Source organism: Haemaphysalis longicornis, unplaced genomic scaffold (genome assembly GCF_048455015.1).
Source record: "Haemaphysalis longicornis isolate Haplotype H1 unplaced genomic scaffold, Haemaphysalis longicornis Haplotype H1 scaffold_6, whole genome shotgun sequence".
NCBI lineage: Eukaryota > Metazoa > Arthropoda > Arachnida > Ixodida > Ixodidae > Haemaphysalis > Haemaphysalis longicornis.
Genome location: NW_027526407.1, coordinates 195,978,959 through 196,051,047, shown reverse-complemented (window position 1 = coordinate 196,051,047; position 72,089 = coordinate 195,978,959). Strand labels below are relative to the sequence as shown.

General features: G+C 45.9%; 1 pseudogene; it reads left to right on the top strand.

Annotated features, from left to right (window-relative positions):
* Window positions 1-21,269: 21,269 nt before the first annotated feature.
* On the top strand, window positions 21,270-36,636 carry LOC144143420 (peptidyl-prolyl cis-trans isomerase FKBP8-like; annotated as a pseudogene).
* Window positions 36,637-72,089: the final 35,453 nt, after the last annotated feature.

Sequence of the window (72,089 nt, the reverse complement as noted above, 5' to 3'; positions counted from 1 at the left end):
GTACTCATTGTTTTAAAAACGTGTTTTGCTAGGTCTGATGGCCACTATACTGCAATTTTAATGACATTTCTTGTACTGCATCAAGATTTTATATTTTGGTGTATAACATACCAAAGATACGATTACAAGGAATGCCCAAGAGGGGAAGGAATTAATTCAGACAACCTGGAGCTGTGCACCTATGTCTATGTATGTACACGTGTGTTTTAGATGTCGCACCAATCAAAATGCGGCTGCCGTGGCCGGGAATCAAACACGCATGCCAGAGAAACACCACCGCTTAACGACCACTGCAAGTGAAGTTTTTAAACACGCGTTCATACTCGCTGATTCAAATGCGGATAAAAAAATTTCTGCAATATCAACTTGTGGCCGAGACAACCACGTGAAGTTGCCAGGAGTCTGGTAATCAAAGGTGATGATGTCTCTCGTCTAAGAATACGAGCTATTATTACGCCGATGTGGCGTGAACTACAGACGGTGAAAGCTAAACTACGTGCACTTTTAATCCCTTATTTTTTTGCGTTCAGTTCATGATGTGCTTGTACAGACTAGATGCTCCGTCTGGTCGCCCGGAATATAATAAACAAACTTTCTTCAGCGTCAAAAACCTGGCCTGGTCGCACACGCGCGGGCCCTCTCTAGGCCAAAAAATAAATCACCGGGCCGGGCCGGGCCTGGGCTTGAGATGGCGGGCCCGGGTCGGGCCTGGGCTTGAGATGGCGGGCCCGGGCCGGGCTCGGGCCAGGCTCACTTATGAATGCCCGGGCCCGGACCGGGCTCGGGCTAGGTGTTACGGGCCCGGGTCGGGCTCGGGCTTCGCGAAGCGGGCTCGGGCCGGGCTCGGGCCTTAAAATCCGGCCCGTGCAGTGCTCTAGGCCCTAGTTCTCGGAAGCATGCGAGGGGGCCATGTGGTTTCGCACCGGGCGCGTTCAGTGTTCAGGCTGCGGCGCGGGAACGGTAGCGGCAGCGCAGCGGCCGGGTCATAAATCGCTGGGTGGACTCGACCCGAAGACGCGAAATGTCAAGGCGGCGGCCGCGGCGTCGACGGCTTTCATTGAGACTGTAACAGGCTCTGGTTTGTTTTTTTTTAAGTGAGTAATTCGGGGATGACCGGAAACGGAGCGACAACTGGACATCAATTCTCGGAACCGTTGCCCCCCTCTCCAAAGAGCTCCTCAGCTTCTTATTACTTGTTATTTTAAGCTTCCCACTTATGTGAGGTCGCAAACGTGTTGCGACCGTCAGAAATACGGGCACGAGTCAGCCATTGCACCGCTTAAGGGGCGCCAAAAACCACTGTGTCGCCAAGTGATTTGTGGGCAAGCGGATTACACCGCATACGCGCACACGCCCAACGTTTATAGAACCAAGGTCTTGGTTCTATAAACGTTGCACACGCCCGCATGGTTATCGCCTCCTCCGCAGAAGTGGCACATGGAGGGGAGCGGTTCTTTCTCGAGGCTGGCCGCCGAACCACGTGCACTTGTTTCGAAGAAGTCGCTTCCTTTACTAGTTGCCGACGACTGGGGCGTCCGCAGAACAGCCGGCCGGCCCCATTTTCCGCGTTTGCCGATGCCTACACTGTGTGGAAGCTGTAGCGTTGGGTTACTGCGGCTTCCCTGTGTCCCACTGGATTGAAGGCCGCACGCTTCCCCACCGGCCGCCTCCTTTCCAGCTTCCTCACCATTTCTACGAACCGTGTGTGTGCGTGCGCGCACGGCTCAGGGCGAATTCCGAGAACAGTGCGCCGGCAGCTTCCGAGGCATCACGGGTGCGTGTTCTTTTGCCGTTTGGGTATCGAAGGGTCCTGTCAGCATGCGGCATTTCGGGACGTTCCGCGTGCGTCACGACGAACGGTTTTAGGCCATCGACTGATTTGTAGTGGGGGTGCGACCTTTGACGTGACGTTTATGCGCGGAGCGCAGGTTTGGGAACAAGTCAAAGATCCTCAGAGGTGCAATAAAGCCTCTTCGCCCCTAACTGATTTCGGAAAAGGGGACCGCTACACCTGCATGCTGCGGAGCATCGAATAATAACGACGAGTGCCCTCTTGTTTCTTTTTTACTGCTTTTTACTGTCTTCTTTTTACTGTTTTTTTGGTATCAAAATTCGCACCCCCCCCCCCCCCAAAAAAAAAAGAAAGAAAACAGTCTCTGGGACCATGGTCCCAGAGACTCCCAGAGACTGGAAGACGTTCACGCTTTCATTGTTTTTCTGGGAAAACCAAGATGTCGCGAATTTAATTAAGCGTACAACGGGCGGAGAGCCGCACCTTTGCGGTCTTGCCAGCAGAAAGGCCGATAATTTGTATGGGAGTATTGAAAGACGCGTTTTTCTGTGCGACTGCGTCGAAGGGGCCTGAGAGACGTCGATGCTTCTCTTGTAACGCCGGCGAAATGTCAGTCACGGGTAGTTACCGCTTTAGAGCGTGCAAAGAGCGGGTGCGACTGGTCGGTATAGTTACACTAGCTGCGAGGTCATTACAGGTTTCACCAACTATCAATAGGATGGCCCCGGCTGGCCGGACGGAGAAAATTCCACACAAGCTTCCCCGGTGGGGGCGACGCCCCCACCGGGGAAGCTCGGTGGGGGCACGCGCCCCGTTGCCCCCACGTAGTTGACGCCTATGATTTTATGTATCTTCAGGAGAAATATGGGGCAACAGAATTTTTACTGATGCTTCAAAAACATCCATTGCGGTGTCTTGTGCTGTACACGGACCCAATTACAGTGCCTGTAAAACCATGCATGTGAATTCTAGCATTTTTAAAGCGGAGGCATATGGTATACTCCTTGTTTTAAATCACATCAATGAACATAATGTCGCAAACTCCATCATTTTCACGGATTCACTAAGCGTCGTGCGTACATTATCATCCCAAAGGTCTTCGAAAAATTACATTGCCAATCTGGTTTTTAAATCTTTGATGTCGGCGTATGCGTCAGGCCTGAATGTTACCATCTGCTGGGTTCCAGGCCACGCTGGCATCGCGGGCAATGAGTTTGCTGATGAAATGGCCGCTGCTGCTGCACTGAGAAACACTCTAGACATAGCAACAGTACTGTACACTGACATGAACCCAGTCATCAGACAACACCTACGTAAAACATGGCAAACACACTGGAGGGAACAGTCAGACAACAAACTACATGTAATAAAGCCACACTTGGGACGATACACAACTGACTCACACAACAGACACACTGAAGTGACCCTAGCAAGGTTACGGATAGGCCACACACATGCAACACACTCGCACTTGCTCACTGGATCTCCAAGATCCATGTGCAGCAGGTGTGGCGAGGGCCTATCCGTAATCCACGTACTCATCCAATGCAAGGTACTCGACACAACACGACGCAAACACTTCCCACAACTATACAGACAACACGTTCCGTTTCACCCATTGTACTTTCGGGGAGATGAGCCCATGTTTTCCACCAATCTTGTTTTTAAGTTTCTCACCGATGTCAATTTTTTACATCTCATCTCTTATCTTGCATCATGACAACCTGGCCCTTTAGACCAGTCATCTTCATTAGCGTGTTTTAGTTTGTGTATGTTTACTGAAACCCTCTACTTTTACTTTCACATCGCTGTCATAAAATCACTTTTGTTTGGCGCTCTTTGCCCTTAGCTGGCCTTGCGCCATTAAAATCCAGATATCATCAACTTTAGAAAGTATAGCAGAAAGGTTATCCCGCCTCGAACTTGCACATACTGCTATTGAAACTGACCTTGCATCTGTCCGCTCGACCCATACTAGAATGGAAAACTTGATTGGCAGCTTCTCTTGTCGTGTTGAAGTGCTTAAAAAAATCGAAACAAACCAGCGTAACACCCCTTCATTAGACCCTCCCCCAACCACTGAAATCGCTTCGTCGGCTTCTGAACTAAAACAACTTGCTGACAAGTGCGACGATGCTGAACACCGCCTACGCCGTTCAAATCTTTTGTTCTTTGGTATTGCAGATGAAAATGCTGAAACTTGGGCCGAATCTGAGGCAAAAATAGTTTCTTTTTGCACTACAAACCTCCGTATAAATGTCAGTTACACGGAAATAGAGCGGGCTCGTAGACTCGGTCGTTACCGCGCCGATAAGACGCGCCCAATTATCGTAAAATTAGCGCATTACAAGGACAAATCCAAAATCGTACAGTCTTCACGGCAATTAAAGGACACGCCCTTCGTCATACGGGAGGACTACTCAGCACGTGTGCGCGTCGCAAGACAAAAGTTATACGCTTCCGGTCAGCAGAGCAACGCGATGTTCAAAATCCGCTTTGACAAACGCCCCATCGATAAGAAGCACTACGTCTACAATGCAGCCACTGATTCTGTCGTCGAATTAACCTCATAGAAATCGCAACGTGCCGAAAAACTCGCTCTCTCCCTTCCTAATGCACCAAGAAAACCTTTTCAGGCCATTTCAGCGTCTCATAACACAACCGTAATGCTCATTAACGTTCGGAGCTACATGCCCAAGAAAGAAACTGTAGAAGCCCTCCTTGAAGATAACAGTACCGATCTCGCCATATTTTCTGAATCATGGCTAAACCCAGACATTCAGGATAATGAACTACTATCCACGACATCATCGTACATTATTCACCGACTAGATAGGCTTGGACGCCGCGGAGGCGGGGTTGTGGTACTCACAAAGCCTAGTTTGTCCTCGTCAAGGATTGATATAGATTGCCGCCATGAAATCATGTGCATTACCCTCAACTTTCCAACAAGCAGAACAATACTAATCACCTGTTATCGACCCCCTGATTCTGACGACGATTTCACGAGTGAACTTTTCTCTGTCGTGCTGCATCAAACCTCCTGTTTTCCGCGATCTAACATTTTACTGTGTGGCGATTTTAATTTCCCCGATATTGATTGAATCAATCTGGTCGCTCATTCACGCCTTTCCAAAAATTTTCTTGATTTCTGCCTGATGTTTAATTTCGTCCAAACAGTTACGATGGCCACTAGGGGTACTAACATACTTGATTTATTTTAGTATCAAGCCCAGAACTTGTGAAATTGGTTCAGTGTGTTGAGGGTGTCAGTGACCACAATTTGTTGTTTAACCTATTCATTCCTATCCCTACCCGGTCGTTCGCGCCACCTGTGGATGTGTGGGCTTGACTTTGACAGTTCTTCATTATTTAAACTCCAGGATCATTTTGCCGGCGATTCCGCCCGTACAGGATGTAACGTGCGCGGTACTTGGGATATCCCGTTCTTTGCAATCGTTTAACCCCAGCGGCTCCTGTGCGATACTCCAGGTTGGATCATAGCTTTCTGATAGGCTGTGGAGTAACGACACGACGGCGTTCGCGCTACACCTTTTCTTCCTGAGGTGTTACTCACTTCTTCGGCCGGCACATATTTTGCACGAATGTAAGCGATGTGCTCGGCGTGACGTCATCAGGCGCAGTGTGTTGCCGACACAGCGACACAAAGCCGCGACGGCGCAGTGATGCCTTAGCTAGAATACGCTTGGCGCCGCCTGCGTAACTGCGCGAACGTCAGGCTGTGCGCCTAGCAACGGAGTTTTATAAGACGATAGAAGGTCATCAGCTACTTAAAAGCAGATATATTGGTGGTATCTGCCTGCCGCCCCGCCCGTCTGTTCCTACCTTGGTTCAGCCACCTGGCTAAATCTCGAACACTTGCTTAATACGATCAAAATAAAATTAAACGATCAAAATAAAACGCAGTTTTTTTTTCATTGACGCTCGCATTTACTAGAAGGCCGCGCCTACAATCACGTTATGTGGGGAGCGAAAGACAGAACTAAGTGGTAATTATTGATGTCGGTGGCTTAATTAACTAAAATTGCATGTTTGACTACTGAGTGGTTGCACTAAGCATGTATGTTTCTATTCAAAAGTTAGACGCAATCGTGTTTCTGCGCAGTTTCATTTGGCAGAATTTTTCTGGCGAATTCCTACTCCGAGATACTTAACAGCAAAGTTTAATTGCCGATCGCAAGATTACGCATGCCAGACCGTGATCACCTGCGCAAAGCTTTTCCCCTTTAGTTCTGTGTTTAGAAAGCGGTTCCAAGTACTGCAGATTGCGATAACGCCAGTCGAGAGTGGCAGTTATCATTTTGCCTATGCGTCTGCCCCGTTGTCGAACTGCACACAGCAGGCACGTCACAAAAAGGTGGAGCTTTGCATCGTACCTCACTGTCTTGCATGCAGAATCCTGCGAACGGCAATGATACTTATCAATTCTGTATGTCGAAGCACGGATGCGCTATACGATTCTGCCAAATGAAACTGCGTAGAAACACGATTGCATCTTAATTTTCAATACAATCATGGCGGCTTACTGCGGCCACTGAAAAAAAAAACACTTTTCAATTTTAGTTAATTAAGCGGCCGACATCTTAATTACCACCTAATTCTGTGTCCCCCTCGGCGCACAACCTCACTGTATACAGAGGTAGTCTTCAAGTATATATAACCGCCTATGTTTAAAAAAAAAACAGCGCTGTATATAGCCGAAGATGTTTCCACACATTTTTATTTCGGGGCTGCGTTAATACTTGTGAACATTGTTGAGCAAAAATAGAACTTTCCGCAATCTGAGCACCAACATGAATGCATAAGTGATATTTGCAGGTTTTTTTAAGGAATGATTGAATGCTGCGTTTTAAAGACGCTTCTGCTTCTTAGTAGCGACGGCAATTAAAATAGGGCACCGTATGGATGCGAAATGCTCAGACATGGACGAAAGAAAAGCCCCCCGCGGCAGACACACTGCCGCCGTCAGGGAAGCAAAGTCGTGTGTATCCAGGGCGATTGCCTGCGCTCTTCCGTGTCCCTTCGGTGGCGCCCTAGAAAGAACAGCGCCATTTCATGCAGTATTGTACCATCCAGCAAGTACGACAGGGGTCATTAGGTACCAGCATAGACGCGAAGACACCCAGAAAATGCAAAGGTAGGCTGAATTATGTAGATGTGGCCGTGCAAAACTATCGTTTTTCGGCTACATTTGCCTTGATGCAAGCTGATACGAGGCCAATCGTTTGCTTGGTATTTTTCCCCCAAAGCCACAGGACAAAGCTCAAATCAACCACTGCACTGTCCAAACGAGAATAATGAGGCAACGCGATGGTTTGGAAAATCAAGTGTAATATCAAGAAAGCCAACTGAGGGGCCATTGCTCCAGAGCACGATGTAAGGCTGCCCGTGCTTTATGCGAACACCTGACCCCTCTCTGGACAATTTATTCCCTTCCACTGGACGTTTTAGTGTTTAGTGGTGCGGGTATTGCATGGCTTTCTGTAGCGTTTAACAAGCGCAGGCGTTAGTCAGTGGGTTGCATTTACTGTGTAAACTTTGCGTGCATGCAAGGCTACCCAATTTGAAAGTTCTGTTGCACTATTGCAATGGCGATTTCGATGAACGTCAGCGTAATAACGTTGCAGACCCCGTTGCGATTGGGACTGCGTTTAGCGTTTGAAGATTTTTATTTTTCGTTTTACGCACGATTATCCTCATCGTCACATAAAGATGGCGCTGCTGGAGTACGTTTTGTTTCGACTTAAGGCGACATCACCGAGTAGTAAAAAGCTTCGCTTTAAACATCTAACGCAATGCAAATACCATAGGGCGGGTTCTCAAGAACTTCACTGGAAGTCGTTAGCTAAGGCTACACACTGCCTTTCACCGGAAAAGGAAAACTTTGCGAAACCGGGCCCTGATATGCAAAACGTAAAACTGTATTAGGAAAACTTACAAAGTGGAAACGGGTATGTGGTCAAATGTTTAAAAAAAAACGCTAGTTAAGGATATCTGGTGGTGCTTAAAAGGAGATTGCTCGTTTCAAGATTTGTGGAGCACTATCTAGGTTACTCACCTGATGTAAAGAAACGTTTTATTGATTCGTCGATTATTTTCTAATATAATAGGGGAAACCTAGGTTTCTAAGCACTTTCCTTTTATTACCACCCTGAAAAAAACTGGAGGGTAATTTTGTGCCCTCAAATATGCGCACACAACATCAACATCGAAATGACCAGAATACAAGGTGAAATTGATGAGTAGTGTACGCTACAACCGGTTGATTGCAAAATACTATAAAAATGTTTTATTCAGAGGGTCAGCTTATCCCGTGGGTTGATAGCATTTCATTGAAAAGCAAAAAAAATAGATTGTTGAATCATTCGGAGAATTGGCCATAAAAGGGAGCCGGAAACCGCACGAAGCTACATGAAGGCAGCAAAGGTAAGTTCAGCTCCGCAGTTTTTTATCAACCATTTTAAAACAACTGACAAGCCGGGCGCGTTACTCGAGGTAGCTGCACGAAGCTTATGACTACCGATTTCGGACAAAACATTACGTATGTTTATATGAATTATTTCACAAAGTCGGAAAATTTATTTTTTCACTATATTGCTTCGGTTTATAAAGTTATGTTTTCGTGCCCACGGGAAGATCCCAACATTTTGAACGTATATTACAAAGGCTGGTTCCCAATTGTCCGTAGCTTGTTAATAGCGATCTTGCTATACTGTAAACTATGAACTCCTTGCTTCCAGCTCTTTGCAAAATATTGTACCGTTCACTTTATACAAATTACTTGTCTGCTGATTACAGCGCTAACACGAGGCTTCTAAATCGTTGTTATTGGGCAGAATTCGGCATTGCTTGGTTTTGCCAGCGCTTGCCAAGTGGTCCAGGTTTGCTTGTTTTGGTAGCAGCAGGCGCTTTAATAAAAAAGAAAGCTATATAACCACAATTTATTTGTTTTCAATGCTTGTGGCAGTTCGGAATTTTTGCTTTCTCTCTGCCCTCGTTCTAGGTGAACACAAACGGTGCATGGCCTGAAATACTTCACGTTTAATGACAGTGATGTATAACCGAGTTATTCCTATAATAAACTATAACAGGCACCCGGTTCTTCAGTGTGAATTGTAGTCATTCATCGCTCACATCATAAAATCTGAGAACACTGTATATATTTTATCATGGTAAGAAAGTGTGATCGAGAAATGTTTATAAAGCAAAACACTGAATTTGTCTTCCCAACTGTTAGTTCTTACTGAACCTGAAAAGTAGTCAAGTGTTTGTTAAAAAAAAAGCCAACTTTCCCAGGGCTTTTATTATATGACAACGAAAAGCAACATGGTCATGCAATATATCCGCAACTGTTATCATGTGTCTTTATTTACTTGAAAGCCATGCCCGACGTAAGCTTTCATAAACACGCGCCCTGGCGCCAAAAGCCTGTATGACGCCCGGCAAATAACAGCCAGGTGAAGCAATTCCATCACTACTGTGTATTTTTTTCCTGCGACCAAGCTTCCCCGATGACATCTATCTACCGACTTAGCTTAGTGACTTGTTAGATGTTCTTCTCGGCGTAAAAAATATTATTCGTCGCCCAAAGTTGGGAAATTGAACTATTCTAATAGGGTGCTTTTTTACCCGTGGCAGGCATTTTCAATTGTTTGTATAGTCAAATGTTCAGGGAAAAACCAGTGAAAACACGCTGCACAAGAGCAGAGGCAACACAAGGACAGTCATACAGGAATGCTCATACCAGCGCGACGCTTTAACCAGAATAACCACTGTGTTGCAACTGGGTTTAATGCATTCCGTGAATGTGAGAGCAATGTATGAAAACCAACTATAGTCTGCGCTGTATTCGGTATTTATAGTTCTTTGAAACATTTTTATACAGCCTTGACTCGCCTTACAATACTGGAATTGAGACATTTTGGGTGGTTCTTTCTAAGTCGTTTAGGCCCGTTTACACGGACAGCAAAACGTTCTCGCTAAGCATTCTTAAAATAAATATTATATAGTCTGGTTCATGTCATTCATTTCCCCATGTGTGTTTTATTTCAGTCTTTTCCTGTACTGAGCAGTATGAAATTTTACCTATGCTGTTATTTTTCCAGAAGTAGGTTTGGCATTATGTGTTGAAATCGTTTCTATCACACTCTGACTGGTAGCCGGTAATTTCGTAACGTTTGAATTAATTTTTGTCTTAGGTGATTGAATGGCACACACTAAACTTTGAATGATGGTTTTGTGTCTTCAATCTGATTCTGTTTTCTTGCAATATTTATCACTCATATAAAGCTGAGTTTTCTCAATTCAGCTTCTGGATTTTCTCAATTGCCAAACGTGAATACGGCACTTGTCCGGAAGGCAACGAATTTTCCCAAACGATGGCATTCTCCTCATTACTCAACCAGAAGCCAACCCTAGGTATGTATATAATTGCGACAAAAGTGTGCACAACTCTTAAATTAAAACATTTTTTTATTTGCTGTGATGTATTTGGGCTGCCCAAACAGTCTAAATTTTAAAAAATATCGACCTTTCTACTGGGTGAATAACGACGACCAGCAAAGCTGTTATGTGGTTCTAAAAATGGGAAATGATGCATTACTTATTACAGCAGGAAAAATAGGCGCACCGGAGGCGAGTAACTATTGAGGGAGCTCGCACCTACGTCGTAGAACACCGTCGGTTGCAGCAACTACCACATTCAAAACTTCCACCCAGGAAACAACAAATATATGCTGCCCAGCGCAGCCAGGCGGAATGCGCTGTGAACTGCGCTCTTTACAAGGAGAGTGCGGAATGAAGGCCAAGTATGCCGAGCCAGAGCTAGGTTTGGCGCTAAAAAGCGGAAGTGAACACGCACTGGTTATGCTGAAATGCGCCTGTTCTCTGTCCCTTTATTCCTCTTCTGTGTCGTCACCTGCTCCCCAACCCCGCCCATGGAACAAAATAGCAAATTATGGGTTTAGTTTTGTGTTGGTTGACGCTACATTGTACATTCATGGTCACTGGAATTTCACTCGGGTAGCCATGCGGAGCTTGAATCTGAAAGCGGATAGTTAATGCTGTACCACATAAATTCCAGAACTATTGCTGGAAACCCCAAATCTGTTTAATAGGCACGTTACGGTAATGCTTGCAGCGCAAGCAGCAGCGACATTTTCTATAGCCTGGTGGTAATGGCCTCATTTCTGATCTGAAAGATGTCAAGCTCTTCATGAACTCTGCTCGTAATATTCATGTTAATTAAGCATCGCCAGTGTGGCCTAGATACTAATAGCCATGATTATGTTAAGTAAAGCCATGGGCGCCCACACACTCAAGGGTATTTGTTGATTTATAAAAAAAAAGCCAGGACGGACAAAAACGAACAGTGTACGTGGTTCAATTGCCGGGACGTCTTTTTCTGATATTGTATCCTACTAATGAAGCTATAGGTATTGAAGAAGGAGGAATCGATGCATTCCTCACTACTGCCTTTTTAACTCCTTGTCTCAGTGTAGGACCCGTAGACAGTTGGCACGGCACACTACAGGCAGTGGACGGTGGCGGGTCGAGAAATCAATACTCCTCTTTTGCTGTCCGTAATTACACTCAAAGCAATTTTATAGAAAATGTGCTGTGCTCTCTGCGGCCTTTCTCTGTTGCAGGGTGCCTAGAAAGCGTTGTTGCAACCTGATTTCTCAAATCGCCTTTTATTTGTATGTTTTTATGTATGTTTCTTATCGGTCAATTGTAAAAAAACAGTACACTTCAGCGGGCCTTTTTGCGCGTTATTGGGTAATTTGCTGCTAAGTGAAAACAACTTCAAAAGCACTTTCAATGACTTTACACTCTTTTTCAATATTGGGGCTGGTATTTAAAGAGTAGAAAACGACATATCTACATAGAGCTTTTGCGATGTGTGGGGTAAACAAACGAAAACGTTCCCAAAATCTCAAATGGCACTGCGACATTTGTAAACCTTTCTTACCATTCCCAAGACAATGATCCTTCGGAGTCGCTGCCCTCTTAAGTATGCGAGTTTGCCGACTCTCCTAATATAACCAGACAAGGATATCATTCCTTAGCTTGTGTTTTTGGTTTTGTATGAAAATGCAGATTAAGCACATCTGTGTTATGTTTGTACTCGGAACTATCATAATTGCAATGAATCGATTAATTGAGTAAGTCGCAATTTTTCTTATTAGTTAAAATTCTAGCCGCTACATTGTAAAGCACGAGGTAGCAAAAAACGTACACGCTGGGCTCGACATAATCTCTAAGAATGCGGAAAACTGGGCTAGTTGCTGGAGGTTCATTTCCATGGAGGAACAAACAATGGGTCATAGAGGAAAAACAAGAGTTAGAGCAAGCAATTAGTGTGGCATCACGACAAACCAGAAAAATTTAAACTGAGTAATTAGCTTGTACTTAAATTATCACATATTTTTGCGTAGATCACATTTAAACCCACTTTATGAACAGAGCTCTGCTAAACTGGAAAAAAGATCTTTTTGCTCTTTACTAGCGTAATTCTTGTAACCAAATTTTATTATATATTTGTTTGACCCATATATATCTTTGCGAAGTAATTGCAGTTTGTTAAATGTAATCTGTTTGTGGCTAGGTTTGGGTACCATTCGTTAGTTCCCCTAACTTAAGCGTGCGGCCCTCTTATAATATTTTCCGAACATTAAAGTGAAGGTGAGAAGGTTTTAGAACTTAAAAAAAAGTCCAACAGAAGCAATAACACGTTGAATATTTCCCACATACAAAATATTTTGGGAATACTTGCGACGAAATCAGCGCAATGCACACAGAAAGTGGCCGGCTTCTCCTCTTTCATTTGGCGCGCGATGCCGGAAGTGAGAAAAGCGAAAGAAAAACCGCGGCAAACCTCATAGGCGGACTTCCGTTCGGAGCGGGTGGCTGTGTCAAGCTCTTTTCGCCCTGTTTGTTCTAGAGGCTCTCTACAAAGAGAATTCTACACGGTTTTATTGTTGTTGTTGACAGCACATATTTTTAAGATTTTGGTGTTTAACATACATGAAGAAATGCCAAACCAGACGTACCTTATTACGGCGTGTTCCTCAGCTCAATAACAATACGTCGGGATGTTTTAAAGGATACAAAAGTGAGAGCCGATGAACCCGTGCTTGATGCCAGCGAATATATTCCCCTACCTTGTATGCATTGTAAAGCTCTCAATGCGTGTTTTACAGCAACGGACATGAATGTGCATATTTGATACTATATATAGCAAGGATAGTGATTACTGCTAAAATCTGGAGTGGGATGCCTCTGTCATGTTGAATAAAAAAAGCATGAGTTCAAGAAACGCTTATCACATGAAACGCGTCGGTTTTCTTATCCTGCGATGCCTAGAGCTTTGTAAAAAACGCAACTTTGAGCTAAACATAGACCCGGTTTCTATAGAGATAGAACGTACATGTAGGCTGAAAAAAAGTAATACTCTTACAAAGTAAAGGATCGAACAACGCAGAATTACTTACTTTGTAAGTATAAAGGCGGCGAAAAAGATATTCGTCCGGAATGGGAAAATATTGCTCTAAATCACCAAAGTACCATAACGCGTTAGTTGTTAAGTGGTCCTAAGGTGCCTAAGGAGCTTTGGCTCAGTGGCAATTTGGGCCGCGTGTCTCCATAATGAAGCCTTGCATGCACTGCTTAACTTTGTACCTCACCTTTACTCCAGCAATATTCGCTGATAGAAAGCATCCCAAAACAAAATGTCTCAGACATCTTTGTAAGAAAAACAAGTCAGGAGCGCCGACTGAACATACGCCTTTGTCCGAATACCAGTAAATTCCTAAACCGAGCAATGATGAAGCCGGCCAGCAATTTATAACACGAAGCATTTGTGATTGTTACCGAAAGTAACGTAAATGCAATCTAACTGGGTTGCCCAGCTGCTCTGTTACGACGATTCAGGTAGCCGTATTAATAGAATACGCAACGCAGACGCGAAAATGAATTCCCACTAGAGCCGCTAATACTGCGGAGGGCCCCTCTGATCGAACCATTGCAGAGATCGACAAGTCATACAAGCGCCACGGCCAAAATGACGTTGCGTGCTCGCGTGTGCATGTGTTTTAAGGATCGATGTGTTGAAAACGAACAAAAAATTGGACAGCAGAGTCTGCTTGTTGTCCTGCATAATCATCTACAGGACACGGACGCTATAAGTTTGCGCAGCGCACGTACATGCTTTTCGCTGGAACATGCTGTATAATACGCCGTTTATTCAAATGCGTCGATGGTTTCTTATAAATCAAGAGCAATCGAGGCAGGGCCTCAAGTTCTTTTCAGCAAAAAAAAATTACACTGTATGCTGGTTGCTCTTTTCTTAATGGTTCTAACAAAAGTCGCCAGCGGACGCCACAGGGTGACTGGTTGGGTTCATCGGTCTTGCAAAGCAAATTCAAGCTCCAGATACCTGAACCAACATGTCGATAAGCTAGAAACTAACCTTGCGGTCACGTGTAAACATTGAAGTGCATTCTCAAAGGCGGAAAAAGCAAGCCGCACGACCGCGCGATCATTCCTAGTGCTTCCGACAGACCGCCCGGTAGAACGATGTACTCCTTTAGACGACAAGGAGGGCGCGACCGATCAGAGGCGTCAAAAACTGAGAGTGCGATTTGGCCGAACGGGAGCGCATGTTCTGCCAGGAAAAATGATAGTCGAACTCATGTATGATCAATTTCAAGATGGTATCTGGAATCAGCGTGCGAAAACCTATATATACCTGCCTGTAACTAAATTTCAGGAAACGGTGATTCCATTTAGCGAATACACTACCCCTTTGTTTAAATTACGGATAATGCTAAATTTCAAACCGCCAAGAATTACTTCACTCATAATTGTGCTAATGGGTCATGAGAATAATTTCATCTCTTTGTTGAGTAGATCAATTTTTGCTTGAAAAGTCGATGATTTGCCATATAATATAAGTCATATACTCAGCAAACCTAATTGATTATTTAAGGCAGATTTGTATGCCCAAAGGAAAAGCAGAAGCTAAGAGCCTTTGAAGTGTTTTGTAGGGCCTGCAGTGAATTCTGAGCATCGCAAACACATATCGCTTAATAAAGTATCAGTTAGTATACAGTCCAACTTGGATATACAAAACACAGATAGGACGAATTATGGCTCATGTCTAACATTTTAAACACCGCTTGGAAATCCCACTTTTGTAGGCGTATATCGAAGACTCGGTCACGGGCACATTCCAGAAGGCTGCAAACCGTCCATCGGGTTTGTTTGTTTGTTTATATTTTTCGTTTGCCGCCCGGCTGCGCCACTCTGTGTTATCGGTGTTGTCTGTGTGCCAAGGGAGGCGCGTGTTTCGTTCTTTCTTTCTGTGCCGCGTCTGTTATCTCTTCTGATAGAGAGAGCGTTCTGATCCAACGTGAACAGCCAAGAATAATCCTTGTTGATCTACAGTGTTCTGGAAACAATTCGACGATACGAGAAACCCTCGCGCAGAGAGATAAACTTCCACAGAACAAATGCCGCGGCATTCGAATCGTCGACGGTCGCCTTCGCACGTAACTTTGTTGACTGCCGCTTCGCCGCCTGTATTCTTTGAGTTGTTAGGGGAGCACAAGCTCGCTCCAATAAACTTGTTTCCCTTGTAGACAACTGCGTCGTGGTTGGCTTCGTGACATCTGGTGGAGGTGCTGGGTACATGCACCCTAAACACTCGTCAAGCCGACAAGCAAGCTCAACTCGTTTCAGCTACAGACAGCAAGGTCTTCAGCCAAAGTTTGGACTGCTTCCGGATAAAGTGAAGAGAGAAGACGTCGGAAAAATCACCATGGTCAACGCAGGCACCATGACCAGCGCTACCAATCTTTCCCTCGTCCTTCAGCAACCTAGGGAGCCCCCATCATTCCATGGGTCACCTTCTGAGGATCTCGAAGACTGGTTGGAGCAAGTCGAACGGGTCAGGTAGTTTAACCGATGGGACGACGTGGAGACACTGAGACAAGTGTTCTTCTACATTGAAGATTCAGCACAGATCTGGTTTGAAAACCACGGAAGATCCCCGGAATTTCGGAACGATTTCGGAACGCAATTTTCTACGACCTTCACCACGGTAGTGCGAAAAGAGCGGGGTGAGGCCTTGCTGATACCGTGGACACAATACCCTAACAAAAGCGTTGTTGTGTTTGCCGAAGAGATGAATAGGCTTTTAGGCGTGCTGTTCCTTGCATGGCGGAAGAAAAGAAGTGCGCTTTTTAGGGAGCGGTGTGACGGATGACCTGCTTGCTGGGCTTGTCCGCAATCCACCAGAAACTTTCGCGAATTTGTGACTGAAGCCAGCACAATTGAAAAGCGCCTATAAATGCGTGCTGAGCACTATGACCGCAACTTTGTTGGCGCGGCCAATGCGAACTATGTTGACAGCATGCGGATTCCGACAGACAGCCTACGCTAAACTATCCGCGCAGTAGTGAGGGAGGAGCTGCGGAAACTTCTCCCTACACCGCCACAACCCCAGGCCGCTTCCCTTAGCGATGTCATTAGGGAAGAAGTGCAGAAAGCGCTGGGAACTTCAACGATGTCAGAAGCACCCCGCCAGCCGCAAACCAAGGCCTACGTGGCGGCTGTGTGTAGACCTCGCCCACGTGCACCCTACCGTCCCGAGGCTCCATACTGTCGTCACCTGTCGCCGGCCCGACCACCTGCGGTGCAACCCCCCGCCCCGAGGAAGACCAACGTGTGGCGAACGCCAGATAATCGTCCGCTGTGTTACCACTGCGGAGAGGCCCACCACGTCTATCGTCGCTGCCCCTACAAGAGGCTCGGTTTGCGAGGGTTCTCCGTCGACGCTCCACGCCCCGACCAGGCAAGCGCCCTACCGAAATCGAGGATTATCTGTCCAACCCCAACCGAGGTGCAGCGGGCTTCAACCGTTCGCCATCACCCTTCCCATACCGATGGCAAAGCAGTCGAAGCTATGCTGAGTTCACGCGTGGGAGCTCCCCAAGCCGAAGTAGCGAAAACTAAAAGCATCAACTTCTGGAGGTAAAGTTGCACCTCAGGGGAAAAATGAAATCCCTCTAACTACGCCACGACTCGCCGAAGACCATCATTCACGACATGCCCTCGCCCAACGACCCGATTTAACCCGGACGTGACTCTCGAACACGACGACGGCACGAACTGACGCATACGCGACATGACAGATCCTGCCGCTGAGAAGACCACGGCAATGACGACGCATAGTGCCCGACCGTCAACACGCACAAGCCGAGATACGACTCCCCGATGCACACGAATCTCGAGGAAAGCGGCGTCCGACGTCCAGTTGTCCATCGACGGCCTTGACATAGTCGCCCTCATCGACACCGGAGAGAAGTTCTGAATAATGAGCGGGTCATTCGTGTCCAAGTTGAAGAAAGTTACTACAAGATGGGACGGCCACACATACACACCGCTGTAGGTGATCTCGTGACGCCAAGTGGAGCGTGGACATCGCGCGTCACCATAGACGCACAACATACCCTGCGGCGTTTGTCATTTTGCCTAACTCCTCCCTCGACGTAATTCTTGAAATGAAATTTTCGAAGCACAGTGGTTTAATAATTGATCCGCAAACAAGGTGGATAACCATTGCCTCCGATCACTCCAGAACCTGGGTACCAAACTCCGAACACCGTGTTGCTGTAAGGATCGCCGACGATCATGTCACCCTGCCGCACCACGCCAGCTTGTTGATCACCGTCTACTGTGAGGATGCTGTTCGTGACGTCAACGCTATCGTAGAGAGTGACCATAGTTTGCTTCTTGACCGCGGTGTCTCCGTCGCAAGAGGCATGGCTCGCTTTAAGCATTACAAGTCCTAGATTTGGTCACTAATTTCACGAAGGAGTACCAGCTTCTATATAAGGGCGCCGCAATTGCGTTCCTCGAAGAAACGCAAGAAACAAGTGAAGTGTTCGCAGTTTCCGACTTTGAACGTGCACGCACAGAAGCTTTCAAGCTGCCGCGTCCTTTCGACGTGAACCCAGCACTGCTGCAAGAAAACCATGACAAATTATTGCATTTGCAGCGTCGCTACAGCAAGTGTTTTTTCGTAAAACTCAAAATTACGTCACACACCCCTAACGAAGCACCGAATTAAAAACGAAGACGGAGCACGACCTACCCGACAGACAGCGTACCGCGTGTCTTCACACAAGCGGGAAGCCATCCGGACACTAGTCGGACACTCAGCGGCGACATTATGCAGCCATCGAAAAGCCCCTGGGCTTCTCCAGTCGTACTCGTCAGGAAAAAGATGGCACACTGAGGTTCTGCGTTGAATACCGGTGATTGATGAATATCACCAAAAAGGACGTATACCCCCTGCCACGAAACAACGATGCCCTCGACCACCTCAGCCACGCGGTGTACTTCTCATCGATGGATCTTACGACAGGCTACTGGCAAATTGAAGTGGACGAGAGAGATTGAGAAAAGACTCAATTCGTAACCCAGGACGGCCTGTACGAGTTCAAGGTGAGGCCGTTTGGGTTATGCACGGTGCCAGCAACGTTTCAGTGAGTTATGGACACTGTGCTAGCTGGCGTGAAGTGGCACACCTGCCTTGTATACCTCGACGACGTTGTGGTATTCTACAGGACTTTCGAGGAACACCTTGCAAGGTTGCCGTCAGTATTCGAGGCCATCCGTACGTTGGGGATAACACTGAAGCCAGAAAAGCCGCTTCGCGTACGAGGAACTCATGTTTTTGCCATGTCATCAACGCCACGGGAGTCCTGCCTGACCCGCCGAAACCTTAAGCAGCCGAACATCCAAGACCAAAAGATAAGAAGGGCGTGCAAAGATTTCTCGGACTGTGCGCATACTAGCGGCGCTTCGTCGCAAACTCCGCACGCATTGGAGAGCCACTCACGCGCTTGACGAAATATAGCACACCTTTCAGCTCGGAAAATCCCCAAGAAAAAGCAGTCAGCGAGCTGAAACAATGCCTGCAAAGCCCGCCCACGCTTGCGCATTTCGACAAAAACGCCGAAACTGAAATGCACACGGACGCAACTGATATAGGCTTGGGTGCAATCCTCATCCAAAAGCAAGGCGGGTGCGAAAAGGTAATCGCCTATGCCAGCCGTGGTCTATCCAAGGGAGAAAAAAAACTACTCAGCCTCTGAGAAAAAGTGCCTCGCGAATTTAAGGGCCATTTCGAAATTTCTCCCTCACGTTATGGAAGACCTTTGAAGGCTGTGACAGACCACCATGCGCCGTGTTGTCTGGCCAGGTTGAAGGATCTCTTAGCCGTCTTGGTAGGTGGAGCTTGCGTCTTGAAGAATTCGACGTTACAGTAGTTTATAAATCGTGGAGGAAACACTCCGACACCGACTGCCCCTCTCGCGACCCCGTCGACCCACCGCCGCATGACTCTGATGAAGACAGCGCATTCTTCAGAGTAGTGACGGAGAGCGACCTAGCCGCCCAGCAACATGCCGACCCCGAGGTACGCATAATGATCCACTACCTCGTCGCCGTGCCCAGGGCCTTCAAGCGCAATTTACCAGCATTCAGCCTGAAAAACTCCGTCCTCGTGCAGAATTTCAGCCCCAGAACAAGAACAACTTATCTTTTTGTCATCCCTACAGACTATCATGACGAAAATTCGGAAGCATGCCATGGCGACCCGTCTTCTGGACATTACCGGCACAGCTCGAACTATTGGAAAAATCAAGTAAAAATACTACTGGCCCCGCTTTGCATCCGACGTCACCAACTATGTACGGAGCTGCCGTGACTTCCAGAAACAAAGAACGCCACCGACGGGACACGCCGTACTTCTGCAGCCGATCGCCATCCCATCGAGGACCTTCCGGGCCCGCTCCCTAAGTCGCGATCTGAGAACACGTGGATTGTCGTAGCAACAGACTAAATGAAGCGCTACGCAGCAGACAAAATGACGTTTTGCTTTTGCCGCCCGGCTGTACTGGTCTGTTATCTGTGTTGTCTGTGTGCCAAGGGAGGTGCGTGTTCCATTCTTTCGGTCGCGGTTTCCATTCCTGGCCACGGCGGCCGCTTTTATGATGGAGGCGAACAGCAAAAATTACACCATCTTCCCGTGGTGAACCGTGATGAGGATGTGAAGCATCATAGCCATTCCGTGTGGTGCGATTGTGTTGACGCTATGTTCAGTGATCTGGTGTTTAGTAGCGCCAGAGCGAAATCCGTGTCCGGGTCCACACCGGTGGCAAAGGCACGCAAGTACTGTTGTGTGACAGTGAGCAGGCGGCGGTTCTCGAGGCGGCGAAACTCGTCCATCATGTTGTTGTCGATGTTGTCGTCTCTGTGGTAGAATCAATAGTCTCCGTCAGCGTTGGTGAGGTAAAGGTTGTTGACGTTGGTGCACCTGCTGAGAGCAACGTACACGCCCTCCTGTTCTCAGCTTTGTCTTCTTCTCCTTCTTCTTCTTCAGGGGATCCCCTACGAGAAGATGACGACTGTGGTTAAACACAAAGCTATTTCGTGATGGATTCTTTGGTTGGCCGATCCGTAGGGACATCCCGCCGCAATCATCAACAGAGCTGCTGCGGACGGGGCGAGAGCAACGTACACGCCCTCCTTTTCGCAGCTTTGTCTTCTCCTTCTTCTTCAGCGCTTCCCCTAAGTGAAGATGACGACGGTGGTGAACGCAAAGCTATCTCGAGATGATTCTTTGGTTGGCTAATCCCTGAGGGCATCCTGCGGCAATCATCATCAGAGGCGCTGCGGAAGGGGCACAGACGCGGGACATACCCCGAGCAAGAGATGCTTCGCATCCAAAACGCCCGTATGTACAAGATTTCGGCGCACCTTAAAAATTCCCAGGCGGTCAAAATCATGCCGGAGCCCTCCACTACGGCGCGCCTCATCGCCTGCGTTGCGTCGGTGCGTTAAACCCTACAATCAAATCAATCAGATCTTTCAGTTCTTTCTGTGCCGCTTGTGTTATCTCGTCTGATAGAGAGAGCGTTCCGAACTAACGTGAACAGCCTAGAATATTGTTCGTGTATATGCAGTGTTTTGGATACAATTCGACTAGTCGAGAAACCCTTGCGCAGAGTTATGAATTCCTGCAGAGTAGATGCCGCGGGCATTCGAATCGTCGACGCTCGCCTTTGCACGTTACTTTGTTGACTGCCGCTTCGCCGCCTGTATTCTTTGAGTTGTTACGGATGCAAAAGTTCGCTCCAATAAACGTGTTGTTTTTGAAGAGAACTGCGTCATCTTTGGCTTCCTGACAAGATATTAAACGCTGCACCGCAAGTTCCCCTGTAAGTGAGCTTCTCCTGACGTTGTGGATACGATGATGAGTTCTCGCCGGCGCGGCCGCGCTCAATGAGGGGGACTTGGTGTCGCCTCGCTCCGATGGCCTTCAACATCTCAGAGAGAGAATGCAGCTTAATGACACTGATTGGGTCTTTCCGGAAGATAGCCTACCATGCTACCTGAGGTGAAAAATGTGACGAGTGCAAAAAGAAAGACAAAAAAGAAGAAAGAAGAAAAAGGAGCAAGTAAACCAACCTTGAGGTCTGGATACCGAGGTGAGTGGTTCCGCCTAAAAAACAAGTTATAAAGCGTAGTAGAGAAATGTTCGCTTTTACTTTGAGCGGAGTTCAGAAACCCTGGAGCGACCACACGTGAGCCTGTAACGTTCGGACCTATCACAGCAGTCCTGCTAAACGCACACCCAAAATGTTCACTTGAAAACCGTGTAGAGCTTGAGAGTGAAAAGGGGAGGAACATGGACCGGTCGCACACGTCACCTCAATGTTGCGCACCTTTTAAAAATATCTGCGGAGGGAGCTCAGGAAGGCTTTGGTCGCATGTGAACGCATTTTAATTGCACAGTACTTTAGGTGCTCGTCTTGTCACCGTTCCTCCCTTGCTGGATCCAAGTGGAGCGACGCCGCATTCCGTCGTCATGGCGTAACCCAGGGGCTTCGGAAGCCAAGCGGTGTATATAGCCATCAGCGTTCTAAACTTGTCTACCACCGGCGCTTGTCATATCTCTACCCTTTGTTTATGGCAAAGAAAACTGAAGGCACATTTCAGGCAAGATATACGTAATTAACCGGCAGTGCCCGCTTTCATTTAGATAGGAATACTCCTTGGGTTGTTTTTTACGACAGTGAAGTGCTGGAAGTGCACGCCGCCACGTGCGGGAGAGTGCACGCCGCCACGTGCGGCGCAGTTCCAGGCAGTGGGTGCGCGCGAGCACTGCGAAGGCGGGAAGTTTGAACTGCATTTGGGGGCTATCAGTGACTTGATAACGGCGCTAGAGCCCATTATGGCGAATCACTGCTTTGCACTTCCGACAGCTTTCACACTGACTCGAACGGCTTTTTTGCACATGACCAGGGGCAAGAAACATCATGCAACAGAAGACGAGATGAGAGTAGCTTGCCCAATCTCGCCTGCTAGGAGCGTGTGGGTGCGCCATATCATTTACACGCCCATATTGTATGGTGAACATGCTCTGGAATGTCGCAGTCGATTCAAAAGGGTTAGCTTGTAAGCTCAAGCTTGATACGTAAAAGCCGTGTGTAGGTGGCGTTGACTCATATGCGGTGTGTTACGGCTGCGTCGCGTTTGTTGAGGCCAGGGGAAAACCTCAAAGGGCATCCTTGGTAGATGGAGTACTGCAGGGTATGATAGCAGCTTGACGGATCAGCCCTTATGGAATACTGGACCTGCCGCACGACACGAGACGCAAGTGCGACCGAATTTTCCCATGAGGGCGGTATAGCCGCAGTTCTCTGTTGGTGACACTCAGCTTGTGAAGCTGTAAGATCTGCTGCAAAATTGCCTGTTACACCACTGCCGTCCGATGAAATTGGCAACAGTGAAGGCCTAGTGATGTAAAACCCAACTTCCCATACTAGCTGTTCCTCAGTCAATGATTGAAGGCGTTTAAGGGCAACACGGGAATCTCTAAACATGCTGATTGGCTGGGTCACTGCGTGGTAATATATTCCAATGCCGCAAGAAAGGTGGCCACCTCAGTCACTGTAATGACTTTCTGTGAATGAGTTTTTTGGTGTCCGTAGTGCATGGCGCAGCAATCCTAATACAATCGTGGAAGATCCTTCTGCGACTGAGTCATCACATAAGGACATATTATATGGATCTTATTTATGCCTATTTATATGGTTATGGCCGTCGTATTCACTGTGTAAAAGTTGTGTGGTCTAAAACCTAAGAGCTGGAGCGGGAACATTTGCTCTTCGGGCGACTCCTAAGGCGGCTGTTTAAATACGTATGGGTGGGAGCAGCCATAGCAAATGCGAAGAGAGAGATGGGATCGCGTAGCGTTGCAGTAAGAGGTCCTGCAGATCGGAAGCAAATGTCTCAATCAATGGGTGGTAATGTTGTCTCACCACAAAACGCAAACGTGCGCGAAGCAGTTCCTCTTTACGCAGTGCTATCGGCATCAGGCTTCAATATTGAATTATAGTTCCCGCAGTGGATCTTGTTTTAGGATGGTCGATACACACCAGTAGTATTCGCGCCTCCACGCTTTCCGAAGCCTTAACATTTCTGCTGAGAGAGGAAACAAACCAGGAAGGCTTTAGCGTAGCAGACCTTTGGAGATAGCATCGGAGAGGTGAAGAAGCGAGTAAACCGTGCAGCCACCAGTCTTTCTGGGGAGCAATTTAAACATGTTGAAAATGCTGAGAACATTGCTTTTAAACTGGGAATATGTACTGTACATGTCAAAAATTTGTCAAACGTCACGCAGGGAGATTTGTGACATGCGACATGTGCTATTAAGATCTCCACAGAAGTGACCTCGTACCGTGTCACGACTTGCTTTGGGAAAGCGATGGCGGCTGATTTTGTAGTGGAGATTTTGAGTGCACGGCACTGCGAGAAACGCTGATATCGAACCAATTCTCCGCTGAAAGCAAACCCTTCAACTCCTGGTTCTCGCACACTAGCATGGGGAGCAGCAGCATGGCATCGAGAACATGGGATTGATTGTGTGCGAAATAAAATTAAGCAGGAGGTGGAGCTGACCACGAGCTTTCGGGTTCTGGCCTTTTTTTCTGCGTGATTAAGCAGTCACCAGTGGTGGATCACTCATGGATGCCCTTCGGCATGGGCTTGCTTGTTGTATCCTCTGCGAGCGATTCGGAGCCATGATGAAAGAAAAACGGAAGTGTTGAGATTGAGCGACGACAGCGGATGTTATCCATTTGCGACACGGCGTGTACAATTGTCCACGCAACTTTTAAAAGCATTTCTGTTTGTTACAATAGTCGTCAATCCCACTTGAACTGCTCAGCTAGCATTCGCATTTCCCTCTCTACGAAACAGTGCTGCCATCTCGTGAATACCGCACCTTTACATCCATCTATGCTTAGCAAAACAAGGCAGAAAGATGAACGCCTTGGTGTTTAATGGCGCATCAATTAGGTGTTCTTAATGTAACCTTTTCTGTCTACTTGAAATGCTTGTTAAAGTAAAACTGTAGCTGTCGCAAGAATTTATAAGGTGTACAGACAACAGTAATGTGTATATACTTTCCATTATCGCAATTTTATTTTAAATTTTATACATTCCGTTGATGAGGAGAATAAATGAACCCCCTTCTTTTTGTCGTGGAAGTTGGACTGTCCCGCTTTTATGTAACAAAAAAAGTGTAAAGGTCCCTACACTTTTTTTTAAGCAGCTGGTTCAACGGAATCAAAAAGCGTTTTTTATTCGAAATTTTGGGAAGTAATAAAACATCCAAAATAATCGCGACTGTATACATAAAACTCAATTGGGGAGTTATTCGTTAGTACTGAAACCAGCTTCCACGCTACATGGCTGGAATGAGCGCCGCTGATGCTCAAGGCCCTGTATCATCACGGAGAAGTTTAGATATATGTATTGCATGTAAGCAACGGAAATCAGGCACAGCACAGCTTTAAATAAAGTTTCTATATATATATATATATATATATATATATATATATATATATATATATATATATATATATATATATATATATATATATATATATATATATATATATATATATATAGATTGCGAGAAGGGCTGTCTTTGGTTGCCGTAGCAAATAGTAAAAAATGGGTATAGCTTCTAACAAAACTGTTTATTGGTCGACGTTTCGATCGGATGCCGATCTTTCTCAAGAAAGATCGGCATCCGATCGAAACGTCGACCAATAAACAGTTTTGTTAGAAGCTATACCCATTTTTTACTATATATATATATATATACATATATATATATATATATATATATATATATATATATATATATATATATATATATATATATATATATTAGTTTGTCGAACAGAAACAAATCCCGGTTCGGTTACGGTTCTGGTTCAGCCGAAATCATTTCGTTGCGATTCTGTTCCGCTTTCACAAAATTACGCAGCATCATTCATCTCATCGAAACGGTTTGCGAAGCGGTTCGCTTCGCAAACTGGTTCGATGAGATGAATTATCACTGAAATAAGACAAAAAATAATTTAATAGTTTAGAACGGCCGTCGAATTAAAATACAAAAAATTCAAAATCATTCAAAAAACACATGAAGTCGCTATGATTTACCACCTTTTTTATCCCATAGACTTTATGTTGTCCTAGCGACTATTCATAAAGTCACCGGCGAGAGATATGACAGTGGGATATATGTTTTGCCATTTTTTTAGTTCAAATTGCAATCGTCGCTATGAAATCGCCCATCACGCTAACCTTGAAGCCTTCAATTTAGGCCTGCGTACTGGCGCGTCGAAATACCAGCGCCTATGCCAATGGCGAACATTTTTTATATTTGTCACACAACAGAAAAATCCTGTGACAGGCGCATAAATATTACCAATGAATTACATTGTTTGATCACCCTGAATATTTTGTTGGCTGTCACCTTCTACCAAAATGTTACGTGGCGGCAGGACAATGATGAGGCGAACCATGGGTGACGAGGAAAGGATGTATTTACAAGATGTTGCCGCAGAGCGATTCGAGCTATTTACAATCGGCCAGGATCGCTCGGGCCAGGCGCGTCCTCTTCGTCGCCTTCTGTGACGGGTTAAGACGCTATGGGGCATTGATAGGTGTTCGGTGACATCACCCCGGCGGAGCGGCCGAGCTCACGTTTATTACGCTTGCGTTGGCTGCGCCATGGACATGACGAGGCGCGTAGAACGAGAGTGCCGTACCCGAGGTGTGCGGGGTGCCGAGTGTCGTGTCATCCGAGCCAGCTGACCAATCTGTTGATGATGATGGTGGCGCTAAAGAAGATGATGATGATGGTGCTACAGGGCTCCGCTTTTGTTAAAATTAAGCTTTAGTTAACGCTCATTCACTGTAATATTCCTCTGACAACTGCAATTCCTTTTGCGATAGCTATATAGAATGTGTGCACAACAATCAGTATGTCATCGTACCGCCTGACCCCCGGCCATCGTTCCATGTGCTACATTGCGGAATCTTATAACAAATTATGCTCTACAAAATGAATGGGAAATTTGAGGCACAGAGCATGTGATGGGACTGTTATGGGTACATGATCTTTAATTCGTCCAGAGCAGTACTCCCCTCCGGAACGAGTAGCCGTAGAAGTAATGTAGCGAGTTCGGCTGTCAGTACAAGTGCACCTTTGACAAAAAGCTGATCTCAAGGACCCAAAACTGCAGAACAAGCAGAAAAGATGATTGCTCAGCGAATGAGACAGAGGTAGGTACCGGCTTGCATTTCTGCACGTGTCATGTGGTTTATTACTGTTTCTTCTTCCAAGACAAGGTTGAGGGCTGCAGTTTTTTGCGAAGGGATTAAGGGCGCACCTTAACAGTTTTCCCTCACATATCTGTTGTTATTTGTTTGTGTAAAAAACGGAACTTGTCCACTGTACTGTCCTCTAGAACTGACGACAGCACTCACTTCCTTCGCATTGATGACATGTTTGGTTGTGAAAGGCTTCGCAAAGATAAGTTTTCGTGCTTTTTTACTTATGTGTTTCACTTCCTTTTCGCGTAATATTTAAAAAAACGTGATTCGCCTTTTAGTTTTTATTGTTTCCGTGTAAACACATTTAAAAACTGTCGCATTTGATGCCCCTTGCTATATCTCTGCTCTGAGGCGCAGCTTATGTTTAAGGGCTCACACTTATTTTAACCAGCTGGTGAACTTAAACGTGGATCAAAGTTTTGATATATGGGAGTTCTCGATTTTCGTCTACTTCAGACAAACGGTAATGGGGAAGGGAGACCGAGGCCACTTGTGGTGAGCAGCAAACGGCTTAGCCATTTACCAGCTCCTGCGGTCACACGTCTCAAGTATAAACACGTTGCAGGTTCCGGAAAGTTTAAATCAAATATGAAACGCAAAACGTTCGCAGTCATCGGGTGTGGCCTTTTGCTATTGCGCAGTTTAGCACTACTGCAGCCTTATTTCTCTAATAAAGTCGCAGCTAGGGAAGGGCAAACTCGTTTTATATCACCTGCAAGCTTGCGAGAAGACATTTCATTTGGTCAGCTTGCACTAAGCTCGCGCTTCCAGCAGCAACAGGCCATTGCTACTTTGGGGCTCATTCATTGCCCCTGTTACAAAGAGCGTGATAGTGTTGAATTTTCTCGAGGGGGAAGTGCATGTGCGGGTGCCAAATTGATGGTTCGTGAAAGAAATAAAGGCCTCAATTGCAGTGACTGTACGATATTATCAACGAAGGGTCGAACCATTTCGAATGAACCGGAAACCGTTATTTCATTTTTTGGACGAGTGCCGATTCGGGTTCAGTGTGCTCAAAAAATAACAGTTCTGGTTCGGGGTCAGTTCCGAGAAAAATACCGGTGGTGTTCTAGTTTTCGTTGCCGTTCGGTTCGGTTCGACACCCTGATATTTATATATATATTATAATGAGGTAACGCGGGCTCCAATTACTAGGAAGTGCGGACAATCCCTTGTAATGGCTATGTGCCATCATCAGACATCGCCATGTGGCTGGCAGACATCCATCCGCCCGTGTGAACGACGAAGACGCTCGGTCTGCGTGGCTTTAGGTGTGTTTGTTTCGTCGCAAAGAAACAGCCCTTCTCGCGGTGATCACACATCTAGCAGCGGACTACATTTTCCGCGCATAACAAGGGAAGGGAAATTACCTTGTTATTTATTTTTTATTGAATTTTTTCGACCCCTCTTTTACCCCCGTTGCCACGGGGGAGGGGAAAATTACCTTGTTTTTTATTTTTCGTTTAATTCTTTCCTCTCTGTGTTTGGTTCTTCTCTCTCTCTTTTTTCCCCAAGTTCGTACTACGTGACTGTGTGTTCTTATTATCCTTTTGATAATTTATTTTCCCGCTCTCTCTTCATTCTTTTGCTACTCACCAACCACAATCCATTTGTACAAAGTCTCCCTCCTCTTACCTTGCCCTCGGCCTTGCGACTTTTTCTGTATATATATAACTCTGAAACGAACTTACTTTGTACTCTGAAGAAAGGGAGTCCTCTCCCTGAAACGTCAGTAAACATTTTTTCTATTTTCTCCGTCTTTCTCGTCTGTCTCTGTATATAATTTGTGCAGCTTACACCAACAGCTACCGTTTCCGCATTGGACTATCTACCGCCTCCAGGTGCAACAACTGTGCATCAGAAGACACAATTGAGCATCTTTTACTCTACTGTCCTGCCTACAAAGACTCTAGATCAACTTTGCTACAGGACATTGCACGCATAGGTTATTCGCAAAAACCAGTGACATTTAAAACCATTTTAGGGCCCTGGCCGTCTTCTTCACAGCAACGCCTAGCCCTAAAATTTCTGTTTTCGTACATCAGCGACACTGGCTTAATTCAAAAACTTTAAATCTCTTCACTCTGAGACTTTCGCTATTGCCCTTTTACTTAATGTCGTTGGTCCCTGTCTCAGCTTGCATCTCTTTTCTGCCCTCCTCTCTCTCGGGCCTTTCTTCCTTTTCCCCTCCCCTAACAGAGTAGCATGAAGCCGATTTTGTACGCCGGCTAAACACTGTTTTCTAATAAAGAGGTTCTCTCTCTCTATTTCTCTCTGTCTCTACTAACGTTATAAATATATATATATATATATATATATATATATATATATATATATATATATATATATATATATATATATATATATATATATTTTCGTGTGGCGCTGGCTACCACCCCAAGTGCAGGAAACAAAAATACCTTAACATAAATACCCGAGAAAGTGCTGGGGACACAGCCCCGCCGGTAGCGTAGTGGTTATCGCACCACACCGGTATTCTAGAGGGCGTGGGTTCGGTTCCCACCCGGCGGGCATTTTTTCACCACTTTGTTTCCGACAAAAAAAAATTCTTCATCTCTTTCTATGACCCACCACAACCTTCCCTTTGCTTTCCGAGGTTTTCTTGACTGCCAACCCTTGTTTTCTATATATATATATTGCCGCGAACCATACATTGGGTTTGTTTATTTGTGTTTTGCTTTTACCGCCCGGCTGCGCCGGTCTGTGTTATCTCTGCGCCAAGGGAAGCGCGTGTTCCATTCTTTCTTTCTGTGCCGCATGTGTTATCTGTTGTGATAGGGAGAGCATTCCGATCTAACGTGAACAGCCCAGAATAATCTTCTTGGATCTACTATGTTCTAGATGCGAATCGACGTTTCGAGAACCACGCGTGCCAAAAGATAAAAAGCCTGCAGTGCGGACTCCGGGCCATTCGATTCGACGACACTCGCCTGTGCAAGTCACTTTGTTGACCGCTGCTTCGCCGCCTCTGTATTCTTTTGAGTTGTTAGGGGAGCACAAGTTCGCTCCAATAAACGTGTTTCTCATTCAACACCACTGCATCGTCCTTGTCTTCGTGACATCTGGTGGAGGTTCGGGGCACGTACCCTTCATACCCACTACAACCTCGAAAAGCCGCCAAGCCAGTCCAACAAGAGCCAGCCCCCGCCTGCAAGATTTACCGCCCGAGTTCGGTTTGATGCCAGAAGGGCCCAAGAAAAGGAACGCTGGAACCAACACCATGGTGCAAGAAACAACGTCGCCAATCGTCCTGCAGCAGCCCCGGGAACCGCCATCGTTCCGAGGAGCCCCCGCAGAAGACCCAGAAGAATGGTTGGAGAAACTGGACCGCGTCCGGAAATTCAACAGGTGGGACGACGCAGAAACGTTCCGGCACGTTTTCTTTTACTTGGAAGATTCGGCTCGCACTTGGTTCGAGAACCACGAGAGCTCCTTGACAAACTGGGCTCAGTTCAAAAGCGAGTTTACTAAGAGCCGCCCTTTTGTTGGAAACGCGCACGAAACACCCCAACGAAGGTGTCGTAATCTTCGTTGAGGAGATGAAGCAGCTATTTCGCCGCGCGGACCTCGAAATGACGGAAGAAAAGAAGTTGCGCTTCTTAATGCGCGGAGTGAAGGAGGAACTGTTTGCTAGACTTGTCCGAAATCCGCCCAAAACCATCACCGAATTTGTGCCCGAAGCCAGCACCATTGAGAAAGCCCTCGAAAAACGTGCTAAGCAGTATGACCGCAACTTTGTTGGCGCGGCCAATGCGAACGACTTTGGCAGCACGCGGATCCCGGCCGACAGCCTACGCGAGACTATCCGCGCAATAGTGAGAGAGGAGCTGCGGAAACTTCTCCCAACGCCGCCGCAGCCCGAAGTCGCTTACCTCACCGACGTGATTAGAGAAGAAGTGCAACAAGCGTTGGAAACTTCTACGCCATCCGAGGTACCCCGAGAGCCACAAGCTATGACATACTCCGCGGCTGTTCGTCGACCCCGCCCTGCTCCAACACGCCGTCAAGAGGTCCCGACGTACCGCCGCTTAATGTCACCCGCCCGACCCCCGGTAGCCCGAAACCAGACGCCGATGAAAACGGACGTATGGCGAACTCCCGATAACCGTCCTCTGTGCTACCACTGCGGAGAGGCCGACCACATTTACCGTCGCTGCCCATACAAAAGACTCGGACTGCGTGGTTTCTCCGTCGACGCACCTCGCCCTCTCCCTGGCCAACGACCACGTGAGATCGACGAGTATCTATCTGAAACCAGCCGTGGCCCAGCGCGTTTCAACCGTTCGCCGTCGCCCTACCCCTACCAATCGCCGAACCGCCGTAGCAACGCTGACTTCACCCGTGGAAGGTCCCCCAGCCCACGCGGGGGCAACTAAAGGCGGCAACTTCTGCAGGTGATGTTGCTCTACGGCGAAAAACTAGAAACCCTCCAACGACGCAAGGACGCGCTGAAAACAGTGATTCACGACCTGCCCTCATCCCGCTGACCCGACCTAACCCTGACGAGACTCCCGAACACGACGACAGCTACACGGCGCGACGCGTACCCGACCTGACCGAGACGTCCGTTGAGAAGACGACGACAACGACGGTGCACAGTGCCCGACCATCAACACGTACAAGCAGAGATACGACGCCCCGACGAACCCGGAACTCGAGGACGACTGCATCTGACGTCAAGGTGTCCATCGACGGCTTTGACGTAGTCGCCCTCGTACACACGGGAGCTGACTATTCGGTAATGAGGGGACCATTTGCGTCTAAACTGAAGAAAGTTATGACCAGATGGGACGGTCGGCACATACGCACACCAGGAGGCCACCTCGTGACGCCAAGTGGAACGTGCACATCGCGCGTCACCATAGACCGCACAACGTACCCTGCGGCGTTCGTCGTTCTGCCATATATATATATTTATTTATTTATTTAGCGAATCAGATTGGGAAATGAGGCGCTCGTGGAAATAATACAAAAATAAGGATTGGTAGTCAAGAGTTCCAAGGAAAGCAAGGAGGAGGATGCGGTAGGTAATTTACATAGAGAAATCATTTTGAAAGAAAGAAAAAAAGGGGAGGAAAAATGACCGCCGGGTGAGATCCGAACCCACGACATTCAGAATACTAGTGTGGTACGATGAGCACTACGCTACCGGTGGGGCTATTTTTCCCCTCCACGTTATCGGGTATTTCTGTAAAGGAATATTGACGCCTTCGATGTTGGGTGGTAGCTAGCTAAACTTGGACTACTCGGGGTGAAGGAGACCTTTTTTCAAACCGGGCCGTGACTCGAGTGTCGACGACATGTAGAGAGGGTCGTCCAGAGGTAAACCTTCTTAAGCTGTGGCACCAAGACTGCTAGAACAGAGACCCTGGTTATGCATGTAGCGAATCAGAAAGGGAAATGATGGGCTCGTGGAAATGATACAGAAATAAGGATCCGCAGTCAAGAATGCCAAGAAAAGCAAGGGGGAGGATGCGGTAGGTAATTGAAAAAGATAAAGAATTTGGAAAGAAAGAAAGTGGATTTTTCCTCCACTTTCCTTCTTTCTTTTAATATATCAATATAGTCGTGGGTTTGGATCCCACCTGGCGGGCATTTTTTCTCCACTTTCTTGTTTTCCAAATTTTTATCTTGAGCTACTACATCCTCCCCTTGGCTCTCCGAGGTCTTGTTGACTGCCAATTCTTCTGTCTTATATATATATATATATAGACATATATATATATATATATATATATATATATATATATATATATATATATATATATATATATATATATATATATATAAATATATATATATATATATATATATATATATATATATATATATATATATATATATATAAGAGAAGAAGAACTTCGAACAAGGTAAAAGCACGATTGTGGCCTACGCTTCAGCAAAGAGAACTTGCTTTCCTCAGGGCAATCTCTCGCCTCGCAGGCAGGGTTTATATAGGGGTAGGACCCCAGGTGAAAGGAGAGGGAAAGATGGAAGGGAAATTGAGCAAGCTGATTGGTTTCGGAGTGTGTCGGGGGAGAGATTGAGGGGCCAAGAAGATGGGCCAAGAAGAGATAAATATGGGCGGGCGCCTACCCAGTGGAACCCTCCTTGTTACTCTTGACGTTGCTGCATTGTATACAAACATTCCGTTCGCCGAAGGAATTGAAGCGATTTCAAAATCTCTATCAGTGAACCCGCACCAACATGCACCAGAAGTGTACATAACTTTGTTAAAACTAGTTCTAACTCTCAATTATTCTGAAGTTGACTCTTCTTACTTTTTGCAAGTTTTTGGAACTAGCATGGGTACTCCATTCGCACCGACCTATGCCAACATTTTCATGGGGCAACTTGAAGCTATCCTATTAAGCTCTTTTCCGCATAAACCTCAGGTTTACCTCCGCTACATCGACGACATCTTTATGATTTGGGAACACGGTCGCGCGACTCTAGAAACGTTTATATCCCATCTCAATTTTTCGCATCCGACTATTGAATTCTCCTGCCAGTATTCTGAAAAAGAAGTGAACTTCCTAGATACTACCGTCATTCTAGACAACGGTAAACTTAAAACCACGCTTTTTATAAAGCCAACAGACAATCAGCAGTACCTAGATTATAAAAGCCATCACCCCAGACACTGCAAACAAGGGATCTTTGTAGGACAAGCCACCAGGCTTAGAAGAGTATGCAGTGATGACAGTGACTACGTAGAGCACCTAGACGAACTCAAGGCCACCCTTATGAACAGGAACCACCCCAAAAGCTTGCTCGATCAGGCGTACCAACGTGTGTCTAATCTCAAAAGGGATGACGTTCTCAAGAAACAGCGGCAAAACGAAAGCGCCAGGCCACCTGTACTAATAACTAAATTTTCAAACGCCCTCCCAAACGTAAACAATATACTGCGGAAGTACTACCCCATTTTAGCCAGTAACGACCGACTTAAAAAGACTTTTCCGGAAGCACCAAGGGTTACCTACCGGAGAAACAGGAACCTAAAAGATATTTTAGTGCATGCTAAAACAGGGCCTTCAAAGCAACCAGTCATAGCCAGCTACTCCCGCCCCAGATGCAAGACTTGTAGGCACCTGCAAACAGACTGCGTTGTAAAAAGCACAGCCAGTAATTATATCCACAAGAATAATTCAAGTTTTACGTGCACTTCATCCGTATATGTTGGAATGCTCAATGTGCCACAAACAGTATATAGGCGAAACGAGCCAACCTATGAGCCTACGGCTTTATGGTCACCGGGCAGATACTCTTAGAAAATCCTTCATAGCTGTAGCGCAGCATTTCAACCAACCAGGCCACAATTTTGATCACCTTAAGTTATATATACTTCAGTCAAATTTTAGGTCTCCTGGGGACAGGAAATACCGAGAACCCTGCTTAATTCACAAATTCAACTCCATGGAACCTGCTGGAATTAATGGGTGTAAGGGCAACTTGGAATCCTTGGGATATTCACCGGGAATACAGCATTAGGCATTTTCGTGCATATACCTCATCCAAAGTCTATGACCGTTCACCCTGCTCTGTACCTGGTCACCTAATTTCTTTTTCTTTTTTATTCCTTAGCGTCTAGCTTAATACTCGCCCTCATGCCTCCAACTTTTGCTTTTGGAATTCAATTTTATGTATTTAATTTCTCCTTTTTTTTACTCCACGTGGTCTAGTGCCCCGTACGTCACTCTAAATTTATCATTTCGTTTTTGAGTTTCAGGACAGTCCTGTTCCAGGAAGGTTGCCGTGGGTGACACGTGCCATTTCAGTTGCCGGGTCATTGCTTTTTCTTTAGTGTGTGGGTTTATGTGGTTTCCCTCCCTGTGTTTTTCTCCTTTTTTTTCTTTTTTTCCTTGACCTAGTTAGTTTTCCCCTGTCTCTATCTTTTCTTTTGACCTGAGGCTTGCAGATAGTTTGATAAGGACCCCACCCTCACCGCCTGGTCTGCTTCCGGCGGTTCTGAGATCCTTTTCCTATACCCCTCGGCCGGTCAATAAGCACCCTCTCATCCTTTCTGTCCAAAAATTCCACGAATATCAACCACCAGCTGACCTCCGTGTGACCTACTTCGCGGCTTAAACTAGACAACCTTCTTGGCCCCTCAATCTCTCCCCCGACACACTCCGAAACCAATCAGCTTGCTCAATTTCCCTTCCATCTATCCCTCTCCTTTCACCTGGGGTCCTACCCCTATATAAACCCTGCCTGCCAGGCGAGAGATTGCCCTGAGGAAAGCAAGTTCTCTTTGCTGAAACGTAGGCCACAATCGTGCTTTTACCTTGTTCGAAGTTTTTCTTCTCTTGTGTTCTCTACCATCTTCAACGTTCTACTACTCCCTATATATATATATATATATATATATATATATATATATATATATATATATGTGTGTGTGTGTGTGTGTGTCTATATATATATATATATATATATATATATATATATATATAAATATATATATATATATATATATATATATATGTAATGTTATAGGGGAACGCGGGCTGAATTAATTAGGAACTGCGGAGAATCTCTTGTAATGACTCTGTGCCATCAGACATCGCCATGTTTCTGGCCGACATTTAGCCGCATGTGTGAACGAAGAAGCTCGGTCTGCGTGCTTTGCGTGTAAGCGTTGTTTGGCACTCTCTGCGGTTCTGGACCTCTGTGAGAATCTGTGTCTGCCAGCAAAAAAAACCCCTTTCATTCTGTGCGGGGGGCTGCTGCTCTGGCTCCCCGCACAAGCCCTACCGCACGCTTGATGTCGTCGAACAGAGGACACCCTGCCTGTGATCATGGAAGTGGCTGACGATGAGGTTGCGTTGCGACCGGACCCGAAAGGAAACTTCGTCGAGAAAAACGCGGATGGGAAGAAAGATGTGTCGTGTCAGGTGTCGCGAGCTCCAAAACTCGGCGGCTTCGGCGATGAAGAGGATGACTCGTCGCGCAGTGAAATGCCGCCCTAGAAAGAGTCGGGGACGATAAAAAAGCCTCCCCAAACCAAAGAAAGAAAAGACAATCGTCATCGAAGACGAAGACTGACAAGGAGGTTGACGAAGACGGCTGGCTTGAGGTGATCGGAAGTGGCGAGCTCTAAAAGAGGGTGATCAAGCCAGGCAAGGGCAAGGGCATGAGGCCGCAGAGGTCGAACTGGGTCGTGGTGAACCTGAGGGGTACCTTGGAGGATGGCACCGTTTTCGAGGGGTGGAAGGACTGGCACATCATCCTGGGAGATATGGAGACAGTTGGCCGCCTGGATATCGCGCTGGCCATCATGTAGAAGGCGGAGGTTGCCAAAATTGTGATCCCTGCCAGGCTGAACGACGGAGACCTAGGATGTGAACACAAGGTGCCGCCCAAGGCAAAGCTGCACTCATGGACACCTACAAAGCCAAGCAGGAGGCCGAGCAGCCCTTCCAAGAGCACCTGTCTATCGAGGATGCCAAGCGGGAGCAAGGAAACTTTTGGTACAGCAGCGGGGCTACCCTAACGCAATTCACTGCTACAGGAGGGCACTTGACTTCCTGGATGACATGGGCCTGAAACTTACTGAGTCGCCGACCGACTTGCAGTTGCTGCTGGGCACGTGGTTAAAATTCTACAACAACCTGACAGCGACTGAGATGAAGATAGAAGCATCTGAGGCGACGCTGAAGTCGGTTGACTTTGTTCTCAAGGTGCAGCACAACAATGTCAAAGCCCTGTACCGTAGCGAAGATCCTGGCGTGGCAAGGAAATGTCTCTGAAGCAGTGTCTGTGCACAAGTAGGCCTTGAAGCTGGAGCCTGAGACCAAAATAATCCTGCAGGAGCTCTCGCGGCTCCTCGTGCGCAAGCAGAAGGAAGATGGAGAGGAGAAGGCCATGTACAAGCGTATGTTTGGCGGCAGCACGGCCGGCGGCGGAACTGCGCAACGGGGCGATATCGGGGCGACAAGATCCGTAACCGCATGTTCGTTGCTGGAGCCGTGGAGGTGACCGCTGTGGCAGTTGGCGTAGCCGCTTATCGCCACCTGGGCTCTGTATGACAGACTGCTGCTGTTTGGAGTGGGACCGCGTCCCCTTCAGATGAGAGGGTGCTACCACTGCCTCTCCGCAGTGGTTGTACAGAGGACGGTTATCGGGAGTTCGCCATACGTCCGTCTTCCTCGGCGTCTGGTTTCGGGCTACCGGGGGTCGGGCAGGTGACAGTGGGCGGCGGTACGGCGGGGCCTTTTGACGGAGTGTTGGAGCAGGGCGGGGTCGACGAACAACCGCGGAGTATGTCATAGCTTGTGGCTCTCGGGGTACCTCGGATGGCGTAGAAGTTCCCAACGCTTGTTGCACTTCTTCTCTAATCACGTCGGTGAGGGAAGCGACTTGGGGCTGCGGCGGCGTTGGGAGAAGTTTCCGCAGCTCCTCTCTCACTATTGCGCGGATAGTCTCACGTAGGCTGTCGGCCGGGATCCGCGTGCTGCCAAAGTCCTTCGCATTGGCCGCACCAACAAAGTTGCGGTCATACTGCTTAGCACGCATTTCGAGGGCTTTCTCAATGGTGCTGGCTTCGGTCACGAATTAGGCGACGGTTTTGGACGGATTTCGAACAAGTCCAGCAAACAGTTCTTCCTTCACTCCGCGCATTAAGAAGCGCAACTTCTTTTCTTCCGTAATTTCGAGGTCCGCGCAGCGAAATAGCTGCTTCATCTCCTCAACGAAGATCACGACACCTTCGTTGGGGTGTTGCGTGCGCGTTTCCAACAAAAGGGCGGCTCTTTCTTTCCGCACGACGGTAGTGAAGGTCTTAGTAAACTCGCTTTTGAACTAAGCCCAGTTTGTCAAGGAGCTCTCGTGGTTCTCGAACCAAGTGCGAGCCGAATCTTCCAAGTAAAAGAAAACGTGCCGGAACTTTTCTGCGTCGTCCCACCTGTTGAATTTCCGGACGCGCTCCAGTTTCTCCAACCATACTTTTGGGTCTTCTGCGGGGGCTCCTCGGAACGATGGCGCTTCCCGGGGCTGCTGCAGGACGATTGGCGACGTTGTTTCTTGCACCATGGTGTTCGTTGCAGCGCTCCTTTTCTTGGGCCCTTCTGGTATCAAACCGAACTCGGGCGGTAAATCTTGCAGGCGGGGGCTGGCTCTTGTTGGACTGGCTTGGCGGCTTTTCGAGGTTGTAGTGGGCATGAAGGGTGCGTACCCCGCACCCTCACCAGATGTCACGAAGACAAGGACGATGCAGTGGTGTTGAATGAGAAACACGTTTATTGGAGCGAACTTGTGCTCCCCTAACAACTCAAAAGAATACAGAGGCGGCGAAGCAGCGGTCAACAAAGTGACTTGCACAGGCGAGTGTCGTCGAATAGAATGCCCCGGCGTCCCCACTGCAGGCTTTTTACCTTTTGGCGCGCGTGGTTCTCGAAACGTCGATTCGCTTCTAGAACATAGTAGATCCAAGAAGATTATTCTGGGCTGTTCATGTTAGATCGGAATGCTCTCCCTATCACAACAGATAACACATGCGGCACAGAAAGAAAGAATGGAACACGCGCTTCCCTTGGCGCAGAGATAACACAGACCGGCGCAGCCGGGCGGTAAAAGCAAAACACAAATAAACAAACCCAATGTATGGTTCGCGGCAATATATATATAGAAAACAAGGGTTGGCAGTCAAGAAAACCTCGGAAAGCAAAGGGAAGGTTGTGGTGGGTCATAGAAAGAGATGATTTTTTTTTGTCGGAAACAAAGTGGTGAAAAAATGCCCGCCGGGTGGGAACCGAACCCACGCCCTCCAGAATACCGGTCTGGTGCGATAACCACTACGCTACCGGCGGGGCTGTTTCCCCGGCACATTCTCGGGTATTTATGTTAAGGAATTTTTGTTTCCTGCACTTGGGGTGGTAGCCAGCGCCACACGAATATATATATATATATATATATATATATATATATATATATATATATATATTTATATAACGTTAGTAGAGACAGAGAGAAATAGTGTGAGAGAAGCTCTTTATTAGAAAACAGAGTGTTTAGCCGGCGTACAAATTCGGCTTCATGCTACTCTGTTAGGGGAGGGGGAAAAGGAAGAAAGGCCCGAGAGAGAGGAGGGCAGAAAAGAGATGCAAGCTGAGACAGGGACCAACGAAATTAAGTAAAAGGGCAAGAGCGAAAGTCTCAGAGTGAAGAGATTTAAAGTTTTTGAATTAGGCCAGTGTCGCTGAGGTACGAAAACAGAAATTTTAGGGCTAGGCGTTGCTGTGAAGAAGACGGCCAGGGCCCTAAAATGGTTTTTAAGGTCACTGGTCCTTGCGTTAACCTATGCGTGCAATGTCCTGTAGCAAAGTTGATCTAGAGTCTTTGTAGGCAGGACAGTAGAGTAAAAGATGCTCAATTGTGTCTTCTGATGCACAGTTGTTGCACCTGGAGGCGGTAGATAGTGCAATGCGGAAACGGTAGCTGTTGGTGTAAGCTGCACAAATTAGAGACAGAGACAAACGAGAAAGACGGAGAAAATAGAAAAAAGTTTACTGACGTTTCAGGGAGAGGACTCCCTTTCTTCAGAGTACAAAGTAAGTTCGTTTCAGAGTTATATATATACAGAAAAAGTCGCAAGGCCCAGGGCAAGGTAAGAGGAGGGAGACTTTGTACAAATGGATTGTGGTTGGTGAGTAGCAAAAGAATGAAGAGAGACCGGGAAAATAAATTATCAAAAGGATAATAAGAACACACAGTCACGTAGTACGAACTTGGGGAAAAAAGAGAGAGAGAAGAATCAAACACAGAGAGAAAACAATTAAACGAAAAATAAATAACAAGGTAATTTTCGCCTCCCCCGTGGCAACGGGGGTAAAAGAGAGGTCGAAAAAATTCAATAAAAAATAAATAACAAGGTAATTTTCCCCTCCCTTGTTATGCGCGGAAAATGTAGTCCGCTGCTAGATGTGTGATCACCGCGAGAAGTATTGTTTCATGCGGATCACATGCACAATTTCTGGGCGAGATCAGGAACGTCCTGCGGCGCTTAGGCTGGCTGGAGCGACTTCATAGGTAACATCTCTAAGCTGTCGTAACATCGTGTACGGGCCAAACTAACGCCGCATAAGCTTTTCCGAGAGTCCCCGGCGCCTAACTGGAGTGCACACCCAGACCTGGTCTCCGGAGGAGAAGGTTGCATGTCGGTGTCGAAGGTTGCAGCGAGCGGTGTCACAACGCTGGTGCTGTTGTATTCGCTGGCGTGCCAGCGCGCGTGCTTCTTCGGCGCTACGCACGAACTCGTGAAGGGACCCGTCTTGGTCGTCGTGGGTATCGGGTAGCAGCATGGCGTTAAGCATTGTGGAAGAATCCCTACCGTAGACAAGTGCAAATGGCGTCATCTGCGTCGTCTCTTGTTGGGCCGTATTATAGGCGAACGTTACGTTAGGCAAAACTGCATCCCACGTCTTGTGTTCCGCATTGGCGTACATACTGAACATGTCGGCTGTTGTTCGGTTCAGACGTTCTGTTAAGCCGTTGGTTTGGGGGTGGTACGCCCTGGCCTTTCGGTGGGACGTGCCGCTCAATCTCAACACGTCTTGCAGCAGTTGCGCCGTGAAGGCCGTCCCACGGTCTGTAATCAGCACTGCCGGTGCGCCATGCCGCAGCACAATTCTTGTTAGAAAAACCTGCGCAACCTCAAGCGCTGTAGCCCGTGGAAGCGCCTTCGTTTCGGCATACCTGGTTAAGTAATCCGTGGCGACTACTATCCATTTGTTCCCAGTTGTGGAAGTTGGAAAGGGGCGGAGCAAGCCCATGCCAACTTGTTCAAAAGGCGTTCTAGGAACCTGAACGGGCTGCAGAAGTCCGGCTGACCGGCCGGGTGGTGCTTTCCGTCGCTGGCAGTCCCGGCAAGTTCGTACATACTGCCGTACGGTGGCCGATAGCTTCGGCCAGTAGTACTTCTGCTTGATCCGTGCCAGCGTACGTGTGTAACCGAAGTTACGGGCGCTAGGCTCGTCGTGACAGGCCTGCAAGATTTCATTCCTGAGAAGGTTGGGTACGACAAGCAGGTAGTTACTCCCACTCGATGCGAAATTTCTCTGATAGAGAACGTTGCTCCGCAGACAGAATGAGTACAGTCCTCTAGCAAATGCCTTCGGCGCGACGGTAGTGTGGCCTTGTAAAAAATCAAACAGCGATCGTAGCTCCGCATCCGCGCGCTGCTGCTTCGAAATGGTGGGTGCGTCCAGAACTCCGATTAGCGCGGCATCGTCGCTGTCGTCGTCATCGGCGGGGGTAAGGTCAAGAGGAGCTCTTGAAAGGCAGTCTGCTTCTGAATGCCGTTTGCCGGATTTGTGTATGATGGTCATGTCGAATTCCTAGAGCCTTAAGCTCCATCGCACAAGACGGCCAGTAGGATTCTTAAGATTCTTGAGCCAGCAAAGGCAATGGTGGTCGCGGACGACGGTAAAATGACGCCCATAAAGGTATGGTCGGAGTTTGAGGAGGGCCCAAACAACAGCAACGCACTCTTTCTCGGTGGCCGAGTAGTTACTTTCGGCCCGTGATAGTGTTCGGCTGGCGTAAGCGATGACTGTTTCGGCGCCGTATTGCCACTGGACGAGAACAGCGCCGAGCCCCACATTGCTGGCATCCGTGTGAACCATAGTTGCGGCATCCTCGTCGAAATGAGCCAGCACAGATGGTGTCTGTAAGCGCCGCCAAAGCTCGTCAAACGCCTCTTGCTGTTCATCACTCCAGATGAAAGCTACGTCGTCACGTGTGAGGCGAGTGAGTGGGGCCGCAATGTGGGAGAAGGTAGCTATGAATCTCTTGTAATAAGAGTACAGCCCCAGAAAATACCGAATGCTCTTTTTGTCGGTAGGCGTGCTTAACTTCGACACGGCATCAAGTTTATCAGGATCCGGGTGTACGCCAGCTCGACTGACAACGTGACCGAGAAATAGTAGTTCTTCATACCCGAAGTGGCGTTTTTCTGGTTTCAGTGTCAGTGCGGCAGATTGGATAGCCTGAAGAACGAACGTAAATCGCTCCAAGTGCTCTTGAAAGGTCCTGGAAAACACAACAATGTCCTCTAGGTATACCAAGCACGTTTGCCACTTCAATCCAGACAGAACCGTGTCCATCATTCTTTGAAATGTTGCAGGCGCTGAGCGCAAACCAAAAGGAAGAACTTTGAACTCATAAAGCCCGTCGGGAGTAACAAATGCGGTCTTTTCACGGTCACGCTCATCGACTTCCATTTGCCAGTATCTGCTCTTTAAGTCCATTGAAGAAAAGTAGCGGGCATGTCGTAATCGATCGAGTGAGTCGTCTATTCTCAGCAGAGGATATGCGTCTTTTTTAATGAATTGGTTCAGTTTGCGATAATCGACGCAGTATCTCAAGCTACCATCCTTTTTTTTGACCGTGACGACGGGTGACGCCCAGGGGCTTGTCGATGGCTGAATGACGTCGTCGTCTTGCATCTGGTCCACCTGCTGCCTTATCGCATCGCGTTCTTTCGCGTACACACGGTATGGGTTCTGCCAAACCGGTCTTTCATTTGCGGCAGTAATTATTTGGTGTTTGACTAACTTGGTTTGGTGGACGCCCGACGTCGACGAAAAGCAGTCCCGGAAACTGTTTAAGAGCTCAGAAAGCTGGCGTTGCTCTGTCGGCGGGAGGTTGCGGTTAACGTCGATTTCGAGCCTATTTGGCACCACGGATGACGCTTTACTCTGTAGAAGGAAGCGGTTCATTGCGTTGTCGATGTCTTCGAAGACGGCAACCGCCGTTTCCTTGGCGACTTGTCGACGTTCATTGGTGAAGTTTCTCAGCAGTACCTCCGCTTCGCCGCACGCTAGCGTCAACAGGCGCTTAGCAATGGTGATTCCACTTTCCAGAAGAAGGGGACTCAAGGCCTCGGCAATACCAGGGCCGCTTAATAGGTTATCACACCTAACGGAAACAAGCATGCAGGATGTTGGTGGTAGGGTAACTTCGTCACCGACAATTCGCAGGTGTATGGGTCGGTTGCCGGTACGGTATGGTGTGTTATTTTTCATAGAAAAAATCGCAAAGCCTTCGCCGACGTCGATTACCGCATCATGATCGAGCAAGAAGTCCATTCCTATAATAGGCTCTCTGCAGCACTCCGGAAGGACGACGAACGTGCCGAAGAAGTCCGAGTCACCAATGCGTACACTCGTGGCACATTTTCCGACAGCCGTCATTAGGTGACCCCCCGCAGTCGGAATTTGAGGTCCAACCCATGGGGTCTTGACCTTTCTGAGCCTATCAGAGAGTTTCTGACTAATTGACTAGTAGTACGCCCCAGTGTCCACTAATGCGGTCATTTCGTGTACGTCGAGAAAAACGGTAAGTTCGGCCCGTGCGTTCACGTCGACGTCGAAGTTTTGGGCTGCCGGTTCCCCAACTGCCGGGGGTAGAGGGAGGCCTTCGGAGCTTCGACTACTGGCAACCTTGCCTCCCAACGTTGCGTCATCTAGTTTCCCCGCGGTGGCGTTGCAGACTGCCGGGTAGGTGGCCCTCCAGGAATGCGGCGGCTGGGCGAACCTTGGGGAGCTGGGGACGGTGAACGCGATCGGCGGAGTTGTGCGGTAGCTCGACGCTCGGCGAGGTAGTCAGAAATGGCGACCGGTCTTTCTCCGAATTGGGGACGAACAGCGTTGGGTGGGAATCCCAGCAGTCCAATTTCACGGTAGGGGCACCGGCGATAAATGTGCCCTGGTTAGCCACAGTTATAGCAGAGCGGCTGGTTGTCGGGAGTTCGCCAAAGGTCGGTCTCGCTTACTTGGGGACGATAGTATTGTTGCGGACGGACCGAAGAGTTATTACGAAACTGCTGTTGGGCAGTAAGAGGGACTGCTTGTTGTGGCCAGCATTCGGCTGGGTGCGGCGGGTGGTATGGGAGAAGCGGCGCGACAGGTTTAGTGGTTGCAGTGGGAGCCTGGACAGTGAGAGCCGTGGCGTAGGAAACTGGGCATGGTGACGCTGGCTGCACTGCTGGTAGCGAAATCGCGTTGCGAATTTCATCGCGCACTATGTCGGCGACGGAGGCCTGTATGGGCCCCGATGCGATGATGCCGCACTTAGCGAGCTCTTCTCTCAACACCGCGTGGATGAGATCCCGAAGGCGGTTGTCGTCATCCGTGGCCATGACAGCAGAGATGCGCGACGATGTTTTGGCGCCCATGCGGTCGTATTGTCGGGAGCGCTGTTGTAGTGCCCTCTCAATGGCAGTAGCCTCGCGGATGAATTCGTGGACCGTTCGTGGCGGATTTGGGACGCGACCGGCGAAAAGCTGTCCTTTTACGCCATGCATACGATTGAGTAATTTTTTACATTCTGCCATGTCTGGGTCGGCTCGCTTGAACAGTCGGGCCATGTCCTCTGCGAACATAGCCACACTCTCGTTAGGTTTCCGAGTCCGTGCTTCCAGGAGACGCTGTGCTTGTTTGCGCCGGTCGGCATTGGCGAATTTCGCTTGAACCTCACGACGAAAGTCCTCCCAAGAGCGCAGGCTCACTTTCCAATTATCGAACCACGTTCTTGCACCGTCCTCAAGAGCAAAATAGGCTTCTTGGAGTTTTTGGGTGGCACTCCACTGGTTGAATGCAGCCACATATATACGTCATTGAACAGATAACGAACTTGAAAAGAAAAATAGAAAGGGGAGAAAAAATACCCGCCGGGAAGAATCCCTGCCCACGACCTCCAGAATCAAGTACGTCATCACACCATCGCACCGACCTACCACATTCAATGACCTACAACATTTATAAGGTAAATATAAAAAAAATGTTTACTGACGTTCCAGGAAGGGGACTTTCGTTCCTCAGAGTCCTCAGGAAGTCCTTCTTGAAACGTGAGTAAGCTCTTAATTTTATTTTTAAAGTTTTTTGTCGGTCTTTGTCTGTACTTACCTTATTTTTACACGTCTGTACTTACCTTATTACTTACCTTATTTTTATTTTTTCTAACTGCCCCAACTCTGACAATACGGCCGATAATGTCACTACGACTTTAATAAATGATTCGGCTACTGCACCCCAAACAGTTCAGTTAAACCCATGTACTAATATTTTTCCCTCGCCGGCCGTCACAGAAGAAAACCTTACCGGGAATGCAATGAACCTTTCAAGTATAACCCTCTCCCCAGCTTAGATGAACGTCTTGTCAAGGAGCCTAAACTTTTGCCCGGCTACTGGTGGTTTTGAAGAATTTCAACCATTTAAGGACTTAGATAACTTCGCCAGAAACATGAGGCTACGAGAATACTTCTACGATCACCCCGCGACAGAAGAAGCCCGCAGAACCCTACCTAGCTATAAGCACTGGACCCCTCCCACACAGCGTGATAGTTGCCTCCACATGTACATCAAAGCTGTCCAACGCGAAGTGCGAAAAGCATACCAAACACAAAATTCTTTCCACCACAACATGACTACCAACGAAAAGAAAGCCCTAGAGGAACTCGCAAGCTGTCCCGACATAATTACTAAACCTGCCGACAAGGTAGGCGCAATCGTAATCCTTGACAAAAGCGATTATGTTAACGAGGCTAATAAGCAACTATCAGTATCGACGTTCTATAAAGCACTACCCAATGATCCAACTCAAGATTATAAGTAAATTGTCAAAGATGAACTTGCTGAGCATGTTAAAAATAAAACAATAAAAGAAACCACGACTCGTTCCCTGATCCCCTTAAGCCCAGTAGCCAGTAAATTCTATCTTCTCCCAAAGATTCACAAGGTGAACAACCCAGGGCGCCCCATTGTTTCTGGCATTGGCACTGTTACCGAAAACCTCTCGCGCTATGTGGATAATCTCATTTGCGACATTCCGCCCAGCTTTCCCTTCTTCATTTAGGATACCAATGACTTTCTCTCAGACATCTCAAAAATTGAAATTCCTGATAACTGCCTTCTAGTCCCCCTTGATGTTGCGTCACTGTATACTAACATTCCCCATGAAGATGGCATCGCCGCTGTACCCCTTGCGTATGAGCAGTCATCGTGCGACAAACCTATCGATTATTCTGCTCTCCAAACATTCCTTAGGCTTATTCTTGAACTTAACAATTTCGAGTTCGACGAAGTTCATTACGTGCAAGTCAGCGGAACGTCAATGAGAACTCGAATCGGACCTAACTACGCTAATATCTTTATCGCTCACCTCGAATCAAACTTTCTTGACACCCAAAATTTAAAGCCAATATACTATAAAAGGTATATTGATCACATATTCATGATCTGGCAACACGGTGAGGCGGAGCTCCTCACCTTCAGTGAGGCATTTAACCTAGCCCATCCTAGTATTTTACTTGCTCATTCCTATTCGGAACACAGTGTAAACTTTCTGGACGTCACCGTTGCTACCTTCCAAGGTCGGCTTCAAACTAAACTGTATAGAAAACCGACAGACACGCGGCAGTATTTGCCCTTCCGAAGTAGCCATGTCAGACACTGCAAGACAGCAATACCTTACAGCCAAGCCCACCGATTTAGGAGAATTTGCTCAAACCAAGCCGACTTTGACTCAAACTGTCGAGATCTCAAGACCGCCCTCCTGAATAAAAAATACCCGGAAAAAGGTATCGATGACGCTATTGTGCGAGCCAACCAATTAGACCGTAACGAAATCTGTAAGAAAAAATCCCCGAACGGGAACCCGCAAACTAACTTGGTTTTAACCCACTCATCCTCCGCTCCAAGAGTGTCAACCGTGCTAAAAAAAACATCACAATATCCTAATGCAAAGTGACCGCTTAAAAAGCATATTCCCCGAACCACCACTCGTTCTCTACCGGCGTAATAAGAACTTAGGTGACTTTCTTACTAACTCTCGTATCAACCGACCGGCAAGTACTGGCTGCATGCCCTGCAATAAACCCCGATGTAAAGTATGTCCACACATGACCACTACACAGCGCGCCACCAGCACGGCTTCAGACTACTACGTAAATATAAAAGGTCACTTTCACTGTGACTCTGCTAATGTCGTATATCTTCTAGAGTGCACTGTTTGTAGGCAATAATATATCTTCCAAACTTAAACGCCCTTCCGAATACGATTCAATAATCACCGCTCTCATGCAAAAAGCTGCCCTTATTTGCCCCTGTCAAGACATGTGAACAGTCCCGGGCATGCATTTGAACATCTCAAAGCAACGATTTTAGAATCCGCCTTCAAAACGCACCACGACCGCGAGGTTCGGGAATCCTATCTCATTTATAAGTTTGGGTTAGCCACACGTAAAATTAATGAAAGTTACGGAAAACTAACGTGCTTATCCCTGGATTAAAATTAGCGGCGTCATAATTTTTATAACTATGTTCATTATTCCTACCCTCGAGTTTCCCATCAGAATTCGCCGAAACTCTCCTAGTACAGCAGCTTTATTGGCCTAATGCGGCTGAACAATGCCATTTGTCCTGGGGAAGGAGGCCTCGTTCCCACCACCACTTAAGAATGTTTAACTCCTTGTGATCTATTCATGTTTAACCTTTTGTGAACCTACCTATTTTCTGTTCAGTTGCTGGCTTCTGTGAAATGCTTTTTTGTGCCCCCTATCTATTCTCTTCCTCCGCGGGGGACACACCCATATTTGCTTCCGCCCCAACCAGTCTCCCCAGCGACTGAATACCTTACTGTATACTCTTCCCTTTCTTTTCCAACCGCGGTTGTCCAGTTTCCCCCATTGTCTGAACTTGCAGCCCGCGCGGCATACGTTGACCGGTCATGGTGCAACCTTGAACGCTGCATTGTTAACACGACCCCTTTTTCTCTCTCTCGCTCCACCCCCCCCTTTTTTTGTTTGTTTGTTGTTGTTGTAACATAGGCGTAACCCGACTGTATGCACACTTTCCATTTCCGAAACATTTTTCGCTCCTTCTCACAGTTTTCTGGAAACCTATATAAGAAATGTGTTCTAAATGTTTGCGACAGCAAAATCATGAAACTTTACTCTGATGAAGGCAAGTCCCGTTGCCGCTACGTAAGTAAACCTTGTTGGTTATTGTTCTTGCTGTGTATCCGACTCTTTACTTATACTATATATAAATATATATATATATATATATATATATATATATATATATATATATATATATATAAAGGGAATTAGAATAGGAAATGAGGGGCGCATTGAAAATTACACATAAATAAGAATTGGCAGTCAAGAAAACCTCTGAAAGCAATGGGGATGATGTAGTTGGTGAAGATAAAGAATTTGAAAAAGAATAAATTGGAGAAAAAGTGCCCGCCAGGTGGGATCCGAACCCACGACCTCCAGAATACCGGTCTGGTGCGATAACCACTACGCTACTGGCGGGGCTACTTTATCCTCCACTTTCTAGGGCATGTATGTTCAGGTGTTTTTTGTTTCCTGCGCTCGGGGGTGGTAGCCAGCGCTACTCGGACTACTCGGGCTGAAGGGGACCTTCTTTTCAACCTCCGGACCGTGACTCGAGTGTCTACGACATGTCGACAGTGGTCGACCAGCGTTGAACCCTCTTAAGTTCCCTATGGCACCAAGACTGCCAGAACAGAGGCCCTCGCTATGCATGCAGCGAATCAGAATAGGAAATGAAGGGCTCGTTGAAAATAAGACAGAAATAATAATTGGTAGTCAAGAAAACCTCGGAAAGCAAAGGGGAGGATGTAGTTGGTCAAGATAAAGAATTTGAAAAATAAGAAACTAGAGAATATATATATATATATATATATATATATATATATATATATATATATATATATATATATATATGCACACACTGTCTCGCAAATTGTATTGCTAAGCCTACACGTGCGTACATAGGGACTCGCGGTAGTTCTTTTATTTGAAATCATCCCATACGTCGTTTGTCATCTTTTGGCTAGATACGTTATACAGAAGATGAACAACAATAATTTTTCGTGTTGATCATATCCCTCATCATTATGATCAGGCATTGTCCACTTCAGGATGAAGGCTTCTTCCCTAGACCAACAACCTCTCCAGATTTTGCTACCCCTGTCAATACAATTTCCGGCTTTGGCAAACCATTTGGATCATTCGGCTTTACTCAATGCCAAAAGAGCAAAGTTAAGCCAATCAGCTGTAGTTTCAGACAAACAAAGATATAAAAGTATCAACTGCTCAAACTTCTGGCATGGTAAAAAAGAAGCTTTCACGTAAAAAAGAACATGGGAACCACCACCCAAAGCAGCAAACGTTATTACTTTAATTTACGATAAACTAAGGTAATGAACAGCACGGCGAATAATCTTATACCGTATAGTTCATCAAGAAAAAAAACTAATGTGGGTCACAGCATGCGAAAGCGCATGCGGAAGTTGACCGCAAAGCTAGTTTGCAAGAGTGGAATTGTCCAGTCTCTGCTTTGGCACTTGCCCTTTGCCAAAAAAGTTCAAACATGAATTGCGCCTATCAACAAGCAATGTCTAAGGGGCCATTCTGGTGATTGTTTTAAGGCTTTAGTACGAGATTATTTAAACCTTTAGCATGGTAAAGCTATGTTGAAGTACGGTGATTCACCCTGGCAAAAAGACCATTTTTATGATGCAGAAAAAAACAAAAAAGCTCGTGCCTTGTTTTTCTTGCCCCCCTGAAGGATCCACTCGTTATCCAAATCGCACTGGAGGCTATACTAGAGCAAGCCTTAAAGCGCAGGTGTAGGCTCCGCGAGTGAAATTTTAGTAGTTGCGCAACGTAAATAAACGTATGGAAAGAAAACACTGATGGGTTTCGATATGTTTACCATGCTTAAAAAGTATAAATTATTCTTCTGATGTAAAACTTAGGTACTTTATACATATCGCAGGTTACTGGATACCATGGTAATAGTGTACCTGTTTTTAAAGGCTTTACAAGCACACGCCAATTAAGACTCTTCACGAGCTGCAAATACGAACTCTTCTAAGTAAGCATAAGATGACGCGCTCTCCCAGGTATGAATATTGTAACAACAAGGAATAATATATAAAGTTTTAGATTAGTGACCGTATAACGCTACTGCTTACTCCGCCCCAAAAAATCACAGCATTTGTCTCAATAGCATCTCCAGATGTGCTTTTTATGAAACGGTATTCTCAATTGCTCTTCGTACCAGATTTTGCAGGCTATACCGATAAATTATAATCGGTTTCTCTTCATTTGCAATAGAAATCTTTGTCAAAAATTTGCGCTAAAAGCGCAGACTTGAGTACTCTACAATTTTAGGACGTCCTATTAGGTTAAGTAAAATTTACACGCTTTATTCTAGGCCCATCGCCATATGCATGCCATCTTGCTATCTTACCTTGTGTCTTTTACGGCACTAATAAACAGATATAATTCACAACTTTTCCCCTCTCTACTGGCATCTCCGTTCTAGTACTGTAGCAACCCGCCATTCACGCTAACAATTGTTGTCTTAGTGGCATATTTACAAAGGACACTTTTGGTTTTGTTTACTCTAGACACGGATTTTTTTACTTTTCCTAATGGGCGCAGCTTTTGGACGTCGGGATTAAAATGCCGAGTTTTATAATGGGAATGCCATATGTGGATACAGTTGCACATCTCTAGATTAGGCACTCCGGATTCCAATCATAATATTCTTGTAAATGCTACCAACGGCTAGCCTCAGATGCTTTTCGGAGCAAAGCGTTCGGAGGACCTGGTTTGCGAACATATTTATTTAATATTGATTATAATACTTAATTCTGGCACTACACAGACTATGAGGTGCAGTGTAGTGGAGGGCTCCGGAATAATTCTAACCACTTGCGGGTCTTTAACGCACATCGAAATCTCGAAAAACCGGGCGTTTTTGCATTTCTCCTCCATCAAAACAACGGCTACGAAGGCTGCTGTTCAAACCCCGGTCCTTAAGCTTAGCCGAATAAAGCCTTAGGTGGACGATCGCGGACGACCGTCGACTGAGAGACAGCCCGGAGCGCGGCACTCCGCTTGTATGCGCAGCGCGCCCGAAGGAGAGGAGACCGCGGAGAGAGAGAGAGAGAGAGAGAGAGAGAGAGAGAGTACTACACATGCGCACAGTGCGGACCCGCGCGCAGCGCTACCGCAGATGTTGGGAGAGAGTGTTCACTATCAGAGAGAGGAAAGGAGGCGAGCGGAAGAGAGACGCAGCTGTGCGGACGCCGACGAAGGACGCACGCAGGACAGGGCCGCCGCCAAGAGATCCTCCTCTCAGCGTCGCATCTAATAAACGTATCCCCTATAGCATGGTCGACGGTCATAAAGTGGGCAGCGGCGCGTTTCTCAGTACTAGTACGACTCCAGCGCTCTGAGAGTGGCGAAGTTGTCCCTAGTTTAGACTTCCCTTTTAGTCCTTGTTTCTCCACTGATAGCGCTTCGCTCGTTACCAACTTACGACGCGCAACGGGATTGAAGTGATTCTCCGTGCCTCGGCTCTGGCGAATATATTCGAGTAAATTAACCTGATTACGCGCGCTTCTAAATCAAGACCCTCGGGATAGAAAAAAATCTGAACAGTTTGTTTACTTCGCAATGAGCCTGAAACAGCATATAAATTTTTGAGGTACCCAGCACCGTGATTTACGAAACGGAGTTTTTAAGGTGTCATATTTTCTGTAAAGTTAGCAGCGGAGGACGCAAAGCAGTGTGTTCCAGTAAAAAATCCTTCCTTGACAACATGGCGGCCCAAAGTTTAACTTCACGGTTTATAGATTGGCTACAGGCGCCAATACTTATAAAAATGCTGCAACCCGCTCCACACTTTATTCGACCCATACACCGAACGCGGCAGGAGGCAATATATTGGAAGCATCTGCTTCATTCTAGTGTTCACACACATAGTCTCGTAGCAAACTTCCACAGTAATTTTCTAACGTTTAAAACATGTGCCTACTCCACTCAAAAAGAGCACTCTAGCTTTCCACGTGCCTAAAACGTTAACCAAGGGGAATCGATGTGGGCCACAAATGCCCCAGCGTGGCGAGAGACCTTATTAAGGCTTTTTCTTAAACTAACCACATGCGAGCAACACGCAGCATACGAGACAGGTTTCTAGCCTGTAGGAAGCCAGAAAAAACGCCGATGATATTTTCGAAAGCACATTGGGGCTGGCGTGGCAGAAAGTTTTGCGTACCTGTGTCACTAGTGTGGTTTACAGAGTAGGGTGATGTGACCTTCTCTCACCCTCAACGCTGTCGCCTCATGGCGGCGAAGAAGGCTCCTTTAGCTGCCAGGAACTTGGGGGGTTAGATAACGGGCTCCGTTATAGCTGCAGTGGAATAATAAAAATAAATACAGCTAGCGCACTCTAAGTTTATATTAGAGAAGGTTCTGTGATGATGATTTTATTGTAAACATAATATTTCGAAATGGCAACAACTCGTGGATACCGCTTCTAACCTCTGCTTTCAACATGTCAACACTACACGTAGCACCGGTAGCCTTTGACAGATTATAAACTAGCCTGTGCCATATTGGTAGATTGCTTTATTTGGAGAAGATCTATTTGCTAAAAAGCTTAGGGGCCTTCATAGGGGCGTCATAGCATAGGGGCCTGCCAGGGGGCGTTATAGTCAGGGAAAACGGGGTGCTGGTGGCTCTTCGGGTTCTCGTAACACGTAACGCTGTAACACGTAACGGTGCTTGGCCTGGCAACACACTGCGCATAACTAGGGTTTGAATAATGGTCAGGTGTGGGGATAAGAACATTTCGCAAACCAGAATGGTCAAGCCTGCCACGGAGCCTAAACCTTGGAGAGAAAACCTGCGCAAGAGGAAAAAATGAACGCAGTGATATGCAGGGCATAAAAATTGGCATAGTCATTACTTCGCAAAAAATACACCATAAAATCCGATGATTCAGTATACACAACACACGTGTAACGTTCAAAAAAGCATTTAGAAATTCGGAATTCCCATTTTGCCCAATAACTGCCATAAACGATCTACGCCTGTTTACCTTAATCGCACCGAAATTCCCGCACAAGACCGGAAACATTGTAAACCCCTTGCAATAAGAAACTGCTTCAAAGTTTGCAGCTGTTCTAGAAACGTACTTCCTACATACAGCAAAGCCCACGGCTATTCACATCAAGAGCTTCACCGCAAGCTATGTTACGTAGATAAATACAATATGCCATCGTTTCCCCAAACCCACAACGATGAGCACAAGCCTTAGTGTAGTGGACAGCCAGGGCAAGGGATTCATTTTGGCAACATTCGAATGTCCTACGCTAAAGAGAGCATGCCAGATGCTAATGTAACCTAAAAATAGTTGTTTTGCTTAATCAAAATTACGCAACACTGTTATTTGCAAATAAAAAAAATGTTCAAAACAGGAGCCTATAAGTAGAGATAAAGGGATGACTAAAATTCACATTAGAAAAAAAACATTGTGCCGCGTGCTGTGATGAGGATCCCAAAACAAAACAAAAAACGAAACACAAAAATATACGCTGTCTTCTGGTAAAAAAAGGTGAAAAAATAGGCCGGGTTGGAAATAAAATACCACTAATGAAGATACATATTCTGTGTTGCGCTGACTCGAGTCATGTGAAGCTGAAGTACAAAACTGTGTTCGACTGGTTTTAACGACACAGATTTCGTGCACTCCGTTTCGTCACACAAAAAAAGCCGGCCGAAGGTGATAAAAAGTGAGTTATACAAACTAAGCAAAGATTGATTGCTTGATTGATTGATTTATTGCTCGGATTACTGCTCCGAGGCTACGCGTTAGGCGTGCCGTAATGGAGGGCGGCAGATTAATTTTAACCACCTGGATATTTTTAATGTGTGCAGTAATCTTGCACACTCTCCTGTTATCGCTTTTCCCCGCCATGAAAGACGCGGCCGTCGCGGCCTGGAATTGAACTCAAGTCGTTGGAAGACAGATTGTAGAGTGGGAAATTTCGGGTGGCACTGCTTTACTTATTTTTCCAATACTCCACTAAGGGACAGCGGCCTGGCCTTGAAGTTTCAGATACACCGAGTCCAATGGCATAATAAATAGTCACGGTGACTTCTAGAGCTTTTTATACTGATTAGAGGTAAAATGACAGCAGTGGAGCAGGCGCAATTGAGGAAAAGAACGCCTTTCATATTGTTCTGATAACACATTGGAGGGGCTGAGTGACTAAGCCCTTGTGCTGCTGAGCCCAAGGACGCGGGTTCAATTTCCGCCCCGGTGGCCACTTTTCTGATAGAAGCGAAAAGCTATAACGGCCTTGTGGTCGCGATTTCTGGCACGTCAAAGGTTCCCAGGTGTTCAAGTTAATCCGGAGCCCCTCCACTATTGCGCCCTTCACCGCCTTTGTAACGTCGGCCCAGAAAACTTCATTTTCCATAAATCATATTGTTGTCGGGCTTGTTGATACTGGACCAAATCTCAATATTTTCATGTGAATATGCTGCTGAAGGGCCACAAGTGTTTTACGGAATGTGCAAGTGCTAATATTATTGTGAATCTATCCCATGGCTGTAATCGTCGTGCAAATCTTTAAGAAATACCCTCTTCCTCCACAAACAAGAACATAGGCGGACCTAAAACAACCCAAACAATTTGTGCCATAATTCTTCGGTTAATCTCTCCGCCTATTCTGAGGCACGGGGTAAAAAGGAAGCTTGGAATGTGGAAAGTTAGTATATAAATGACCTCGAATAACAATCTCACTTAGTATCAGGTTCTCGGCACGTTCGCGCAAGTGCGAGCTTTCAGTGCGTCACTTTTTCGTTAAACTTAGTTCGCTCGAATGTAACAGAAGATTCGCCTTACGCAGCAATCAAAATAAACTATATAGTGATACGTTTTTCAAACATGATTGATTGATTGATTGTAGGGTTTAACGTGCCAAAGAAGCACAGGCGATGGGGTGCGCTGTAGTGCAGGGTTTCAGAATAATTTTGATCACTGGGGATTATTACGTGCGCTTGAAATCTTCGTCAAATAAGATAATGACCATATTGTTTTGCTGAGAAAATTTGTTTATGTTGTGGGGTAACATTTGCTGTTGCAGAAAATGGGTGTTTCAGAAAAATGTACTAACCGAATTATTGAATGTGTGACCAGCAGTTCCTCCAAATAATCATCCTGGATCTGTGTTGTCCCATTCGCTGTTCAATATACCAAGCTTGGATACGCGACTAACTGTGTCACTGTTTCCGCGACGTAAAGGCTAACATAACGCCTAACATCCTATTCCGAGTTAGCCAGGCCAAAGTAATTGTGGTTTTTGAATTTCTACATACTGGTGCTGCGAAAACCATGATTTGGTTTTTGTTATTGAAACGATCAATAAGATTTTTCTTATATTTTTTAGGGCTCAGAGAATACCGGGAACAGTATTCAGCCCAAAGTGCAACCATCGGGTAACCGTACAAATTTCTGTCATTATTATCCGCTTCCGACATATTTTACCTGTTTTCAGCAACTAAAAAAACAATGGCGTCATTTAGAGACTAAATACTACAAATAGCCATGGCTATAACATGCACCTAATTGCGCCAGATCCTAACCTTGTAAGATCCTAATAGTGCCAGATCCTAATAGCACCAGATCCTAAGCTTGTGATCCTAACAGGCACCAGCTGCTAACCTTGCTGGTTAGGAGCTGGGTAACTCCCCGTGTCAATTTTTAAACGCTAAATTTAACCAGATATCTCAAATAAGTGACGAAATCAGGCGAGCAGTATAAAAAAAGATTTTACCGCAGCAAGCTGCCACGAGCCAAGCAGTTCATGCAAACAACTTTCGCAGAGGCATCGCGCAAGCTTACTATGTAATAAACCAGAATACGTAAATATACAAATTGATTCGCGGAAATTGTATACTGTAAAATAGAGTTCCTCGCGTAATTCAGGGCAAAATACTTTGATTTGTTACCGAACAGGACGACTCCATTTTCGCGTAAGCCTGATGAGCACTATGAGGCTAAATTTTTTTAATTTGCTAAGCTATGCCGCAGTGGTTAATTTTATGTACCTACATATTTAGGAAACCTGACTAGCATGAGATTAGGATTTCGGTAGACGTTGTGACAGTCAAAATGCCTCTTCAATACAGTAGGAGGGCGAAGAATTTCTTGCTTGATAAGTTGGAAGTAGAATTCAGGCATAAAAGGCATGGACAACCAACCAGAGAATATTTGCGCCATGGGGCACAGATGGTGTCACGCAAATACCTGGAAATGCCGATAGTATTTTTTACTCTGTTGGAAAGGAGGCTGCTTGCGTGTTTCATTTTAAAAGCAAAGAAGAAAACGTTACCAATAGGCGATTTCAATGGAGTTACCAATAGGTGTGGCAGATGATCCTTGGCTGTTGATACTGATCACGAGATACCTCTCGGTTCGAAAATTCGGCTTCCAAAAGACTTTACTAGGCGTTCTCGTATGGCCATACGCTGGATTGGGGAAGCGCATAGTGCACCAGTATTTACGAATATTTGTCGTTTTTAATATAGTGTGAAAAACCGGCGTAATATGACAAACTTTGTATAAAACAGGAACTGTTTAGCTCATTTAGGATGGTAATTTTAAGCAGATGTATTCCATGATCGAGTATCTTGAAACCAAACACCTAAAATTTCGGTGCTTACGAGCGCCTAAGTAGGTCGTTTCGAAAGACGAAATCAATAGCGTAATTCAGGGGATTATGAATTGGTGTGAATATGAAAAAAAAATTATTGATGCTTAGTTACAACTTACTTACAAGCTACTAGTGAGATAGAAGATGCAAGTATCGGTTTAGCCTATTTTTCCAATGTAACTAGTATATATTCTAAAAAATATATTGGTGTCGACGGCACGCAATAGTTTTTTGGAGTAATCAGGTGTCGTCAGTAGATCATTTATATATAAGTGAAATAGTATTGGTATGAGTATTTCTTATTTATTATGCTTTTAATACATAGTGTTACCTGTTTCTTAAGTTGGTATAAAATACTTCAAAGCAAATACCACAAATGGAGTTACTTGGCAGTTTTATAACAACAATTTGCTGATTCACCGATTAAAACAATTTTGCAGATAAAAAAGCAGGCCCCGGTGTACAGTCTGCCGCCGATGTGTTATCTCATTTTTTTTCACTTATCTTATTTTACTGTCCAGTAAAATCATCGCAGACTACCTGTTTTTTTTTTGTAAACTCATACTGTGCATCTTGATAGTACATTTTCCTACCTGGATTTGTAATAGTACATTTACAGTTTTCTCCAATACTTTTGAAAGCACACGCCCCACCGATATTGGTAGATAAATATTCGCGGCCTAATCATTTTCACCGTTATTGCTTGGTGTGATCCTTCCTATTTTTTATTTACCGGAAAATGTTTTAGTCGGCCTCATTTCAGTAAAACTAATTGATAGAATACTACTGATAAGATGACTAACGTAATGAACACAACTGGTAAAACGACTATTGGTACCTCGATGTCTGCCAACCCTGCAGCAGTATTGGGCTTGATGCCTTTTATACATCTGCTATTTCTTCGGTTGTTCTATAAAATCCTGGAAAAGGATTTTTCACATTTTTATTGGGCATGAACAATCCGCCGTCCACCAGGAGGGGCTGGAAAGGTGCATTCTCCGCTTGATATAAAATATGTTCAGCTACACTGTCCGCATCAAACATCGTGCCTTGTGTTGTTACAGTTCTGACGATGGAGATATGTGGGATTTTAGAAGTTAAATTATTTCAATCTCGGCGAATTCTTGTAGGACTCTCTTAGAGGCGTGAACATAGGGATTTGTTATACTGATTTAGGGTGCTTATGGTCGGTGTTAATTTGACGCCTATAATTTTTTAATGTAAAGGATAGTAATATCTCGTGTTTTGACAGAAAAATGGCACGTTTTATTGCTTGTTTATATTTGCTTGAGCAATAGGGAATCAACTCACTACTTTCGCAGCTCCTTGTCAGGTGTTTTACTCTTAGATTTTACTTGGCAATGCTTCTCCCTAGCAAGCTCTGAGTGCGGGGGAAACAACACTCTGCGCATTATTGGGGGCCGGTTTGCAAAACCCGGCTCTCAAATTTAAGCAATTATAACTTATCGGAATCATTGGAGCTTGTGTAGACTGATTGCGCGATAAGATGGTGTGGGTGAATTTTTTCCATGTCTTGCCTTGTCGGTACAACACAGAAAATTGGGACGTGGTCGCTGATACCAGCATTCATCAACCCAGCTGACACAGTTGGCGGATACACATTGGTATGGCACAAGACAAGAACCTTCGTGTTTTGTGCCTTAAGGTGCGTCTGTGATGTGAAGAGGTATAGGCAAGCATATGGGCTTATAAGTGTATTTAGTTCTCTCCAATACACGTCGTCAGCAAGCATATTTATGCTCTTTTAGATAATCAGTACAAATTGGTTGGAAAAAGCACAAAAGCCCGCAGCATATTGTCAAGAAATTGAAAAATGTGGTTGATCCCTCGTTTATATGTATCGTCAAAACACGAAAGTTAAAGGGGCCTTCACAGCAGCAGTTGAATGTTAAAGGAACTTCCTCCTTGGCCGAAGGATTCGCGAGCCTGACCCCGCCAGACGAAGTGATGCCGACACGCAATAAACAAATAATTACACCATCTTCCCATGGGGAACCTTGATAAGGATGCGAAGCATCATGAGGGTTCCGTGTGGCTCCATTGGGGTGCCGTTATGTTGAGTGATCTGGTGTTTAGTAGCGCCAGAGTGAATTCCGCGTACGGGTCAACACTGGTGGGAAAAGCACGCAAGTACTGTTGTGTGACGGTGAGTAGGCGGTGGTTCTCGAGGTGCCGAAACTCGTCCATCATGTTTTTGTCGATGTTGTCGTCTCTGTGGTAGAATAGGTAGTCTCTGTGAGCGTCGGTGAGGTAAAAGTTGTTGACGTTCGTGCACCGGCTGACAGCAACGTACATGCCCTGCCCTTTGCAGCTTTAACTTCTTCTACTTCTTCTTCTTCAGCGGTTCTCCTATGGGAAGATGGCGACCGTGGTTGAACAAGAAGCTATCTCGTCATGGATTCTTTGGTTGGCCAATCCCTAGGGGCATCCTTCTGAAATCATAATCAGTGGTGCCTGGCCAGGCATGCGCAGTGAGTGTGCGCACGGCGGACAGCAAAAACAACGAAAAGCGAGGGAGGAACACAGCCCAAAGAATGAGATGCTCCGCATCTAAAACAGGAAAGGGTGCTTCAATTCACACGCCTCCCGCGTACACGAAGGCACTGGCGTCGAGGCGCCAACTGTCTGCGCTCAATAGCGTCGTGAAGCGCAACTTCACTCCGCCTCTCCTAGATGGCGCGCACCATCTGAATGAGTCATAGGAAAGGACATAAGGCGCGTTCGTTGGGCTGCTCACGTCTTGGTTCGTAGCGCAGTGGGAAGAGCGGTACGTACCTCCCATTGCGGCCAGATTGTCGTGGGCTTGAAACTGGGCACCGCCGCGCCGATTCCCCTTTTTCTGGTGACGTCACTTCCGTGACGAATATCACCAATATCTTTGTCTATCCGGGCATAAAGTACTTTCGTGTTAAAAAAATCAGAAAGCTTCCACTAACGCGAAAGTCTCGAAAGTAGCGAAGCTGTACGCAACCTTTACGGCAATTACTAAGATTTAAGTCCACGCTTGCAGCCGATTTGCTTCTTCTTCGCGGCCACAATGAGCTTTACTCCGTAATTGTTGCTATAAGTGTGAGCTTCCTCCATGTTTTTAGAGGTGATAATTATCAGACATGACCTTGGTGGTGCGTACTCTATGACGTGTCGTTCTCGTTTCCAGAAAACGCGGCCACTATTAGGCCGAACGCTGGTGTATTTTGGCTAATCTTGGCAAATATCATAAGTGGGTATGCTTGGCTTCCCAAATGTGCGCCGGGCATTCTAGGCAGTCGACACAAGGCGCACACACAGGAGCGCTTCGAATTTTATTGGTATTTTTAAATGCCTGACGATCACCGCCATCTTTGGCAGTCTCCCAAAATGGGTACGCTTGACTTGGCAAACATGCGCCGGAGACGCTGGTCGATCGCTGCGAGGCCCGCACACACCAGCGCTCGGCATTATCTTGGTGTTTTCAACTGCCGGTCAATCGCTGTGGTTCATGAGATTGCGTGCGCTAGGCATTTTCTTGGTATATTTAGGTGATGACACCAAACTCTAACGATTTGGTAAATAGCTTCGATGAAAAAACTCTCTCTTGCGGCTACATGGTGCCTATACGCTATAGCAACTGCAACAGATTTAAAACGCGCAGAAGGACGTTTCACGCTTTGGTCAACAAATGTTAATTCAGGAAATAACTTGTGCAGCAATCGTTCTCAGACCTATACAGAGACACAACCAGCTCACCCTAAATACTGTGTGGTGCCATGACAGGTATCACCATGTAGATGTTACGGGATTTTATTTTTGAACAGTCACGTTTCTGAGACAAGTAAAACAGGGAGCTTTAGGTGTATATTTCGAGGCGTTTCTGTTAACTGCTGAGATTGGTTTCTTGTGCTCGAAGCATATTACCCTGGGTCATCTGGAGCCTGTCGCGGGCAATTGTCTCACGGAAAACATTTATGTTACCTTTCGACATTAATGCTGCAGGAACCGGTGCCCTCACTGTGCTTTCCAGAATGATGTGGTTAGGCATAAGGGGCTTGTTGAGAAAATACAATGCATAAGGCCGACAGTCACAACGTCGGTCGGCGTAAAGGGAATAGTTCGACAATTTTTAATGGGATTTGTGAAGTAACGTTTTTAATTTTTGCAGTAAACAATAAAGAATTCGATCGTCCTAAGTGGAGAGCGAACCCATGCCTTCCGATAATATCTCGGATGCTGAACAAATTTGATTATCTCATCGCCTGTGTTTTCATTCACTTTCTGGGGCATTTGCATCAGATCTCGGTTCAGAGAATAGGTTCCGAAAAGGAGTTGCGGTTTGTAATGCTGCTACAAAATGTTCACATGGCATACTTCCTGGAATGATAAACCCATGTTAAAATAATTTGGAAAGTTGCCACAGGAAGGTCCAAGCAACTGAATTTGTATTTGAAATTCAAGCTTCAGGATGACATATTTCGCAAGATAAATAAAAATGCGCTTCATAGAACAGAAGAACCCTCGACATGTATGCTTTGCAAGTAAGCGGTTGTGCGATTAGGTCACCAGCTCCACAAACGAAATGAAGAATTCTAAGCGCTGCCAGATTATAAGAAACGTACCCGGGCTGTGGACGGCAAAAGTTTCCGTTAAAATTTCGGGTCTCAAATATAGAGAGAGGGACGACAGAAGTAAAGACTGAGTCGGATAATTAAACACGGGCTTACAGGGTTCAATAAAATCAAAGAATTCACACGGGGGAAGGCAGGGTCGTGATATACAGCTTTGTATTTTTTTTTAGATTCTCCAAGCCCCCGCTAACTCTGCTCATAATCAGAAAAGCGTATTTTCGTTGTCACACATGCGGAAGTCAGTTTAGGTGGGTATAAATTAAGACCACAACAACATTCTTGCAGATCGTATGATGAAAATTTGCATTCCTCCATTTTTTCCTCCATTCCTCTATTCCTCCAGCACCTTCCTCCATTTTTTATGTCTGAGAACAATTAACTTCGCTGGCGGACAACCCAAACGGCCTTTGTTTTCACAGGCAGATTGCAAACCTAAAAAAGTAAAGCTTTTACTTTCAATAAGGTAACAGCATTGCTTATAAAATGTGATTAGCACAACAGAAAAATGTCTTGAAATCAGTTTGACACACTTTTAGGCGTCCTTAGAATAATTCACAGTTCCAACTTATACTAGCCACCGTAGGGCAGGTTGCTAGAACTTTTTTTGTACTTATTCAAACACAAACCCAAGCAGAAGACGTACTTACTGTGCCAGCCCAAAAGTCGAGAATCTTGCGACTAACAGTGGATAATTTATCTTTCAGTGCAACGTGACCAACTGGTTCTGTGGTCTAAGATGCCGTTGCGATGCTATAACAAAACGGTGTCGGGAGAATACGGCAATATCGCCTTTTGGGGCGTAGTGAACTACAAGGATGGACAACGGGCCAGAATAAACGTACAATACTTACAGCTGTAATCCTCTTTATCAAAGTAAAGGTGTAAAACAGTTGTACAGTAGCCATTTTTAACGTACTTCAAAGAGTGGGGTGTTATAGGACAGTCAAGGTACTTTTTCTCAATCGTATTGTGACGTGACGCCATATCTTGCGTTCACAGAAGGGATATACAACGTAAAACTGTCAAAAAATTTGAATAGAAAAATTCGAACAAAAATATGAAAATATTTTTATCTGAGTCATTCATTCTAGGTATTTTATTTCATAAATTCTGTCAGATTCGTTCATTTCATGTTTGCTTAAATATTACTTAAGATGACACACATGTTTATATTGAAGGAATTTTCTATTACCCTCAGATTAAGAGGCTAGGACAAAGGGTGTGGCAAAAAATTAATTCAGGCATCATAAATGATTTTCTTTGCTTTGTTAGAAAACCCCTTTTACGGTCGTCATCCCAAGAAAGAGATATTGAAGACACATGTTTTTAGGACAAGAAGGTGTTACATTTAGAGACTGCATTGTTTACACAGCCTCCTAAATTTAACTAAGCCAAATGAGGCTTCCTTTCAAGGGTTTATCAAGCATCGCAATTGGAATGCGGGTGTATCTGAGGTTCGCCGTTTGGGGTTCAGAAAGTGGGCTTTTTGGAAAGGTAGAGTACCATTTGTTTTTAATATTAGTTTCTCTAATTTTGTTTCAATGCGGTATTGGAAAGTCTAACACAGAAAGATAGACATTTTTATCTCTCTCACTAATACACTGGCATACCCTTATACCGTAGGGCAGAACAACCAATTTTATTGACAGAAAATGTACTTTACAAACGCCGCTGAGTACGTGGTGTCTCAGCTAGAATCGGCGTTTCCAGTGAATTTAGTCACCGGTGTGTATAAACAGAACAATGACGGAGAGTGCGCCCTGGAGGATTTTGTTACCTTTTGTGGCAACTCATCAACCGACCGAACTAACTGCCTTGTGCTTTCTTTGCGGTTCATGTGGAGATCGAGTTCAGGAACCGCGTAATGGCAACTAGCGTCGAAATGGGTGATAATGTGGCCGGGCCTAGTGCGTTTGTTGACTGCTGTTATGCAGACTTTTTCACGTGGCTGTCAAAAAATTATTCCTACACTCGCACCTTACCGTAGCTAAACCACCCTAGCTAAGCCATGGTTCTACAGTGCGCGTGTTTGCAATCTACAAAGGTGCTGTCATGCAGACCTGACATTCCGGAATTTGTCTCGCGCAAGTGGGAAATGCGTTTGGCTAGAAACAAGTTTATGAAGCTTAAACACGATACGAAGAGCCATCAGGGTGGTGAAACTTATCATACTGTGTTGAAGTTTTTGATGGAAGTAAAATAATGTGGAACAGTAAGAGTCCAATAAAACAACACAGTGCCACTACAGCTTTCGCTGGAGGAACATTGTTTTCTGAGACGTTCTTGTAGTTCGTGTGGAAACTATACTTTTTCCCACAATATTTTAGGATTTTGCAACATGTCTGCTGCAATGCAAGGAACCTGCCTGTCATATACGATCACGAGTAGATTTCACAAAGATGGCACAGCTGCGAAGGCCGTTCTTGAAGATGACAAATATTGTCTGGGCACTACGCAGCTCTTGAAGCTTACTTTTCTGACTCTGAAATTGCGCTGCAATCTGGGAATTTGCGATGCATGCATAAAAAATATGTGCGGGTGTGTGGCGTGGGCGTAGGCTGAGGGGGTGGGTTTGGCACGATGAATAAAATCAAGAGCTGGGAAGCCAACGTGGCGCAGACAAGCATGTTTTTAGGTTTCCAAAATTGGCATTTCGTGTCCTGCGTTTCCACTAAGCCTTTGCATTAGTGGAATTGTTAGCATCAAAATGCTCCCCTAATTTGTGAATACTGCCTCGACTGAGCGAATCTGCAAAATTTTATACAATTTACAGAACTGCTGCATACTGCTATTCACCAACGGTTTCGCCGTGAGAAAAAACCCAGGCGGTGTAGTCTTTTATGACGATTGTCAGGGTGGGACCAGTGACTCGCCGAGACGTGGCGGAGAATGGTAGGCAAAAGGGCGGTCGTTTCCGTCCTTGCGAAGGGCAGACGCACAACTTCTGCGTTTGGAGAAACCTTCTTTGCCTCCTGGTCAACCCAGTCGTTACCAGCTAGCCCGCAATGGCATGTACCCACTGTATGGTGAGGACATGTCCTTCTTGCAGTGCCTATGAGCTTAATTCGAGTACTTCCGCAGCAAGGGCATAATAAGGTCCTTGCCTCATAACTTTATTGAGGACCTGGAGTGCTGACTTGGAATCACAAAACATTGTCGAAGCTTGAGGTGATTCACGGGAGACTAAACGAATTGCCTCCCGTATGGCAACCAACTCAGTGGCAGTAGAAGTTGTCTTGTGGTCTAGTGTGCATCCTCGGGTAACTCATAGGCTTGGAATTACCACAGCCGCGGTAGACCGGGATGCAGTCACAGAGCCATCTTTGTTTCACATTGGCCTACCTACAGCTGACATACACCGAGGAACCCACAAGTGCACTCCTCATCCAAGCATCTTGTCTTCCTGGTGGATATTACGACCTATTTATTTTATGGTATTTTTACTCCCTTATAGCCGAGGTTGTGGTGATCTTCCACTACGTCAAACACTATGCGGAATCTTCTAAAGATAAAATAACTTTCGCTGCCTTCGCTGAGCTACAATAGATGACGTCAGGAAGTGCTGTTCAAGAAGTTAATGCCTTCGCGGTTTAACCACTGAAAGAACTGCCAGCCGGTCCACCTAAAGGCACTTCTTTATACTAACCGAACTGGATTGGTATATATTTTTTTCTCGGTATGTAGTAAAGAACATTTTCAATGCTTATCGCCCGACCACCTCACCCGTGAGAACTTCGACATACATCGACGCCATTTTGTGTCTTTTTTTCGAGTGAATGAGGCAAGAGTGGGAAACGTGAGTGGCTGTAGCCATTTACAATAATTATGAGATCACGAGACTAGTAGAGAAGGACTTGTGTGTTATGTCTTCCTCGGGCAAACTTGAACCGGCCTTTTTCATTCCACAATGCAACTACAATTTCTTTATCGCACCGCCAAATATTCCTGTGTACAAAGCTATCGTTCCTTCTACTTCACTAAACCGTAAGGCAACGCATACCCACTTCCGAGAGTCCACAGATGTCGCGACAGTTTCAAAGAACATCCATTTTGCCCATTTTGTTATTGCGCTATTTTGCCCCAGGGTATCAGAGGAATCAAACGATAAAAAAGGAAGTGATGGGATGCAAATGGCTTCATGCACTACAAAATGCCGTATAGACCAGTCTCAGCCATAAAGTCCCCAGCTTGTGGTACAGACGACCATGCGTTCACCGATCAATGTCGGGGAGACGTCCAGGGCGATGTCCTGGAGCTGCCATGTGCCGGGCTTCCGGCGTGATGTAGCCGTGGACATGTCACGTTGACGTGGTCCAAAGTCGCTTCCTCAGTGGAAGCAGGGCCGTACGGGCAAATTGCATAAGTCACTGCAAGGCTAGCAGTACATCTTGCACGAACAGCAGGCGTCAGGGCAATGCCCAGGCGAATTCTCCAGAGCGTGACATTCTCACGGCAAGTTAAGCCACCAGGAAGGTTAGTCCCACGTGGAGGAAGAAGGATACGCGTAGAGCGCCCATGATACCCTTTTTTGATCAGAAGATCGTGCTGGAACAACTGTAGAAGAGGGAGCGGGTACATAGCTCGCGGAGGATGAGTAGGCAAGTCGGCCTCGACGTGGGTGGGCATGCTACGGCGCGTCCAGACGATGCGAACGTTGCACAGGAACGCTTTTAGTATTCGGTGAACACTGCACATATTACCCCAAATGCTGTCTACACGCCGTATCTCTTGCGTAGCCTGTGTTGAGTCTGTGTAGATGATCAGAAGAGGCGGTGGGCAACACAAAGACGAGGTTCTAGCGCACACAAACCATCACGAAAGGGGAAGAGCTCTGCCAAAACCTAAGGAAGTAGTGCCCCGGCTACATAAGTGCACGTCTTGTGTACAGACGGCGTATAAGGCCACACTAGTGTTGTGTGGATGATGCGACTGTTCACCCCTGCATCTACATAGGCCTGAAGGCCATCTGGTGTGTCGATCAGGAGGGGTGGGTTGTTCTGCTGCACTGGGCGAAAACTTTTTATACGTCCAAGGGGCTGGTAGTCGGAGGGCTGTGGCCGCTGCCATCTTGGCGGCTCAGCTGGATATGGTGTCAGAGGTGCCAATTTAGTACTTTCAATATAATTTAGTTCATTGGGCCAGTCGATGCTTTTGCAATATGGCAGTTTATTGGTGGTGGCCCAATAACTTTGTGGTATAAGATGTTTTGACACTTATTTATATATATTGCAACTGTGGCTACGGTACGTTAAAGCCGCAATTTCATGAGTAGAAATTAAGTAATTTTGGTGGGCTTTTTTTTGGAGGTAACATGTAATTCGTATACAGCTTCTTTAAATGGGTTTCATTTTTAGTAGAAACTTCTTGTAGCACAATATGAGCACACAAAGGTTACGTTTGACAACTACAACGTAGGGGTTCATTATACGGACATGCCGCCGTGTTTAGGAGCACGCGGTGACACTTGTCCTTACAAAGCACTGCTTCATTTTTTTTTCTCAACGGCACTCTTTCAGTGCGCCCGCCTTCAGTGGGTGCCCTTAGTTTCTAGTGAATGCTTCAAATTTAAAAGAAAGACAAAAAAACTGTTCCTTTATTGAATATCAAATGCGTTGCCCTAAAGGGAGTCGTTTACATAAACAAATTTGTTGTGACTCGTCCACAGTATACTTAGTAAATGATATCGTAAATTCATACTGGTATATAGCAGTTTTCTGTACGTATTCTCTCTAAAACACCGCCCCAAGGATTTTAAGCCTTGCTATGATTTATTTCCTCGAAGTCAAAGTAAAAGTGATATTTATCTCAAATTCGAGTAAGAGCGTTGTGCCTCTTCAAATATTATCAGGTAAAGTGGTTCATTAGTACCGAAACATTCTAAACAATTTCGTGTGTTTGATTACCTCGTCTGTATTTATTTTTTTTATTTACAAAAGAAACTCACATCTGATTGCCAGGTACTAGACACAAAGGTACAGTTAGGAAAGCGTCTTACAATACCTAAATGCCACAAGAACACCATATTTTATTTTTGACTTTGGCTCTCTGAGCAGCAATACAGGGATTCGCGAAAGTGTGGAGAATATTGAAGGCACTTGTAAATATTTCTTCTGCAGGGCAGGATGCGTGCCAATGTTCAGGTGCGGAATATGTGTTATCACGGGAGAAATTTAACGAATAGACTGAGAAGAAGGATAAAAGTAGCTGCCTGGCGCAAATGGTTGACATCACGGTGTCGTCCATAAAACCGCAGAATTATGGCAGTTTGACCTTATCTTTTTTAGTGGACATAACAACTAATTGACCCAACACTTGCCTGTAGATATAGCTCAAGCACAAAAAAAGTGTCAGCGTCCTCCTCAAAAGGAAAACGGGTATGCGCAAGACTTGTGATTACTCAGTATAAAGGAAACCAAAACTGAAAACACCAAACCAACCCTTAAACGAAGCAAAACCTAACCCCTCACCAAGCCCAAAACAAACGTCACCCAAACTAATGGCTGGGCTTGATATATAACCAAATCACTAAAGCACACCAGATGAGAAATATTGCGACATCACAATAACAAATAACCTCTTCAGACCATCAAATATTCATTACCTTGCACTGACGCGTCTACTTTCAAGCTATAGTTCAAGACAACGCTCAAATACCCGCTCATCTCCCCACCTGGAGCGCTGTGGTAAACGAAAACATGAGAACTCAGCGCACCCATTTCAAATTCGCCGCTCATCTCCAGGCGTGCATAAGGTCTTGGAACCGCGGCAGGTGTGGCAATGACGCAGCAAAATAATCACTACCTACGTGTTTATAATAAGTACGGTGTCCGAATGGCGCTGTCGTGGAGACGTCGGCTGCATAAAGCGAGGGAACCAGATTCCGTTCCGGCTATGAAAAGCGTTCTCCTCATGAAACGATTAGTTTTTTTGGAACAGTATCACGAGTTATCGCGGAAAAAGGGACTCAACACAAGCTTTGCCCTAAATATTTATTCTAAAATCATTCAGGCATAATATTAAAAATCCGATCTCTGTAGAGAAATGATATGAAAACTAACATTGTGTTGGCCACACACAGTTGAAGCTCTACAAAGACGAAGTCTTGATATTTAGCGACCTGTTTTAAGGTAGGTATAGTAATAAGCTGGCGGCCACAGCTTTGCTGATTAAGTGGGAGCGTAGGGATTGGTATTGGGAGATCTTCCAAGCACAACGGTTCTTTTATACGGATATTCCGGCGAGTTATGTTAAAACTAAGAGCATTTAAAACAGCACAAAGGTTAGATAAAAAATACAAAACACGGCGCTGCTGCACCCTTGTGTTGCAAATTCAAGTCCCACCATACGCGGCATTGCTTTATCCATGCTGATAAGGACACTTGTACTAAAATATTTCTATTTGTTTATGCAAACCAAATGTTTGTCCACCTATAGGTGTTTTTTTATTTCAGTACTATGAATGCCATGAAAGGCGTTAAAGAGAGGAAGGGGAAGGTTAGACAGTGCAAGTTATGGCATTCTTAAATAAAACGGGATCAGCGTTGCTGGCAATGGAGGCGCTGAGGCTGATCCAGTCCGATGCTGTCTTCGGCAAGAATGAATTAAAACGGAAATTAGACCCGCAGTTGGGGTCTGCAACATTTATTCTGCGGTCAAAGCGTCGGCAATTATAAGATGGAGGTGAAACAATGTCGTTTTTAATGTCCGGGTTAGTGTAAAATATTCTGTGAAAAAAGCGTAGACGTGCAATTTTTCTGCGGGTTGTTAAAGTTGGTTGCTTTCATCGATGAAACGGCAGCTGCCCGAGAGTAGCTGGAAACAATGGAACGATAGACACCACACTGGATTGAATTAGGCAATGAGGATAGTGATAATAAATGTGTATCCCACAAACCGGAACTGTTTTGGAATTTAGTCGTGGCAAGTCTTTTATAAAGCAGTATTTCCAAAGAAACTGGAGCTAAGGGAAAGTTACGACGTAAGTAGCCAAGCATGCGATTAGCATTTTTAGTTGGATAATCCACGTGCGTTTGCCAAGAAAGATTGCAACTGACGTGAATGCCAAGGTATTTGTACGTAATAACTGTTGTGAGCGCAGAATTGCAAATTAAGTAGGGATAAAGAGAAGGGTGTGGCGACATCAAAGTTTCAAAGTTTATTTAAAAAAATGCAATAATGTGCGATTATATGATGTAAGTATACAAAAGGAGGTCCCAAGGTAGAAATCCCTGGGCGGGACCTCCTATGGTTTAACACCATAAATAGTGAGCATATAAGAAGACGTACTTGAAGGTCAGCAATCCATTAGCACCTAACGGTAAAAAAATAGTGGTGATATAGAAACACCTCAAAAGCCCAAAATAGCAAAGTATACATTGAATATGGCTCAACTGAATATACTGCATAGACAAAATAAGAGTAAACCATTCAAGAAACAGAAAAAATTGAAAAGAAATAAAATGCAATACATTTTTGTTCGAAATAATATATACATGGGTACATGCAAACAACAACAAAAAAAAGATGTAAAAAACAAAAAAAACTTAGGGAAACTTTCAGTATATTGAAGATAGACAGGTTAAGGTGCACGGACCAGTCAAAACACCATAATGAAACGTTGCCCAAATCATTTTGAAGTTGCAAGAAAAAAAATATGGCTTGCTCTGCCTGTGCCACTTCTCGTTACAATTTTCAAAATCACCGTGCGCAGCAAGGCCTTTCCTGAGTGAAGAAGCTGTGGTTTTAAATACTTGACCTTACAGGAGCCTAATACACGAGCACGCAATATTTATTTACAGATAAGGCACCGAAAACCGTATGTTTTGGTTTCCATCGGTTCCCGCCACGGTTTCAGGCACTTATGACAAAACCTCGCAATTGCCTTACGGTTCTCTGCGGACGTCGAAACACTGGGGAGGCCATCGCAGACGTTTCTTCGACTGATCCTCCACCGAAATATACGGCAGTAGAACGGACAATTGGGCTAGTTGGTAGCTATTTATCTTGATGGTGGAAGCGCTCACAAAACAGGGACGAAAGTAGAAAAAAATAAACCACACGTCGCTAACTCGAACTTAGCGGTGTGTGATCTATGTTTTTTTACTTTCGTTCCTGTTTTGTGAGCTCTTCCACTTTCAAAATGACCTCTACCAGAGCTTGACACCCGCCTAAGAAAGGTGAGGCCAGCCATCGCGTCGAGTATTTTATGGCGGATTTACCTAGAAGTGTTAATGGCGACTTCGTTGAAATTCCAATTTACGTTATCGGCTCTTTTCCCCAATGTGAAACTGTGCTCGTATATTACACAATTTAAGGTTAATGTCTCAGGTTTCCTACACATATCTTCGCGTGTCTGGACTTGGGGATATATGTGTTGGTTTCTACCCTGCGCAGACTTGGTGATTCTGCAACGTTGAGATCCCTGTGTGGCATACGGAAAGATTGTTTTCTAGGCACAGGATGAGGAGACGTTCCCAATCATTTGGTGGCAGAGAAGTGTGGACGTGGTCAAAATGGGGGCACTGTATGCCAGTTCGGAAAGATCTTCGTTGGCTGCGTCGTTGCCTTCCACGCGGGCCGTTGGTCCGGGTGTGATGTGATGTGACCTGTCATCAATATAGATTTAAATATCCTCCGCAAGCTTTTGACTGCAGCGAAGAGACTAATAGCCGTAGAGAGTGTGTAATGAGTAATAACAATATATTGGATGGTTCAGCTGGGTGTATCGCCCAGAGGATTCCTGCATTTCCGTTCCTGAGTGTAAGAGGGTAAGGACGTCAAAATGATTGCCATGGTAGTCTATAATCGCATGTGTTGCCTCTGTCCTTTTGAGCGTCCGGCAATCCACTTAGAGAGTGTTGACATAGTTGCCGAGCTTTCCTTAACAGAATTTCTCCGTGTTCCTTGTGTAGGTTTCGGTTTATTGTTTTCGCTATTGGGAAGGCTTTTATGGATAGCCGGTGGATCGGCAACATGACTGTCACGAATTACAGACATTTACTTTCTGGAGGTGCGGCGCATATTCCATGGTATGATCAGTACGAAAGTTTTCCCCAGATACTGCCTTTTTTACTAGGAGAGTAGGTATATTTCTCCTCTGATTGATTAAAACTTGTTATAAAGCACAATTTAGTACTCGCGGGGGGATCATAAAAATTGAGAGGTAAGGCGGCCATATATGCTGTTGCTATAACGGTGCTGATTCGACGGTCTTCAGTGAGGGTCAGCTTTTGGTAGAGCAGGCTGACCGATATCTGGGTCATGAGAACTGCCTTACAAAGTTCCGCTGTTTCGTCTTATTACTGGTCTTACTCTGTATCGGCATTTTACAATGTTGTCGCAAAATCGAAATATTTTCTCTATTTTTAAAATTTACTGATTCACTCTGCTGCTCTCGGTAGCGCCTTGCGATTACTCTTACGCGAAGGTTTTCTGAGTTCTCATGCTGACCTGCTCTCATGTTTCATAAATTGACCACTGTGAGCTATTTATCGTTTTCAGGAGAGAGCTTCCGGTGGTTACCTGGCCACGAAAAATTCAAAACGCATGTTAAACATTTGCAATTACAACCCATATACTGTGTCCTATTTTTTATTAGGACACGTTTTATTTTGCTTCTCTTTAATGCAGGTTTTTATGGGTTTTAGAGGCACTGGCGGACATCTTTTATTTACTGCAAACTTGTGAAACAATATTTGCTAGCGCCGGCATTAGCATTGTTTTCAGAGGCGCTTTGGTGGTGGCGTGAAGTGCGTGCGCGGCTTTCGACCGTGTGAGCGGGGCATGCGACTACCCACGGCTCGTAGACATGAAATTCACTGCGCCTGCACGGCTTCTGCTTCAATCGCGTATTTTTCTGTCGTGCTCCATTTAAAGAGAAATGTGGAAGCTGCGGACAAAACGACCTGATTGATTGATTGTACGGTTTAACGCGGCGACGCAACGCAGGTGATGAGGTGCCGTAGTCGAGGGCTGCGAAATAATTTTGACCACCTGGATATCCTTGACGTGCGCCAAATTCTGGTACACTCAAGCGTTTTTCCGTTTCGCCTCTATCAGAAAAGCGGCCGCCATTGCCGGGAATCAAATCCGCGACCTCTTGCTCAGCAGCGCAATGCCTTAGTTACTAAGCCACCAACGTGGGTGCGGACGAAACGATCTCAGCCCGTAAGTCATGAAGAATACTCAGCGTTAAATACGAAAATGAAGGTGAGGAGGAACAGGCGCTTCTCCTAGAGAGGCCGCCTGCTCTGCTGTTTCTCCTTCCAAGCCCCATTTCTGTACGCTGCGCGGATGTTTTTATGTTCCGTTTG